This window comes from Mizuhopecten yessoensis, unplaced genomic scaffold (assembly GCF_002113885.1).
Source record: "Mizuhopecten yessoensis strain PY_sf001 unplaced genomic scaffold, ASM211388v2 scaffold10331, whole genome shotgun sequence".
NCBI lineage: Eukaryota > Metazoa > Mollusca > Bivalvia > Pectinida > Pectinidae > Mizuhopecten > Mizuhopecten yessoensis.
Genome location: NW_018408493.1, coordinates 57,621 through 129,709, shown reverse-complemented (window position 1 = coordinate 129,709; position 72,089 = coordinate 57,621). Strand labels below are relative to the sequence as shown.

Here is a 72,089-nt window from a genome sequence, read left to right as displayed (position 1 = left end):
GTAACCTGTCCGAGAATAAAAATTTTAGCAACAAACTTACGACCAACCTCGGGGATTGACAAAACAGATGTTTGTAAGCATTAAGATATACGGTATCGGATTCACATATATATGTTACTGTTATTCCGTCTTTGCGTATTGCAGAGTTATCTTCTCTTTTGAGCAGGTTTTGATTGCTACGTCATTGGTTTGTGTGAGAAAAGTATGTCGTTTTCTCACAAACCAATGACGTAACAATCAATACCTGCTCACAAGAGAAGATAACTCCGAAATACGCAAAGACGGAATTGCTGATATTAAAGCAGCATTTTTGGAATAGATGGGCAATTCTTAATGTCTACAAGTTCAGTAATTGTCTTAAAAACTTTAATTCATATACGATTTTTAAAGCCGTCCGAACCGGATCCAAACTGAAAAAAACCCTTTCCGTTCTGAATAGAAAAATGTCGGATTTCCAGTTCAAAATTACACTGTTAAGGGCACGTTACATTCTTTTTGATTGTTTGTCTTACAAATGTTTCTAGATGGTTAGAACGTTGGTTATAGTTTGCTAAAATGCATATGCCAAACATTGAGTTCAATCTCAAGAAGACTTTGTGTAACGTTTAAAAATGTAGACATAGAAAATGGACAAGGCAAATTGCACTTATCATTTGTCGTTTTAGTATGTAAATATAAAGTTGAAGCTCTGGCGCTCGGTTCAAAAATGTTAAATGCTTAATGAAATCGATTTCAATTACTGTTGTGATTTCTGTGAATTTATTATCTTTAAATGTTAAAGGTCTACATAGCTTTGACAGATACAAGCTATGATATTTCAGGATGTGACATATGGCAGGACTCAATTTACCTGGTGAAGTGCATTCCTTTGGACAATAAACAAGCCTTTTGGGCATTTAAATTCGTTTATCTGAAGGAGCTATTGATATGAAATAGCAAACGTTCTTTATCTGTTTTAATACTCAAGATCATTTAAGACAAGGTTAGTGCAGACAGACCTATACATGATATGCGTCTTGTTTGATTGACAAAGATTTTTGTTACCTGTTTTGCGACAAATGTAACGTACAGCTGAAATATCACTTATCTTTTAGTGTAGTCTAACTCATATGACTTTCATATCATCAAGAGGTTTCATGACCCATCACTTCGATTCAACAATCGTTTATACCATTCGGAGTTTCGCCTTTTTTGGTCCCTTGTTCACCATCGAGTCCTACAAGGACGAAACAGGGTTTTGGTGCAGTATAATTCAATTTTGCATACTGTATCTATTACCAAATGTTATTCCCTATGCAAGTTTAAGGAGAGAATAAACCTACTGTATTCCAAAATGAATAGACGGTTAGTGCTACAGACGTGTTGTCGTTATTAACTCATGATTATTTATATGTGTATTATTTTAAGTAGCTATACTTGAATATGCGTTAAAAGCAAGAAGGATGTTAAGCAAAAATGTATCACATTCACCTATTTGTTTTTAATGTGTTAATAATTTGAATGTTGCGTAATAGGTGAATGTCAATACTTGGATCATCATTTTTATTTAATACAGGTGTGCCTCGATATTGATCTATCATTACAAGTATCATCTCAATGGGGGTGAATAGTTTTTTTCTTACCGTGTTTACTCTTTCATATACTAATGCAATGTTGACGTTACAGGCTTAATGCATTGTTGACGTGGCGTCATACCATTGTTATCAATAGGGGAATCCCCCGTCTTAACCCTAGGATGAGACAAGGATAATTCACCCCGGGAAAAGTGTGGAATTCACCTGAAGCATTTTATTCGATGTACTTAATTTGTTGGTAAGTTAAACAAAGTACGTCATTACATTCCAAACGATTTTTATTATCTCTCTTACGCCCTTCAGAACGGAATGGAATGTTTGATAATAAATGATTGATTGTTGAATTTTGATACTTTAAAGGAAAATAATTCGTTTCAACTCAGTCGTTTTGACCTTAGTTATTGAACCGTCTGCATATGTGATCATACGATCTATTTTACTTTGTATATAATATTAAGTGTTTATCAATATAGTGACGTCAGTTAGAAAGTTAAACGTGAAAAACACGAGAAAAGGTAGGATATTATACAACAGAAAAGGAAAAACACGTTCTTATGTATTTAAAAGGTAAACTTTAACAGAAGACACGGGAGGAATTCCATTATCTTTGCAGGTGTCCTCTTCGGTCGCTTTGTTTATAATTATGAAAAAAATACAAACGTGAAAAAAATAGTAATAAAAATCGAGTTTCTAATATATCGCTTTATCACAACCTAGTTCGTAGGTCGTTCCAAAGCGGTTCACAAATTATTATCCGTGGTTATAGGGCCTTTCCAACCAGCCGATGTCTTTCTCAACTTCCTTGGGAGCATAGAGCCGGCGTTGCCATTTCGGCGCTCACAGGTAATATTCAATAATTCTAGTACTGCCCAACCACGTACTCATTTACAGTTGTGTAGACTGGAACTAGCGGAGTAAAGTATCTTGTTCAAAGATACAACACAGTGCCGTGACGTGACTCGAACCCGAAACCCTTCGGTCACGAGCCCGGCGTCCTACCACTAGACTACCGTGCCATCTTTGCAAAAACATCATTCTTAGTTGGAGTCTACTTTTAATGCTGATTTGTTTGATATCCTTATCTTATTTGTGTCATTTGCTGGTCCTTTTGAACCAATGATAAGTCCTAAAACGATGAAATGGGCGCGTGGTGCTTTAAATGTAACTAGTTTCATTCTTTGCATCAACAAACGACTCTTCCACTATGCATCGTTTGGGACTTTTTATACCCAGCATATACCAAATTCAAAACACAATATATATTTTCATAAAAGTATCGTTGAAGCAAAAAAGGTTTTTTATTGATCTGTGGGTCAAAAAGGCTCCTTTCCACATAAACTATCATTCTTTTCGTGGTAATTATAATAATAAACTGTTAATTCAAATATCACGTGATTCTCTGCAGAACATTTACATTTTAAAGATTTGATATATTATTTTTACTCATTTAAGTTTAAATACCATCGCAAAAAAGTTATTTGAATCAAATTCCAAAAATTCATTATTTGCGACAAGTAAATGTTGTGCAATACACAATGGCATTCGTAAGCACACGAGTTATACAAATTAATTCCGTGAATTCAACGAGTTAAAAAGCATTGTGAGTATTTTATATCATATTCAATACCTTACATATTAAACGAATATCGGTAACAAATAAAATAATTTACTTTATAATTGATATCACGATATACTATGATTGTTAAATATTAGGAGGGCGTTATGTCATTTCATTAACCTACGTTAAAATTTCGGAATAACCCATTCATTGTAACGTGTGACAGTTCATGTATTGTGGGTGTATGTGACGCCCAACGTCTGTACAACGATAAAAGAACAAAGTTATCTGGGTGTTTATAGTAAGTGTGTCAAAAATAGCGAGTTCAGAGATGTGTATCTTCAACGTGTGTACTCATTTGAGTCATACTTCTGAAAAGAATAAAGTAAATATCAACACTATGGCATACTGGCAGTTAATGATCTGTAAAAGAGGTCACATCGATAATATTTTAAGTTATTTACCTTAAATAACAACTTTTTTTTGTCACTTACCTAAATCATCTGAGATAGTAAAAACGTCAAGTATAACTATTTTAAACAGCATTTGGTTTAAAGTGTCTCTAAAATTCTCTATAATCATTTGCTAACTTGGATTTTCTATTAGTTTAAACTGTACATATTTCTGGTAATATACAATACATTATATTTTCAATATATAATTAACAACGATTAGGAAACAAGTACTAAGTACTTATACAATGTCCGTTTCGTTACGTTAGATATACGATACTGACAGCAGATATAGTAATCATTAAATCATACTGAAATAATTAAGTTCTAATGCATATACATAAAATAATTTCGTAGAATAGCAGAAATATTAATTTTCTATTAATTCATTTATTTCCAAAACAAAAAATTAGGCGTGAGCACAGAGTCTGAGTTTAAGCATTAGAAAAACTTCATAGATACGGACCAAGAACTCGAAATCGACATAAAGGTATAAAACAAGAACACAACATGTCATGTCGGCAGTTTATGTTCTGTAAAAGAAGTCACATCGATAACATTTGAAGCTATGTACCATAAGTAAAATGTCTTAAAATGACCAAGAGATACACAAAAGCAAGATCAAATCTCGAATTCGACACACAAGAATATAACTGGAATATAACATGTAGATATAAACTTTATTTATTTTATAACAATTATGAAACAAGTTATTTCAACTTATACTAATCACTCTTGTTAACCCGGATTTTAGCGCGCGGGGGTCTTATTGTGGGAGGAAACCGGAGTACCCGGAGAAAACCCAGATAATATGTGATTTTGGAAGATAATTTACTGTAGAAGAGATTACATCATTAATATTTAAAGCTAAATACCTTAAATAAATTATCTTTAACAAAACTCAAGGTGCACACAAGGGCAAGCCAGTACTCGAATTCGACATAAAAAAAATATGACAGAAATTCGGTTAACATCAAAACAAAAAGGAAAAACATCATAAACCGTGACCGAAAATCTGGAAGCGTGAGTGTTATTAACACGACGAGCATGCTTAATCATATAGACACATACTGAAATTATCACTAGCAATACGAAACAAGGAAGCTAATAAAACATTTAGTTCATATAGTAAATGTATTAACTCCACCATGTGGCCGTTTTGTCCGTGGTGTCGTAATAACGACCTTAACATTTCTTGAGTGTAGGTTAAGAACTGTCCTAGAGGAAACCCGGGATACATGATTTATTTTCAACAGGTCGTATCTAATTTATACGAAAACTTATTCAAAACATTTCATTTTGACATGAAGGCAGCGGAGTTCTATCAACAGTCTGTGTCGTTCTGATGAAACATGCTAAGGCATCATTTTTACTCGTTATTAGAAAGTTACCAAAACTCGGTTGTAAATGGACAAATATGGCGGCAATTGACTTCATTTCTGAAAGGGGTTTCCTCGGTGAGGTATTTTTCCTGGTTTTCCCGTTTATGATACTTAGCATGCTTTTAGATCGTACAGTATTTACTTAATTTCACATCGCAAGTTACCAATATATTTTCTAAACTAGACATGCGGCAAATAACGGGTACATATATATGATACAAGAAACTGTTACCCGTATAGGACACCATATGTTGTCTCCGGTTTTTTAACTTGTTAGTACATGATGTTTTCCTTTTGTTACGTTTTTTTTTGGTTGTTTTGTTATTATCATTTTGTTTCCGCCCTTTATATCCTTTTGGTTCTTTTGTCTTCCCTCATTCTGTGGTTTTGTTATAGTTATTTTATCTGTCTTCTCTCTTTCTATTCGTTTGTTTTGGTTAACTTTGTGTCCGTTTAAAAGTAATTCAGCTCTGATTTTGTCGTTTTGTGTTGACACAGTGTAATAAACTTCCAAAATTTCGCTTGTAATAAGTTTAATTCTTTATATTATCAATTGAGAGGTTTTGATTAACAGGAGAACAGTTTTTGTATAGCCACCAATATTTTATAATGATCAATTTCTTACGGAGTGTCAAATCTTATGTATTATATTTTTGTTTTGTTTATTTCACACAAAAACGTAATACTGAAATACTAAAATGAAAATAATAAATTGCAAATATATGAATAGAATAAATACAGCGCAAGATACCTTCAAACTGTAACAAATAATGTAAGAAGCATTTGCCCGTTAGAGATTTGATGAAAAAAGAAAGAAAAAACCACCATTAAAATCATTTTCTGTGAATTAGTATTCTTAAAATGAGTTGTATGAATCTTGATAAATGAGGTTTATTTATGGACAGAATAAATGACGTCACGTCTTGCCACGATGTTTCTAAACAAATCTGCATTTTTGAATATTTGAACCTAAGCTTTATTAATATCGGTTGTTTAATGAATAAAACATTCTTTAATTATACACATTCCCGGAACCAACAAGTAATTCCACGCATATTTATTTTATTTTTTATCATACCCCCTGACACCTACTTATATCCTTTTAGTGCTATTTAGAAATATAATACGTTTGATCTTAAAATTTATTGACATACATTTAAGTGCGTTTAATTTTACATAATTATACCCCACGTGTTTTCATTTATACCTTTCCATAGTCAGTTGCATCCGATAATATCAAATATTCTATTTAAAGATCATGATTTTACTTAGGTAATGACCTAGATTTTAGATACATATTTCCCAATAACACATCCTTTATTTATTTTTATCCATTCCACGAAAACTCATAAATCTAGTTTAAAAATTATGATAAATCTGTAAGTATAATGTTCATTAAAACTCATTAGTAAGTTATTACAGAATTTATAAGTATTTCTTTTCACAACCAGTTTAATTCAAATATTTTAACGACATCATTCAAAACTGTAAAATTTGTCGTGTAATGGTTATATCACAACTTAAATTGCTTCTTAGCTTGTAGCAGTATTAAGATGAACACAGATATCAAGGTTAAAGATAAATCAGAAATACTTCTATGGCGAAATCGTTCAGAAGTTTGGCTAGCTTAACGAGTAGTTAAGATGTGTGAAAGTGATTCAGGTGAAATCCCCTTCACTCTCTTACTGATATATAATGTCAACTATTTTATCTTTAAATTGTGTTTATCTGAGAGTTGTTATTATTCTTTCAAGAACATATGTTTTTTTTTGGTTAAAACATAGAAATACATTTTGGATTAAAACACAACTTAAAGTGTCGTTTTGCTGCTTAAAGGAACTAGAAAAGATAACTTAGCACTGAGTCAGTAAAACAACTACAATGCATACAAGATACGTATGTTTGTAGTATATTGCATTACGCATGTGAAGTATGGGGATCTACAAAAGGTACGGATATTGAGAGGTTNTCTTGAAGTTGAACTAGTTCCACCAGTTTTTATACATGGTCCATATGACATTTGGCTTTTATTTTCTCTTTTTTTTTCTCTCTTTCATTTTATATATATTTCGTATTTGAAAAGGATATTAATTATGTATGATTCCAAATTCTCGCCATTAGTTAAAAAAGAGATTACATGAAGATTTAAAAAATGTCGGTTGAAAAGAAACATTCTTTAATAACCAAGTCAAAATCTCTCTTAAAATATACACTAAAGTACTGTGTAATTCTTAACTACATTTTCATTTTTTTTTTCAAAACTTGCATTGCAAAGCTAACAAGGCTTTAACAACTAAGATTATTGCGATATCATCTGCATATGTTACTACGAAAATTACCTAGCGCAACGTCATCTTCGTTGTCATTTAACAAAAGGAAATATATACGAGTGTCAAGAGTTTCTTGGAACGCCTACTTTCCGCTGTGGTTGCAGAGAGGCGGACAGAAATCAACATCATTACGTCACACAAGGTGGGCGATGTTCGGGTGGTATGGAGTAAAAATAGTTAAATTAATAAATAGAATAACTGAAAAAATAGATTTTATCATGGAGAGTGGGTTTTTGGTTGGAATGAGTATAGTAATGGTTGGAATGGATTAGTACACACACGATACTAATTAGTGTAATTTAAGAACAGTTATGCTAATAAGTTATTAAAGAAAGCATGATAGAAGGAGATATGTTTTAAACTGAGTGGGATAAATGTTATTTACTTCATATGAATGTCAGATTTGTTTGATTAGAGTTATTGTTTACCGTACATTAGTTAAATACTTACGTATGTTCCTGACTGTCAATCATTTTAGAAATATCCGTATGATTTACAATACTTAAAAATAGTAACATTTGTTTATGTACAGACCTATTAAAGTCATTAGATATTAACATTTGATGCGTGGTAGTAAAGGGGGATATGAGACCATGTGAGATTTAAAAAAAACATGTTTTATATATGTTGATCAAATTATCGAGAAAGATATTAAAATTAAATACATATTTTAATCATTTATTTTATTATCTTTTATTTTGTTTAGAACACTAGGCGCTTTCAAACAAGATATCAAACCAGAACAAAGCGTACATTACGTTAAGATTAAACTTCTAAATTTCAAATGACATTGTTTGTTTTGATATGACATAAATCAATGGACTTTAGGTCTTATTTAGTAGTACGTTTTTTGTAGATACATGCATCAGATATCGTTATGAAAACACGCTTTAAGGCAAAAATGGTATTAACACACATAACCACATCACAGATGGGAAAAACTCAAACGTGCTTGAAAGTGCGGACGACTGGAAATTCAGGAAAATAAAAAAAAAACATGCGGGTTCCGAGGGAAGATGATTCGATGAACAGAGATGAAGGGGGCCACCAGCTGAGTCATCTCTATGACCCCATTTTTAACATCCAATAAGGGGCGGAATGGGCAAACATGTTACCCGTGCCACGGACTGTCTGCAGTATTAGAGTGCCATTGGGCGAAATGTCTTTATGACTTTTGACAGTTGACTTTACTGATTCGGCACACTAAGGCTACGCGAGTTGTTGTCAGCAATTTAGAGTCGGGGCATTTACACTCTTTGCTTGACAAATGAAACAGACACAGAAACAGTTTTCAAAAACTCGCAAAATAAGATTTCAATTCATGTTTGTGTTTAAAACAATCGAAGCCGTTATTATTCGTACCAAACTGTTCCACCAAGTCAAAGCAATTATAGGACGTCACATCAACACTGCTTTTGGCCTGTAATGTCAACATTGTAACATTATTTACGGCCAACAGGATAATTGAACAAGAATAATTCATCCCCGTGAGGTGGAATGGAGAATCTGAACCCTCGGGGACAGATTCTTCAGAATCATCTTCCATGGTTTAGGATTTCCCCAACTCGCCCCTTAGGGGATGAAAGATGCTATTTATCTCAATTAAAATAAGATTGTTAAAGCATAGCACGAGGCTTCACAGAATGCTAAACTAAAAAATCTGATCACGAGGGTTAAACTTTCTTTGTCCTCAACACACGGGATTGATTGATGATTTTCCCAATTATTTCCTAACTACATACATGAATGTGGTCATGATGCATTTAATGCATCGCACCATCGTCAAGAGCTCATAAAATGTGTGACGAAATTGATGACGTTACCCAGGTTAAAGTGTTGATGCGATGGTGACGTTTTCAGATTAATACTGTTCGACGCAGTTGAACGTGTATCTTTTTAGCCCTCCATAATGAGGGGGAAACTATAATTTCGGCGAATTTTAGTAGACAGCATATATATATATATATATATAGTTATTAAATGTGAGGGGCGAAATTTACACAGGGCGAAAGTTGATTTAATGATGAATGGCGAACGTTTGACTGGCCGATTGTTTCCCGTAATATACAGTAGCAAGTGTGAGCTCTCTTCTCTAGGTATGTAAAGACAGGTTTTCCTCTTACCCTGGACAGGTGTATCCATACTTCCCCCGGTGTGAGATATCCTTGTCGTACTGACCTCACGTCAACAGTGATCTCAGCCCGTAACGTCAACATTCAGGTCTAGTCATGAATATGACAGGGCCAGCAGGATTAAAGTAAAAGAATCAACCANCAGGGGATTCTGAAGTTACAAAACACTCGGTGTGTGACAACTATAGAATAACCGGGAAAGTACAGGAGAGGTGTTGCAGGAATTTCCTCAATAGTTACAGAGCAGCATCCTTTACTAATGGAGTTTACCTGTCACATACAGTTCATTAATTAGTTCACATTATCATAAAATCAATATTTTTGTATAAATTATACAGAGGACAACAATGATATAATTATGATAATGTTTACATGGAATGGGACATAGTTACACAATGCAAGTCATGTCTACTATATTTGGACTGGTATTTAGGATCCGGATCTGATTACAACCTTATTTAGCAACATGTCACTTATTTCGTAATATTGACATAGGTTTATATTGTTTCATGAAATAGATCCATCATTAATATAATTAATTAACATGCGTATGTTGTTGCATGGTGGAACTTGCTCCGTGTGGGATATTCCTTATATATATAAAGTTATGAAAGCTGTGGACATTATTGCATTCGAAGCATCTTACAGGTAAGTATTTATGTTTAAAGCATATATAATATGTTAGTTTCGTTTGATACAATATCAAAACAAACTATTTTTTCAATCTTTTGATTTTGTTGAGGTTCATTTTTTGAAACCATTTTATCTTGTAATCAATACCACAGTAGTCATATGAAATATATATTTAATATTTTGAGAAATTTATTATATCTTTCCGTTTGTTTCCGTTTCGTTTCGCTTTTTTTGTTATCTGTTTGCATCGACTTTCATTTCACAATTTGTCCTTAAATGTTTACGCTTTAGTATTTTTTTAAACTCACTTGTTTTATGTTTGAATATCAGCTTAATACATTTGCATTTTGTTGTTAATTTTTCAGAATTCTATTCAAAGTGTCATCGCATATTCAAGAAGAACTATTTTCAGCATGTTCATTGTGTTCTTATCAGTGTGTTTTTGGTATAAAGAAGCAGTCGGACACATAATCATTACTTTAGGCCAGAAAACAGCATATTCTACTCCTTATGACACACACTATGATACTTACAACGAAGGGCTGGTTTATGGAGATTACAGTTATTACTATTACGACGAACCAGTGACCACAGAGATTAATCCAAAACAAAACACCGACCAGTTTAAGTTTGGACTCAAAGTTAAAAAATATATTAATGCAGGCGGACATACAGAAGCAGATTGGCTACAAAATGTTAACGTTGAATCTTCAAATGTTATAAGTCAAAGCAATGAAGGTAATACAAGAGCACACCACATAATTGATAAAAGTGTCAGCGGTTCAATTGGCCACACTAGGCACACGGGGATGAATTTCTTAGATGGTGCCAAAACAAACTCAGGACCTGTATTTCACACCACAGGAGAACTCTTCCGAAATGGAAACAAGGATTATACACTTAATCTTCATCAGTCTGAATTAAGGAACATTTACAAAGAACGATTAAGAGGACCACACACGGTAATTGGTGATCATTCTAATGTCAAAGCTAAATCTTCCTCTACAAAGAGTCCTATCAAAATACAATTTCGAGAAAAACAACACATTTCACTGGACAAAGGACGGCCTAGAAGTATAACAATAGTTACCAAAGGAACAGAATCTACAACTCAGTCGCCAGTTGATGTTGACGTCACAGAATCACCGGCCATTCAAACGGTTCGACAGGAAACTCTTCAGGAGTCAGAACCAATAGTACATAATAGGCAGAATGCAACCGATCAAGTTGGTAAATATACTTTTTGTTTATTTTATGGTATTGCTTAAGCCAACCACTGTTTTAAATGTTTTACAATTGTTTAAGTATGAAGGGGTGAAATTGTTCAGATGTAAATTATTTTACGACAACAAGTACGCACGCTGTTAATTTTAACACCAGCTAACGTTTTATTAATTATTCACTCATATATAAGAACTACATCAAACATTAAAAATCGTTATCATAACAAATTTAGAATTTATATACATTTCATCATTTGATCAGAAGAGAAATGATCTAATGAGAAGTGGATTGTGCTAGCAGTTGCTTAATAAAAATACTGTCAAGACCATGGTCCATAACGTAAAATGCAAAGGTTGTAACCACGTCTTCATTATGACAAAAAAAATCTACTTCTTAAAACATTTTTCTTATTCATCAATTTGAAATAAAGGCAAGTTTTGTGATCTTAATATCCTCTTACACCATACTTGTTTTATTTTTAAAATGTATTGAAATGTAGAAAAGATTGGTAGGATTTTTAAATTTTAAATATGAGAATTTTATCTGGGTTTTGTTTCATTCCAGTTAAAGTATGACATACCTTCTATTGTTTATTGGTTGATATATTTAATTGTTGGCAATATATACCACATTCGGGAAACAACCAATCAGAAATTTTCTTGATTTTTTACTATAACGTTCAATTTATGTGTAAAACTAAGGAAGGCATCGACCTGTGTTATAACATGTATGCATGCGTTTCGTTACTCTTTACCAAATCTTCTTTACAGATAATTTGTCATCCAATCGAAGGTTCGGGATACCAATAACATCGGAAGGCAGAAGTTATGTTAGGGGCCTTATGTTGTCAGTACTTCGACGAGCAGAAAGGTTTAACGATGGAAGCGAAAGGAGACCTGTCCGATTTTGAGAACCGCTTTGAAGAAGATCCATTTTTCATGTTTTTTGCTCTCTCTGCAGCAGGAAGATTTATTTATTTCCATTGTTATGAATCTTTTTGTTGATAAGGACTAAATTCATTTTGTGGATTATGGTATCTGCAAAAAATGAATTTACATTTAATTGTGGAAGAAACAATACCAAGCAACTGTTGTATCTTTGTACAATCTAATAAAAAAATATATCTCCACATCACTCCCGTTTACTGATATGTCGCGCAATGTGAAGATATAATTTTAATTAGATTGATTTTTGTATAGAAGTCCCAAAACATAGTCCCAAAAATTGTGTGTAATTTGAAATAGCATATATAGAGGATGTTTAATGCTTTCCTATTTAATATCATATCCAGTACGTTATGGAAGAATACCAATAATTGTCAAAAATGAGAAAGATGTGTAACACAATATTTGTATATACTACAATACGAGTGAAATAAATGAATACTTTTTTTAATGGATAAACCATTAAATGTTTATGCTTTTTATCGCGGTCGTGTAATTTTGTTGAAATTATTTTATTCTTTATTTACTAATAATAAGCTATTGTTTCTGTTATATATCTTATGGACCTGTTTAAATTACTCTGGTTTTGAATCGAAATGACCATCATATTCATATTATTTTGTTTTTTTGATCAAGCGAATATAACGTTGTTCCTGAAACGATTTATCATATTTTATTCTACGAACTCTTAAATCTTCTGATGTACATGTTAATACTTAATATACAGTATATATGTGTGTTATGTGTGTTGCGGTTGTCTCCCTTTACTTGTTGTTATAAAATACTTTACATGCATATCCATGCTGGAACTTTGACTTTTTGTGTGTGCTGTAATTTTGGGAGTATTTTAATGACAATTGTCAAAAGAATGCTGAATGTTCAACATCTACCCTTAAAGATGAAGACATCCAACTTGCACGTTATTTAGACCAAGTTAATGGCCATGTTAATTTATTTCTTTAAGCATTACAGCTCATCAGTTGTGCATATATACAGTGCAACATAAAGTAAACAAGTAAACAACAACACACATACACACCACTTCCGCACCTACTCCTAGAAGTGTAGAGAGATATCTTGCACTGCTAAAAATAATGTAATTAATAATAGGATAATATTTGATGATAAGGACATATTACTGTATTACTGACAAACACTAGATACAATTGACTTAATTCAGTACATTTTGTCATCTTCTACTAGCGATTCTTACATATTTGGCCAAATGAGTTATTTCTTATGTATTTTCAGTGGATAACAACTTAATGAATTTAGACATACTTGCATGTCTGGTGTTTTTCTTTGTTGGATTTAATCTCACAAAACCTTCGACACGTGTCCGTGTATATTGCAGTTGCGCATCAAGTACTTTTCTATTTCACAATGTTCACCTTTTGTTTACAGGCACATGGAAATTAAGGAATGTCAATTAAAAAGTTAACTATTATATTTGCTCGTGTGTTTGCCATTATAACTATACACACGCACAGACATTTTGTTATCAAATTAGTTCTCTATCGAAATGAAAATGTTCACCAAAAGATTTGTTGAAATATCAAACTGAATATTAAAATACCTTATGCCAAATCTTTCTCTTATTACTGATATACCTCAAAAGAGTTTATGTTTGATGACTTGACTGTCTAAATTTTTGAAGGCCAAGAGAAGATATTTTGTAAAGATTGGTAAACTTTTAAAAAAGAGCTAAATATTTATAAATATATTTTTGGTCTTTGATATCTTAGGTAGCAGTCTACAGTAGGAATGGCCCAACAATAAAAACAAGGCACATGTCGAGGAAATGTAAACACAGCGGATTTACCCTACACAACACATATATACATGTATATATATTTGTAAACTGCATTACATTTACAATACATATAAAGAACTGACAAGTGTATAGCCATTTAACAAAATATCACCCATGACCACAACCCTCTACTGTATACTACTACCTTATCCTGTTATGTATAAAGACAGAAATGCCTGAAGATAATATATATGTCTGTTGTTTCTGAAATTCCAAAATGTCAATCTAGTTCAAAAACTCTATACTAATTTTAGAAAAGGAAATACCTGAATCTGTTTAATTACGTCGCGTGGTTATATTGAGAGCTACACTGAATATATGTCAATACGTTCTCTTACCTACGAAGTTTCAAAAACATCTTCATCAATACGATAATTTCTGTTAATTGTATGACGTGGATAATTCTGAAACCAAACTGATGTACACAGTTTTGTTTGCAGTTTCAATGATTAAGAAAATGTCAAAGACTTGATTGGAACCTAACGAGTCAGCAAGCGGAAATAGACATCTCATACAGACACACAGAATGATAGAGAGACACTTCATTTTTATAGAGATGACTTTACTTATAAGTTACATTCTAGTTTCCAGGTACATAAATAGTATGAATAACCACTGCATCTTTAGTACTATTTCCATGAAAATATATGTATATTCGGCCAGATATTCTCCCTTTTATTATTCAGAAGAAAAAATAAATCTCCAAGCACATATATATTAACTGCTCTGAATCCGTTCACTATAGTAGATATTATATTTGATTACATGTTTACTATCCTTACAGCATTATACATCGTTTAGTGATGGCTTACATATAATTTTAGAGATTCCAATTATTTGATGACTTTTCTAAACGGAATGAATAGTTCTCAAATACATTAATAAGTAATGAATTCAACCAAATTCAAAAGAATTATGAAGATTCGTACATTTGCCTCCTCGCCAACAGGACACCACATATAAATCATACAAAGATATCGATAACCTTTCAAATGTTTGCTTTATCATTGCATGTTGTGAATCATTTCCGCAAGAATTCGTTACGTATTCTTTAAATATGTGTGACATTATGAAACCCGGAAACAGGATTATTTGAAAAATCACTTTTAAAAAAAAAATGTCATGTCTTTTCTATCAAATGTCACAAAAACTAAAGAAATATAATCCAAATAAAATTATTCTAAACACCTAAATAAAAGCGGTATATCGGAGAACAATATATCTTTCATATTGCCGTTATCATATATTACATTTAACTTTGAAATAGTTTTCATATTAAATGTATTACTCTACGTCTGAACAAACCGTAGCCTATTGTGTCGGAACCACTTAAGAAGCATTAGGAAACGATATTGTTCAAATACTTAGTATGTATGCAATCGTTGTAGAAAAATGATAATAAGAATAAAAGATTTGACAATACCTTTTCGTAAATTAAAATATTTTTTAATTGGCTAAATCACCTCCCTGTCGATTTTAACTAATTTATAATCATATCCTGGAATGTTTTCGACAAACAAGATATAAAAATATGCGTATCAAAGATATCAAATAATTCAAAAAACATAATTGGTTATTATGATACAACGTTGTTTTTCGCTATATCAAAAAACTGTAATAAATATACATTTGTACTGTTTTGTGGTTGGATGAAAAGTAATTAATTCTATTGTAATATGAATAAATATCAATGTCGTATGCCGTGACTCACTTAATACGTATGGGGATATATAGGGCGCTATTGTCACTCAGCTTCGAATTGATGACGTCTGGTGGTAAGATGGATCACCTGTCTCGATACTTACCTGCTGTGGTGTGACGCCAAAGGTAAGATTTCATCTAGTATTTCCCTATTGTCGTATATATAGGTTCACCTCATCTCCTACTGAAGACAATTTCTCCAGACAAGCCCTCTTGGACCACAATCAGGTAAGACGTATCCTTAGTATGATATCCGGGATGTATTTTCTCTTTTTTCTTCATATGTATATATATATATATTGGATAATTTTTTTCAGCTTGATTGGTTTTACGTGTATGTCATATTAGAGTTAAATATGTTTTTTGATATTTTAGTTATTATCAAAATTAAATTAAAAAACAATGTCGAAACGTGCATAATATGTGTCTACACAATGACAAAATAAAATGTATATGGACGTATTTTAGCGCTAAATCATAATGACCGATAACTATAATATCACTTTATGCTTATATTATTTTAACTGTTGCTTTAATTAATGACGCATTCTGAGTTATTTATGACGGTGCGGAGGTATGAATGCATTAATATAAGCAACTTTACATCAGGGTCAATAAGTAGATTCGTACAAAACAAGTTTTCGTTTTAAAACCAATGAAGCTCGCCTCAATAGTTTGTATTTTATTATAGATCAAAGGAAAAACAATTGCTTGCTAAGATTCTGCACTTTTAATGTGTATGAGACACTAAATGATAACAACGTTTTGTATGTTTACTAGATACATAACATCCTATGATTGATTTCCAACTGTGTAGTTCTAACATCTATTGTGACTGAAGACTGTTTAACTGTATATTGAACTATGCTGATCTTAATTATTTTCCTTGTCGGGACATATGATTAAAAATGTACTCTTTCGTAGTACCTGTACCTTACCTATCATTGGCAACAACGATATCAAATATGTTTAAGTTTCTTTTACTAAAACTTAGTAATACAAATGTTAGCGAATAACCATGTCAGTTTGTACATTTTGTGATAATGTTTATTGCTAAAATAATTACTAGAAATATGAAGTTATGAAGTACTATAAATAAGCCGATACAGAAATCAAACTAAAGAAAACATTTTCAATGTACCATATTGTAAGTTCACCTGTTCAGGACTCATCACTGGTACTTAAGGTTAAATGATTGAAAATACATGTCAAAAATAGTTCCCAAATATTTGATACGTTTAAAAAATAAACAAAGAGTGCCTAAAACCCCTTCATACGGTAACGTATTAATATCTTCTGTCTACAAATCATAATTTATTCTGAAACTTGTATATTGTGCAACGTGCGAGAACACATTCCACCTACTAGTTCACGGCAAAAGTCGGGGACTGATTGTCCGCCAGTAGAGTCAACCATCTAGTGACCTTAAATAATCACATGCTATAGGAAGTAAGGAGGAATTTACCTAAACATTTAATAAGTCGATGTATGAAGCCGAACTAAACGACCCTTGCCACTTTTTACCTTATATCTCTAACAATAGGACCACGTGGAACATTATTAGAGCTTATCAGGTTTTCTGAAGTCTACGCCATTAGCTGACACACGATATCAACAAAAAATAATTGTTTTATTTTACATTTCTTAACTGAAATATAGCTTGTCCAAATTACACATTTTTAACAATAAGAAACAATGTCTAACAAATAAGAAACTTGCTTGCAGGTGGCGTAGCTTGCAGGTGGCGACATCTTTGGATGTTCGCCAAAGAAAAGATAACTCTAAATGTCTGCTATGGCTGCAATTGTTTATGTTAATGTAAAATACTTTAATTTCAGACTACTTCGGATACCAGTATGCTGTGGATCAGTGTCCTTGTCGTGGTTATCAGTACTGCTGTGGCTCAGGACTGTAAGTGTGTCATTCTTGATGATCTACTTCTCCGAGACAAGCATATTTTTCCAAAATATTTCCAAATTAATAAAATGTGTAATGAAAATAAACAAGAGAACAATAAGTTGATGTCACATTTGAAAGCATTTTCCTGATAAAACTTGGTCCTCACAAGCAGTAGCAATCACTTTAACTTCGTGATCTTCGGGGTCCTCTCCCTCTCTTTAAATATATTTGTTTGTTTTCCCCTCAGTTCCTGTTGTGTTTTGTTTTGTTCTGGTGTCTCCTCAGTTCCTGTTGTGTTTTGTTTTGTTCTGGTGTCTCCTCAGTTCCTGTTGTGTTTTGTTTTGTTCTGGTGTCTCCTCTGTTCCTGTTGTCTTTTGTTTTGTTTTGTTATCAGTTCCTGTTGTGTTTTGTTTTGTTATCTCCCGAGTGCCTGTCATCTTTTGTTTTGTGTTGTGGTCACCTCATTTCCTGTTGTCTTTTGTTTTGTTTTGATGTCTTCGCAGTTCTTATAACATTTCTTTTGTTTTGGTGTCCTCTGAGTCCCACTTGTCATTCCTTATTTTGGTGTCTTCTTTGTATCGGTTAACTGTCTTTTTGTTTTGATATCTATTCAGTTCCAGTTGTCTTTCCTTTTGTTTCGGTATCTCTACAGTTCCTTTTGTTATTATCTTTGTTTTGGCGTCTCTTTAGTCCCGGTTGTCATTCCTCAGTTTAGGTGTCTCCTCAGTTACGGTTGCCTCTCCTAGTTTTGTCGTCTACTCAGTTGCAATTGTCTTTCCTTAGTTTTGATGTCTACTCAGTTGCGGTTGTTATTCTCTTTGTTTGGTTTCTCTCAGTAGTTTTGGTGTCTCCTCAGTTCACTTGTCTTTCCGTAGCTTTGGTGTTTCCTCAGTTCAAGTTGTTTTGTTCCGTGTTTCGGTGTCTCCTCAGAGTCTATACTCATTTCTTAGTTTTTGGTGTCTCCTCACTTCTGGTTGCCTTTCCTTGTTTTGGTGTTTCCTCAGTTCCAGTTGTCTTTCCTTAGTTTTGGTGTCTCCTCAGTTACAGTTGTCTTTCCTTGTTTTGGTGTCTCCTCAGTTCCAGTTGTCTTTCCGTGTTTTACTTTGGTATCTCCTTAACTCCTGTTGTCTTTCCATTTGGTTAAGTGTCTCCTTTGTTTCTATAGTCATTCCTTTTGTTTTAGTTTCTCTTCAGTTCAAGCTGTTGTCTTTTCACATTGACGTTTAGTTCGAATATGATATAACTAACCTGGTGTCTCCTCCGTTTTGTGCAGCTTTATAATTTATGTTCTATTTTGAAGTTTCCTGGAATCTTATCTTTGTGTTTTCATGATTATTTTGGTTTGTTTATAGTTTAGTTGCTCTTTATTCCATCATGTAAATCCTTCTTTTTTGCAGTTAACCCAAATCGTAATTATGGTGCAGGAACGAGTCCTTCCAGAGATCGTTTATATGGATCACAGAGGAGAGTGTTGGACACGACCTTTCAGGGAACGTCCGTGCCAAATGGACATAGCACCCACGTGCGTGATCGGCAATACCATGACCAGGTCGATACTGGTTACGGCCAATCACGGTCAAAGAAAGTCCTTCATAAGCCAGTGGTAGACACAGGGTATATCGGCCAAAAACAAGTGCATCGTGAATATGTGAAACCTGCACTGAATGGTCATTTGGATAGTGGATATGTCAAGCCAAAGATTGCTAGTCCATTGGATACGGGATATGTACAGCCTAAACTTGTTGATCCATTAGACCCAGCCTCTTTCCTTCTCAAAGTAACCAGTCCGCTAGGCAAAGAGTATGTTAAACCCAAGATACCAGGTGCCGGGGACTTAGGATATGTTGATCCCAGTCTACTCGGTGGTCTTATACCGCATGATCCATTTGATACAGGATATATAAAGCCTAAAATCGCTGGTCCGTTGGATCCTGGGTATGTAAAGCCTAAAATCGCTGGTCCATTGGATCATGGGTATGTAAAGCCTAAACTTGTTGATCCTTTGGATCTTGGGTATGTAAAGCCTAAACTTGTTGATCCTTTGGACTCCGCATATGTTCTTCCCAAAGTAACCAGTCCGCTAGGTAAAGATTATGTTGAACCAAAGATATTAGGTCCCGGAGACGTAGGGTATGTCGATCCCAGAGCATTAAGCGGTCCAATGGCAGGAGAACTGATTGATCCAATGGTAGGACATGGACAGGTACATCCAACGCCCCCTGTCGGACCGTTTTATGGTGAACGAGCCAATATACCAGGCGTCAGTACCAGTGACTTTGTAGCTGTGGAAACGGAAAACATCGATCCTCTTGTGAGGAGAAATGATTTGATAGACCCTTCGTGGAATGGTTCACCAAGAAACTCTTTAGATCAAAGTTTCCCTGAACAAAGAAGGTTGCCATCCACAATTCATTCGGAAAGATTAACACGCCAAAGAAACATGGAAGACGCCGCACTTACGGCGAGGAGGAATGATTTCAGAGATCCTTCGTGGAATGGTTCACCAAGAAACCATTTAGATCAAGTTTTCCCTGAACAAAATAGGTTGCCATCCACAATTCATTCGGAAAGATTAACACGCCAAAGAAACATGGAAGACGCCGCACTTACGGCGAGGAGAAATGATTTCAGAGACCCTTCGTGGAATGGTTCACCAAGAACCCCTTTAGATCAAGGTTTCCCTGAACAAAATAGGTTACCATCCACAATTCAATCGGAAAGATCAACACGTCAAAGAAATAATGTGCCGTTTGATCAAGGTTTTTCTCAGAGCCGACAACGGATGCTACCACTGTCATCAAAACCAATACCACCACCATTGACAAAAAAGACTGTCACGACGAAAAATATAAGGAAAACTGGTATGTAAGCCATTTTACCCTTTAAATCATTTTTAGTTGGTGCGGCTTTCACACATTAGAATAAATGCATGAACAAAACATATTTTCACTGCTATGTATATAGGACTACTGCATTTACAAATCTCACGGGTTGTGCTCTTTATTTACATTTTTTCTCTGCACTGAAGATTTGTATATTGAAAGCAGAACAGAACAGTATTTAAAAATGACCAGAACATGAAAAACAATTGATTTGATCTTTCAAAGATACATGTCACCTTGTCAAACAAAGAGTTCAAATTATCGGTGCTGTTCTTTATATGCTGCTCGTGAATATGCTTGTTTTAAAGATGGTCCGCCATATTGCTTAATTTTCCAATCAACATTAGCCTCGTTTTCAATCGTATACATTTGATCTTTACGTTGATGTAAGATGACATGGACATTTTCACCAGGTCAAAAAAAAACCTCATTATTTTAATGTCATTTTGAAATTTGTTTCTAAGTAAAGGGAAACCTATTTTCCGTCCGGATCAATGTACAATGTTTTGCTAATTTGAATATCTCTTCATTTTCACAGCTGAAGAAAAGCGAAGCTATTACAAGAGTTTACGACAGTTCCGAGGCGTAAGTACACGCTATTACTTTTCTACCTTATTTTTAGTTTAAATATATATCTAACCTTTCAGAACACCTCTTCATATTCAAGTTAGTTTTGCTGTATATCTCCTTTGGGAACTTATCATCAATGCTAGCCATAATGTTTAGTCCAGATTGTGGTCTCGTGTAATCGTACGCTGGGTTTTATCAGACTGGTTTATTAATAGAACTTTCTTTTCCTTTTCTTTCCAGTGAACCAACTGCCCCCAATCCGCAACATGTGCAATACTATAATCCTGACTGTGATAAGAAATCGTCTTTATGAACAGTCCATGATAACATATTCTTTCCTGGGACACGATCCGCCGTGATTATAACCTCATCGTTGATGTGTGGAATTTGACAAAGTGATGTGATATTGAGTGAATTGATAACAGTTATGTAAATCTTCATTATGTACGTTATAAATTATGGATTTTTTTTGTTAAGTAAGTGCATAGTTGTGTGCATGTGTGTGTGCGTGTGTGCGTGTGTGCGTGTGTGCGTGTGTGAGTGTTTGCAAACATGCCTGTATGCGTGCGAGCGTGCACGTGTGTGTTCGTCTGTTCATTGGCAATATACATATTTACATATTAGTCACAAAAAATATTACTTTATGGGCTGATTATGCTATGGAAAATAATTTCACTTTTATTTTATATATCAACAATAATTAAATTAACTTAAATTAAACATCAAATCATTCCTGAGACCAGGGAACATGTTGTTCAATCATTACATATATATTACAAAATTGGAATTCAAAAAAGAAACGTAAGTAGACCTAAGGTCTTTTGCTGTTATACAGCTCATTTCATTGGTCCTGAAAAGCTGTGAATAGATGAATACAAGCAAATAAGTTTAAGTAGCAACAATGCAGACAATGAATTGGTCAAAATTTCGAAGCAATCTGCTCCTTACCGAGACATGCACATGACACAAAATAAAACCTTTGGTCTAGTTTTTGTTTACTTGCCAAGCATATATGGGGCGAGCCTTTTCGTTATTCCGTTGTGCAAAGACATATCTTCATATTATGTTTTTATCACTCTTCCATCTTAGATTAAAACCCTGCGTATAGAGTTTTATTTTCAAGTTTTATCTATCAACGTTCTTTGATACACAATATAAGAGTGGGGTTTCATTATTTATAGCCTGCGACTCCAAGCTAACCGAGGAGGAAAGTTTTAACATTAGCATGTAACTATTTTTCTCGATTTCATATTTTGTGATATGAAATTTTCTCCTGTTGGTGTCTTGGTAAAGGGGCAGTTTTATTTGAAAATGGATCGATTCCACTGTCCGCCCTGTTTGGATTACTTAACTGCATATATACAATGTATCAATTTAATTTCTTCGAGCGAAATGCGAATATTGGACTTATGTCATTGGGTTATATTATTCTTAAATAGGGTAAAGTCGTTATCGAATTAAGAAAAATGAAAGAATAATTTCCATTATTGTAAGGTTGTGTTACACCTACAAATCACTGACAAAATATCATTGATGGCTTATTTGCATAATGTGTATTTTTTATACTATTTTCAAATAAAATGTCAAAACAATATGGGTTTCCGCCTTTTTGTTACATATGATTTCTATTGCAAGCTTACTTTATTTCTCGACATTTTATCATGAAAGTTTCGATCATATTATGCTTAGATAACCACAGTTGCGACATCAAATACTTTTACGTTCCGATCGTTTTTGAAATACATACATTATTTGATGATATTAATTAGATATTGCCTTTCTTAAACGTAAAAAATCTGTTTGCTTGTGTTATCCCTGGAACTGTTCCTTGTAGAGACTACCCAGTTCAGTCCATGATAACCTAATAATTAACTATTATTGATTTATAACTTTTTCTGATAAAAAGACGTATCTTATCACTAACAAAGATACTGTTATTCATTTAACTTTTGCAGACTCTTATTCTGATGGTTGTGCTGAAGCAACTTATTTGGGAAGATTTAAGCCCGAGAGAGCAGCTATAAGTGCCAAATTATATATTTTGTTTGTTCATGCACTTACATATTAGTCAATTTACAATGGTCAACCCTCAACACTTGTAGAAAAACAACAACAAAATACTGCAACAAGTAGCGATAAAGAAAAAGAGTCTGTTTCTCTCTTATCAACACACATATCTATAGAAACATTCATCATTATTTATGCGTACTATAACGTAATGGAGTGGATTTTAAAGCCATCATACACAAAAACAACTTCTGCTGAATTCAAAGCACACTCAACGTGATGTGCACACCTTTATGTTTATCAATTTAACTTATATTGTCATCCATGTGTTGTAAAGCGCTTTAGAGTAATTTTACAAATTATAAAGGGCGCTATACAAATTGTATATTAGTATTGTATAATATAACAACGACACACATAAACTATGCATAAACAACAAAGTCATGGCAAGCCATTATTGTTTATTTCAGTGTCGTATATTACAATAACACAGTATAAAAACATAGCAGAGATCTTTTATAAAATATTGTTAAAATAGTCATTATATATCGCATTTTTATAAAATGACCAGATAGCAAGTGACAACAAAATAACTAACCTTTCATGTTTTTCATTTCTTTCATCAAATAAGCGAGAGTTTCTGAGCAATCACGTTTTTTTCATGTTTTATTTCGTATTAATATTCATTATATAAGGAAGGTCATGAAAAAATATTACCTTATCTAGAAAGAGTTAGTCTCGGCAACTATTTTAATTAACATATAACTGATATCACTTGAATATCTGACTTTAATGTAATAAGCTGTTCGAAAAGTATACCACAATATAAAAGAAAACGAGGAAACTATATTCATGAGGCACGCGTTGATCAATCTGCGTAAATAGCTAGCATCTATTTGTAAATACTTCCCTTGTTTTGGAAGGTGAGCAGGGAAGATGAAAGGCAGCAAAACGGAGGTATCAAAGATTTAATGCAAAATTGCAATTGTGCGTTTTATACCCTGTTTCATAGACTTGGTTATAGTGTTTTGTCTCATTGTGAGTCTAACGGATCAGAAATTAGTTGAATCTGCGTTGATACTTTTAGATCTATTTAACCATCCAGGAATGGGATTATGACAAGAAACTAATTGCACCTGGATATGACTACAATGTTTTCAGTTATAACTGAAGTTAAGATTTGATAGTATATACATCAGTAATGCTTTTGCAGAAATTAAACATTTTATAATAATTAGTGATATCACATGATAATATTTGTCAGATTGTCAACAGAGATGCGGCCATCAGATATTGATTCACTACTGTAAAGATACATTAACCTCTCTGAGGGGATATACATTCATGGCGCTATTTAATTTGTTCATGTATTCGTTATACGCAAACTTTGAATAAAAGAGCTGTAAGCATGTGTATGCTTAGTTTATGTTTAGATGGTATCTGGTTGAAATGTCTTGTATGCAAAAATAGCTACACCAAGAAAGTTCAAATTTCATATGTATTAACTACTTCCTCGTCTCAGGTATTTTGTTTGGCATAATTTTAAGTTTTGATTTAAATCGTGTACGTTGCGTAAATTAACTACAAAATGTATAACATATGGAATTTATTGTAAATGAGTGTTAAACGTTCAAATGAGTTTCAGTATAAATGTCAGACTATAAAAAAAAGTGAAAGAAAGGTTAGGAAAATAAGTAGTATTGATTGCTTGCTTAAAAATGATAAACGATTGTAAAAGAAAATGAAATCTGCAATCATAATTACTGTTTTGGCGTTTCATCAGCTCCTCAGATATTGTCTTTTTGAGTTCTAATGTCGTGTTGACGATGCGACATAGTTCATTTTCCAACTTACGACAATGTAATTGTCATGCTAACTAGACCGCATCTCCTTTGTTATGCTAATTGAGATTGTGGTTGATTGACGTGTCCTGGTGTTGCAACGGAGGGATTTGCACACGGTGAGGTCACATGACAAAGTATGATGCATTGTGGTCTTGATGCATGGCAAATTTGTTTCCTCGTGCCCAGATGAGTGATTGTTCTCCCGTCCAGTGAGAAAATAGTCGGTTTCTGAAAAAAATCGAACACATGTTATATAAGTAATGCTTTTTTGAAACTGCAGGGATCAGGTACATAACCAAAAATACAAAATACAAAATAAGAGAAACAAGGGATTTTTTTATGCATTTCCTTTAACTATTAAGTAGTATTTTTACGGTAATTACTAATAGGTATAATGATCTTCTCTCCTTTAAATGGATTCTCTCATAGGATATTCCATTTTTTTTTAATTTAACATTGATGACAAAATTATATAAAAATCAGCATTACATAAAAATGAAAACTTACAAACCTCAATGCAAATATAAAATCGGAATTTAGCGTAGATGCTATAAAACCAATAAAATAACAGATAAGACATCAACATGATATGAAAAAAATAAGATCTTATCATAAAAGTCTTCAAAGAGCTGCGAAATTTCCCGATCAATGATTTAAGAAATATTTACAGTTTCTAAGATCACTGGGGACCGAGAAACTGTCCTTAGGACGTACCTCCATGTGGGTTGTGGAGGTATGTATGTGTGTTGGTGCGAAGTTTTTTGGTGAAATTGCCTCCATGTTATAGTGCAGAAGTAATTCCGACTTTATAGTGCTATCTCACCGAAATACCATGTCGAAGACACCAAGCACAGCATTCTGCCCGGTCACATGATACTTACAACGAGTAACCCAGTCGTTGCCATTACCCTAAATGTAGAACGTTAAGCAGGGAATAGCAACTACCATTTTTAAGGACTCTGATATGTCCCTGCCTGGCGACAGAACCCATTGCTTTCCTCACCTGGGTGAACGTTGAACAAGTGAAAGTGAGGTATTGCTTAGCAAGGCGCTAGGTAGTTAGAAGTAGAGAGAAATGTGAAGATTCCAAATATTGCAATGGGTGCAGCAGATTTATTTTGGTCGTGTTTGTGTCCCGAAATAGAGGGCACAAAATCAAATCCCTAAATTCTGCAGAGGGTTTTCCACGTTAGTCGCCTCTTTTTCATCTCTTGTTGATTAAGGTATGCGGGTTTTATCAATATAATAAAAATTAACTTAACATCGTTCTTATTTTCCCTAACAATATTCTATACATATACTGCATTTACCTATAAACCCCACCTCTTATAACAACGAAAGCAAAAAAATAAAAAAATAAAATAAATAAAGTTGCTCTCTACTTAAAATCAATAAATGCAATTTCTCTAAAGCTGGACTATATATCTCTAGATAAAAAGTGAAATTTTGCCCTTCATATGACATCACAATGTAAACACGGATATATATTGACCAATGAAACTCAAGGTTGGTCATATATTTTTATATAGTGTCATTTGCCCGAAGGTCATTTTCCAGCAGCTGTACTTTGTGTTCTAATACTCATATATGCCAATTAATTACACGTAGATAAATGATAACATCACAGAGGGTTGCCCCGAGATACACAACATCTTACGGTGACTTATCGGGTCGACACAAGTAGCGTCGAACACCAGGAATCGGCGTCTACATGCTGGCAAACGCTCTTATCATTCAGGCCCAGCAGGAGTTAGTGTATGCCACGATTATTATATTTAACATGATACTTTCATTACTTTACTTTATATTAAACTTTTATCACATGACTATTGTGTTATTCAATAAATATACTATATATTTGAATATGATATCATGAAATATGTCGTATTGTGATGCCATCGAATAATAATGAAATGACGTAAGATTATGTTATAACGTCACAATGACAACGATAGATATAGAGCCAAGATGTGGAATTTAATCTTTCAAGAATGACATGGAAAATTGTGACTTTTGCAGTTTTCGGAAAAAGATTTTGATCTATAAGGATTCAATTTCGTTTATATATCATATCAGATTAATGAAACGAGTTAACGATTTTTTTTCCTTTTATCGAGCCTCTGGCGAGCTGAAATGATTTTATTTAAGATTCGTTTCATTTATTCAATATGAGACAGAATTCTAGTGTAAGATCCACTCAATTTTCTTTTATATAATCAATTTATTCACACGTTACGACGTCACAAGGAACATAACCATTATACATTAATAGCAAATATAAACCAGCGCCCAAAATCACTGTTCGAATATCAGATATACAAAAAGGTACAAAAATAGACATTTTCTATTTATTGTTATATTGAATAAATGTTAATATAGATGACTCTCACACTGACAGCTTACAGAGAAATTCAAATTAAAATACAAATTTTAAACATTCCTACCTTTCCTGTCTAATAATTGTACTGGGATTTGTATGGCAATGAAGGAATACGTGTGTCTATATATGTTAGTTGTATGTCATGTAAAAATTTGAAAAGGAAAAAAAAAAGAAAAAATGCATTTTGAAAGGAACCGTTATTGTAAGAAAATTGTGAACATCTAGGCCCTGGTGGTGATTCCCTGTGGGTTGTCTTATCTGTTCAACGATCATCTCTTTCTCTCTATCTTGATCTTTTCTTTTTTCTTCTATTATTTACTTATGTTTGGTGTCTGAAAGAAATATATGATCTTACATAATTTTCCATTTCATATGAGATCTATAAAACGAGTCTAAAAATTTAACAATAGGCGGGCAAAAATGAAAAATTCGTGACGAATTTCAAAAATTTCATATGAAATGAAACGAGTGTAAGATCCCTTTTATCACATAATCAACATTTGTGGCATTTATTTGAGTAAAACGACAATTTTCAAGCAACCTTGAAATGTAAAAAGCCGCCATTTTGACTCTAGTGCGTAAGTCTGTGACGTCATGTACTTGTCCCAGGCGTGACGTCACAATTGAAACTTACAACCAATCACAGGGCTGATAGGTCATATTACATGGGTTAATACGCAAAACATATGACATGGGTATATTCACCGGATAACACAGTACATTTAAACAATAACTGGTTGCCTGGATGTAATTATTGTTGATATAATTACAAGTGGCCTCTGGCAAATCCCATAAAGCCCGCTAGGGTTTTATGGTAGATTTGCCAGAGGCCACTTGTAATTATTTCAACAATAATTACATCCAGACAACCAGGTATTTTTTATATTTACATATTTTTCTTTTTTAAGACATATTCCTACAAAAACCATTTGCCCTGCCTCAAAATACATTTCAGGCGACCATTTTATTTGTTTACATATTCCTACACCTGAAACAGGCAGTTGTAATTATAGTCGAGCATTTGTAATTATAGCCTATATAATTACACTTGCCCTCTAACACTGTTGTAATGGGACGGCGCGGGGGCAAATGTAAATATTATGTGATAAATGGGAAATATCATACATGCAAATTTATTGCCTTTCTGATGAAGAGTGAACGATTGTGAATTCCTGGGCCCATTTAGTAATTTCCTTCGACTTCTTCCGCCATTTTACCGGTTATATCTCTAAGAGTTTTATTTATCTATTAGCTTATTTTACATTTATTTTTAACCATTTTTTTTTCATTTTTTCTTTTGTTTTATATTTGCAGCCTGAAAATTTAGAAAATAAAAATCTTGCGAATTCACTGACTTTGATAGAGAGTTAGTTACCATTTCCAATTACAGTGTTGCGCGATAGTTATCCATTAAACGTGAACTTGTGAATGTAATGAAAGAGCATATGAAAAACAACAGAATATCCAACTGGTTAAAAACGGTATGTAACGGGAAAGACGGGATATGTTACAGTACTTAACAGTCATACAGACGTATACAAACATTCTGTCAAATATCAGTGCCAATTGCCACATGTAATGAATTGTAAGATGTGTTTATTGCATTTTTAAGATTTAAAGCAATCTTTGCGTTAATGGTTACAAGTTCCTGATGTAGTGTTACTGATTAATCTTTCATTAATCATGACTATTTATGAACAGCATCTTGACAACTTTGCCCCAGTTTAGGATGTTTTATTCAACATAATGAACTATCTGATTATGTATACCGTATATATCTATATAAATTTCAATCTTTCACTTTTATTTTCTATTTTTTTATAAAAATAATTAAGTCACTTTTCGTGCTAATTTTTGTTCCTTCCGTTGAACACACTTTTGCATTTTTGGTATTTTATATAAAGAATTCAAACCTGTAAGCAGATAACATTATCTCAATTTGATTTCAACCTTTCATCAATCACTAATAATCCATAATTCTTTTATTTAGCCGTTTTAGGTAATCGTGTTGTGGCGTTACGTTTTAATCCATATTCAATTTATTTTATTTAATATTTATCCAGTAAAGCGTAATCATGTTTAGGAGTTATGTTTAACCATTGATTTGTAACTTAGTTTAGCGGTAATATTTAGCCAGCAGTGTTTAGAAATCGTGTGTTGTTTGGAAGTTACATTTAGTCAGGAAGTTGTTCCTTTGTTCGCTAGTAATGTTTTGCCAGTTTAAAGTAAGCGTGTTTTTTGGGTCATATTTAATATGTAACCAGTAATTTGTAATAATTTATGTGTTATGTATGGACAGTTATATTATATATGGAACTGATTTAAAAGTTACTCAAACTCATTTCTATATTACAGTCGTTGCTATTGCTATAGGATGTTTGATTTTTATAAGACCTAAGAATATCGCAATACGAGCTTTTCAATGGCTAATGGTGATGCAAAGATTCCCTTTCTAAGAAATGAAAGTGTAAAATTTCATATGGCTCCACTGCGTCTTTACCTGGTTTAACTTGATAAGTTATACCTCCGATATCATAGTTGGGATTAAAATAAAAGATGGAGTAAAGAATACAGGTGACGTTTTCAAACCATATGGCAAAGGTCAAGGACAGAACGCACCAACGCACTTGTGCTATTGTAAGTTTATGAAATCGGAGACAGATACGTTTATAAGTGTACATGAAATTCATTAAATGACATTTCCACAGGTTGAAAATGTCTTACTGATTTCAGACGATTAAGAAAAATGTAACTTACTAGTGTAAGTTCATGAAATCGGAGACAGATACGTTTATAAGTGTACATAAAACTCATTAAATACCATTTCCACAGGTTGAAAATGTCTTATTGATGTCAGATGATTAAGAAAAATATTAAATTAGGTCGACTTCAAAGATGAAGTTTTTCAAGTTTGCGTAAAAACACATCAAAAGTATGGCGGTCATACGAGACCAATATTTGCAGTATTCCCAATTAAAAAATATATTTGACTAAAATCTTAATCAGAGACATGACTGCGATACTTTCTGCTGATTGTGTAAACCATAAAAAGTATAAGATATATCTGACGATTGCTTTGCCTGTTCATGCGCCCAGTCGTGCATCCTTGCGTTCGTTCGCTTAATTTCACAGCGGTCAATTCTGAATCATTCACAGGTTTTTGCTGAATTTGATTAAAGTATGTATCATGACTAGATAGTGTGTCACACCTTAGTTTCAGGTTCAAGAACATACTGCAGTTCACAATATATAATGACATGAGGCTATAACACTATCTCATTTTCTTGTTGTTGTTATTAATGCGTGATTATAGTTTTGATATGTGATTTTCCTTTTGCAAAACTGGTATATGTTCTTACTTTCCCGTGAGAATTGCGCTGCGTTTTGTATTCGATGTTCAATGATATTTTTGCCGTCGGCCTCTATAGTAGAATATTTTTTACTGTGGCATTTGTCACTTGGTTAATAAACATAACAATCATATTTCATAGATAATACCCAAGTTTAATCAACACAGTTATGGTTTGTTTTTAATGTTGTGTATCCTTGAGATCCTTGAAGTCAATGAAGCAAATCACATTCGTAACAAAAACAAACAAATAGTTTTGTTTCTGTTCAAGACGATCATACGGCAACACAGATGTAAGTTAGTAGCGTAAGATAGTTAACCTTATCAATTCAGATTTAAATTATAAAAACAAATGATTAGATGGCCGATTTCATTACCAATTACCTACATAATGGGAAGTCTCAAGCTAAGTTATACATACAACATTTGGTTGAAATCGACCCATTTTAAGTTTGATAATTACATGTAATTCAATTAAAATTATCTTATAGGTAGCCTAATTGATTATGCTTAAATATGCATGCAGCATATTCCTGATTACACCTATTGTGAGACAGGTCGTGATGTAACGTTTTTGTTGAATCCTGATAATTAAGGCAGCTATTAAATGGAAAGGTAAGCGTGACAGACTGACGAACTATTACACCCGAAATATGCCCCCAATATTCTTCCGAAACGAAAGACGAATAAAATATTCACACAATATAACTTGTTTATATAAACCCTCAAGCTGTTTTCCGTATGATGCTTTGATGTAAATTAATGTGTTCAATCTAATAAAACAATACACCATAATAATTAACCTTTTTTTTTTGTTGTTTTATTTATTGACTTGAGTTTTTTTTTTCTTTTTTTTTCTGTATTATTTTTGGAAATGTTAATCTGTAAAAAAATAATGTTGAAGATATTTACTATTATAACGAATGAGCCTTTTCTGTTCAGTAAAAATAAAAGCTGTAAAATGCATATGTAACGTTATGTCGTTAAGTAACGATATAACGGAATTTTGTTGCAAATACATTAAATAATAAATGGATTATGATAAAATAATATAACACCTTTAAGAAATCGGGGTTATAATTCAATAAATTGTTATATATATATATATATATATTTATATATAATATCAATTTCAAGGCATGCGACATTGGAAAGCCAGGCACCTTTTGATCTGTGACCTATTAAATAAATCATGTTTCAAGCTGCCAAGTTTTTTATGTGGGTTAAAATCTCCTTGGTCCATCTTTTTCAACCAATCCTTCATTTCAGGCTGACAATGATGAAGTAAGGAATGACACACAATTTAATTCCTCGCATTGAATGTTAAATACAAAATAAAATCAAACGAAAGCAGCTTGTAAATCGATCTTCAATAACAAATACATACCAATGACGTGCAAAAAAACCAACAACTGTCGAAACTCTGAAAAATAGAATCAATGAAATTTGAAAAACAACAACATAGCCATATATTAAACAATAAACATTTGTAAATGTAAAACGTTAAGGATCATATGAATTGATCAAGATGTATTCATACTAAAACCAACCCATCACGTGTGACGTAGAACAGATTGTTTACTTGACAGGTAATTCGTTCTCAGGTAGTACACCAAATCATTGTTGTGTGCACTCTTGCGTGACACTAGACGTCCACACAGAGCTCAAGTGTTGTCGCTTTATCATATGACGTCATCCCGCATAGCAATGCGGTATACGTTTATTTTTTTGTTGCCTACTTGACTATGTGTGGTTGCATTACGTCAAATGCTAACGCTCAAAATAGACTTCCCGGTACAGTGGTATATAATACGCGGCCTCGTAAGGTTTCTTTAACAGAACTTAAAGCGATACTGAACAGGTAGGTGATAAAACAATGAGACCTTTTTATCTATACATGTACATAACAGTGTTTTTTACTTAACACATCTCATAAGATTCATTTATGTTGCTTTATATTTCATTATCAAACTTTACATCTGTAAGTTCATGATGTTGACACTTTTTAAATTTACCTACTGTAACAAAGTGCATGTAGCTTTACCGAAAAACAATGTGTTTGAAATAATTGTTACAATCACAATAATTCCTTTTCCTATTTTTCAGAAAAAAATGAAGAAACTACTACTTATTTCGTTAATAATAGGTACTGCACTTTCTCAACTGGACTACGAGAGAAATCGAATAGGTAATTGATTTTCTTCCACTTTGTTTGTGTTTAAATGTAAATGTTATGTGATATAGTTTAAACTCATAATATTAATTGATTAATTTATAACATTTTCATTTTTTTTTTACCTTATATCTTATACAGTATGTACTTATATAGTTATTATATTATAACATATACATATTTCTGTAAATATGTTATGACAAAAGTGCTAATAACTTGCATTTTAGTTTGTTTATTTATTCTCATTGACTGATCACAAGACCTTATTTTATTTATTTCGATAGCAAAATGCTATCCTTTTAATATTTTTAATCAAACGACATCGAGTCTTGAAGAAATAATCAGCAATTTGATAACATATAATATGCAAATGAAATTGTCTGAAATACCATGTTTGTATGGCGACCACCTGCATATACAAACTCACATACTATATCTACAATAATAAAAATAATCTGTTCCTAAATATTACTCCATTATTAAAATTTAGTGTTAAAACTGTTTCTGATTTTTGTTTCCCATTTGAAACGTCCATATAAAAAGGACTTTATCAATCAAAGTTGACAAAATTGTCTATGCTAATTTGAATGGCTTAATAGGCGTCTTTAACTCTAAATTTGTTCAAAAGATGTCATCAAACAAGTTTAAATGTCTTAACTCGTAATGAGATAAAAGCATGGCTCAGATGGTCTATGTATTATATAAACACCGTGTTTAGATAAAGAATAAAATTTAAAGCAGAAATTATTTCTGATTATTAAATAGATAGTCGATATATTAATTGCTATTTGGTATTAATGAAGCTCAGTATCTACTGCTGAATTTCTTCTCAAACAGGATAAATAGATTATTTTTTTATGAAGAAGAAAACATTGCCAGGTGAAATGAATGGTGAGCGAGCCATGGCATTGTATTGAAACTACATCGATGAAATGATGGCATTTTACTCAGCACGATCGATTTAAATGTGACTTAACATATTATTTACAGCCCTTTTGCGGAGACGTCAACAACTTGCAAATCTTTCGGAGCGAGAATTGATCAATGGTGGATTTCTTCCATATGGCTCTTCTCGTGTATCAAAAGGTTTCCGCGGATCGGACCCTTCATTTGACGAATTAACCGGCAGAAGACGTCGTTTCCAGTCAAACGTAGTATTTCAGAATGTTGACAAACCTGTTTCAGGGCGTCGAAGCTATCTTCAATCACTGAGATCCTCTCTTCGTAGAAATGGTGGACGAACGGGCAGAGCACGAGGATCGTTTTGGAAAACAGATCGTCCAGTTAATGAACAAAATGTGAGGAGAACGTATATGCCAGCCATAAAGAGGCCACGATTCACACCCAATATAAAAGATATACTTCCAAGAAGAATGCCTAGTTATTCACCAACAGCACGTGGAATTGACTCAAACTGGACTCCCAGATTACCATCAACTGTTTCTGGGGCTGGAAATTTTCTTCCTTCAAATATGAATGATTTTATCGAGAGGACGAATCCAGTGAATGACAGAAGTTATGTTTCACCAAAGAAACCTTCACTCATCGTCGAACCTATCCCTCTGCCTTCTTTAAGAGATCCAGAACATATTACTGCAAAAGAGCAAATACCATCTCAAACACACACACCAGATTACGTTGCACCAATGGATCCAGTACTTCCTGTCCAACACAAAACAGACCCAAATTATGTTGTCGATGCAGCGCTCAATGACCCGTTCGGTCCTCTAGATATGTCCACTTTCCCATTAGATATCAATGATCCAAGTTATGTTGATCCCATGCTCTCTCCTGATCCCTTTGGTCCTTTTAATTCTCTGTTGAATCCAAAGTTACCAACAAATGTCAAGGATCCAAATTATTCTGCCGACAAAGTACTGAAAGATCCATTAGGTCCTTTAGACTCCCCCAGTTTGCTATTAGATATCAATGACCCAGGTTATGTCGATCCTGCACAAACGGATCCCTTGAGTCCTTTAACTAATGGTAAGGATCCAAATTATGTTGCCAACCAAGAACTGAAAGATCCATTAGGTCCTTTAGACTCCCCCAGTTTGCTATTAGATATCAATGACCCAGGTTATGTCGATCCTGCACAAACGGATCCCTTGAGTCCTTTAACTAATGGTAAGGATCCAAATTATGTTGCCAACCAAGAACTGAAAGATCCATTAGGTCCTTTAGACTCCCCCAGTTTGCTATTAGATATCAATGACCCAGGTTATGTCGATCCTGCACAAACGGATCCCTTGAGTCCTTTAACTAATGGTAAGGATCCAAATTATGTTGCCAACCAAGAACTGAAAGAACCTTTAGGTCCTTTAGACTCCCCCAGATTGCCATTAGATATCAATGAACCAGGTTATGTAGATCCTGGATTATCTGGTAGCATGGGTCCTATAGGCGATCCACGTTTTCCCGACACCTTACCGACCGATACCCTCTTCGAACCTTTGTTGCCTAAAGGAGGTTTAATGAGTGATCCTTTAGCATCATTTAAAAATGGTAATCCTAACTACGTCCCTTCTAATGATCCTCAAGCGCTGTTCAACGATAATCAAGCCAATGCATTTCCTGACGCCTTTGGTCTTTTGGATTTGCCACAAGACCCCACCAGTTCCCGTGGTCCATTTGCACAACTTCCACCAGACAATGTATCGCCAACAGACGGAAGTTTACCCTCGGATATTCCTTCCCTACCAGGTAAACATATTATTCTTATTTCATGGTACGCTTCGTATAGAGCAATAAGATATTTTGTAACTCATTTCAAAGATAAAAAGGACGCAAACATGTTTTATTTCATTTCATTCTTTATAGTTCGCATTAATTGTAGCGAAAGTAATGCTCCCGCAAAAATTAATGTTTTTTACATTGTCATTAGTAATATATATTCAGATGTAAAGCAATTTAACTTATACATGAATCACAATCCAGGCAGCCGTTTCACTGCTTTGGTTTTCTTTCTTCAAATTTATTTGCACTAACGAATAACGAACATTTACATTCCTGTTCCAAAATATCTCGGAGTTGCATACTGCGCGTCTTGTGAATATATTTGAACGGAGCTGTGATGCATTCGAACACAAATGTTGAAAAAATATTATTGTTATCTATTCAATCTGACCAATTTACTTAAGATTTGTCGTTATACAAGGTTTGAAAATATATCAGCAGGTCTGCATATTATCTGTTGCAATGAAAAACAATATGATCCGAAAATTCATCCAGGGGATGTTCTTTCCTCTTAAATTATTGGCACATATTATGTGTATAAACTACTTGCGTATTTGAAACCAGTACCACTTCCAAGAAATAAGGTTTTACAGCAGCGCTACAGATTTGTATATTGTAAAGTGAAATGGTTTGCAATTTACGTAATCATTATTTTTTTAATACGTTTAATGTCTGAAACTTTATTATGGCAATTTTCACACGTGTTGTAGGACTTCTTGACCCTGTGAACACAGACTTCGGAAGCAATGGAGGATCGACCGATCTTTTAATGAATCCATCAAATTATCAACCAGAACCCCCTCTTCCGCATTCTCCACTATTTGACTCAAATCTCCCACCTGTTCCCAACATGAATGGTTTTAATTTGGATCAGTCTATTCCCGAAATGAATGGTTCTCCTTTGGATCCTTTTATTCCCGACATGAATGGTTCTCCTTGGGATCCTCCTTTTCCCGACATGAATGGTTCTCCTTGGGATCCTCCTTTTCCCGACATGGATGGATCTCCTGGGGATCCTCCTATTCCCGACATGAATGGTTCTCCTTTGGATACTCCCGACATGAATGGTTCTCCTGTGGATCCATCTATTCCGAATCAGTTTATGACAAGGAGTGAAATTAACGAAGCAGCTAGGCGGGAGTATGCTAAATCTCCAGGCGCTTTCGATCCCAAATGGAATAATCCAAACGTAAGGAACTCTAATCTTTATGTCAAGGGCAAGCCAGATAATCAAAAAGATGCTCGTCACGCCAGAGGAAAGACACAGTCTGGCTCCACAGCAGTGGACAAAGATATCGAAAATAAGACAGCAAAGAGTAAATGGAGTGAAGGTAAATTCAGTCTACTTGCTATACGATAACTTTCTGTTAAATTGATCAATTAAGACAGTTGTTGTTACTGTAGTTTTGAAAAATCCTAATAAATCTCAATATTATAGAATCAAGAACTTCTAAATTTCTTAAGATTTTTTAAAATTTGTTTTATCTTTTTCAGGATACATTTCAAAGCCTGATGCTCTTCGGTCATATGAAGGCGTAAGTATTTTGTATTTTAATAAAAACCCAAGCTAAGTGTAGAAATGGATTCACTATCACTTATTTTCATGTAATTAGAACTTCAATAGTCAGTGAAGTGTAGTTTGTACTACCAAGAATACACAAACGAACTAATCAGAATTACCATGTATCCATGAAACTTCGATAATTCATAACATAAAAAACTAGTTTAAATGTTAAATATTTCGTCGGTGAAAATCTTGACTTCGGAAATAAATATTTGAACAAACGAGTTATTGTTAGCTTTAACTATCTATGGGACTTCCAACTCTCGCAAATAAAATCGATTGGACAACAACACTAGTAAAAATAAAAATTCAAAGAAAGCTTGTAATTTGCAGCATTTTGAAACATGTTAGCAACCTTAGTATAAGATTTATCATTTATTGAAGCTGACGCAAATCGTAACTGTATATAATATATGTATATCTATCTTTTTTCTCTCTCCAGTAAATGGACAACTCTTTGGATGCAGTGAAGATCGGGAGAGAGTGAGAGCGACAGAACTCATGTTCCAGGAGGCGGGAACGATGCAATATTTCTACAAATCCATTTAAAAGTTCATTTATGTAAATTTGTACATTTCCACTGTGATTTTTTTTATGAATATTTCTATATACTTAAATTAATAAAAAAAACACTATAACAATTGATTTGTTTGGTATGGAAATATATAGTAAATCGTTTTGAAGAAGTTAAACTGTTGGGTGTATGTGTTTAACAATTACACTATATTCTGTCTATCAGGCGAAGACAATTGAGAGAGATAGGAAGTGATGTAATTTAAAATCTCTTAAAAAGATAGACTCATGAGGAGATTTTTTTTTCGAAAATGACTTCGAAATGATGACTGAATATTTATAACAGAACTACGTCACCTTTAAAGGGATGAAACGATATCCCGAATTATTAGCAAAACTTCTTCCCATTTATTTCACGTTGTTAGTTGCTCAAGCCATTTGATGCAACCTAACGGCCATCGATAAGTTAATAAACAATTGGTGGTGTTTTTTTTATCAAAACGACAACAAGATACTGTAAAAGTAATAAATTAAGTAGTTTGTTAAAGACATTGACAGTTTGCCGTATTCATTTCGACTTGATACCCTTTTAAACATATGTTACAACATCTATTAATTTGCATAAATAACACCAGCATTAATTCTAGTACATTTCCGTAAGATAGGTACACAACTCATTTGCATACGAATCTAAGTAAGTACTTGCGTGCTTGTATATAACAGGCAGACAGGATTTCTTTCCTTTTTCTAATCCACAAATAATTAAACGAACAGACAGCGAGGTCGCTTTAATGATCGCATACTATATCGTATGTATTCATCATAATTTTAGACATAGTTTAAGGGAATTCACTCCAAGAGAAGAAAGAAAACCCAGTTTTTTTAATTTCCATACAGATAATATTTTCTAAAATGGGGGCTTCATTAGTTCGTATATCAAGTGATTATTTCAAACAACAGTGTGATGGACAGTGCTGTTAGACTAGCTGCCCTCGATGTTGGCCATAGTTGGAAGATATTCTAGTTCGGTTTATATAAAAGACTAGTGTAAGAATGTATTATCTTTTTTGGCCAAAATACATATTTTTTATGTTATAAATTGTTTGATAGACATCTTTCATAAACTTTTAAAATTACACTTGTACATGTATAAACGAACCCTAGATACTGTCCCTTAGGCATTTAGCTATGTGATAGTGATTGATTCACTGCTTAATCGGCAACAGTTTGTCATCATTAAATTGATAAAAACAAAACAAACAAAAAACACCCTTCTGACACTGAAATTTTATATATACATTAATTTAAATGCATTACTCCTGTCGAAAGGACAACTAAGTTCAAACGATTTTAACTATATACGCCCTTGTTGATTGATAACTCAATTTAACATAGGTTAAAAAACCGCTCTCAGACGTGATACACATTAAGAAGGATTCATATAAACAAGACTGACAAGTGAATCCTCAGTAAATATTCATCAATCAGGAATGGTGATCAACAACAACAAATAAAAAAAAACTTCAAAGGAGAAACACGTTTGCCCCACCTGTGTAACAAAACATTCAAATCCTACACCTGCAGTTAATTTGAGACGTTCTTTCTGTGTCGGGAAAGTCTGAAATGAAACAGCCGTGTTTGTTTCTCTGTGTTATTATATTGTTTCCCTTTGATGTAAACAAACATAAACAATGTTATCAACATAGATTAATCATTGAACATTTAAGTTAATAACAAACAATTATAGCCTAAGGCTAAAGTCGATGCACAGACTTATTAACCCCGGGACATATATTAACCGGAGACGGAGTTTATAAATCATGTTCTTGCCTGAAAATAAAGGCAGCAATTGTTTAAAAGCATCCAGTTTATAAAAAAAGATGTATTGACTTGGACCACGCATTTCAACGTTTTAAATTATTTTGCGAATGTGTTAGAGCCAATCACAACAAAGAAAGAAATAAGGAAAGAATATATATAAATACGCTTTATTCTAAACTATGTTTTTTTAGTTCTTGCATATATATATGATAATGTCTTTGGTCGTTGACAATTTTATTTACAGTCATTTGAGCCAATGTTATCAGGTCTAACACAAAGTCAAATATAAAAAAAGAGTAAATGATATAGGATGTACACAAAATATGTATGTAGAAAGAAATGCTATTTTGTATATTTATCAATATGTACAATGTGTATTTGTAGATCATCAAATTATCTATAGCAGAACGGCTATATATATTTCAAAACGGCTTTACTAAAAAAACGGAAAAATTAAATCCATATAAAAAAGCAATAGGAATCAAGGAGAAATCCCAACAAAAGGAAACACAAAATGGTCGCCACATCGGTTTGTTGAAGGTTGGTAAGAGCATTCAAAGTTCCGGTGGGATCCGCCATGACGTCAGCTGACAGATCCGGGAAATAATATGTCGCGTACATGTATCAATTATCTAACACCTATTATGAACACATTTAAATATTTGATAACGGGAGAAACAGAAAACTGTTTTATATCATCAGAATAGATTAAAATTTCTCAGATAGCAGACCTTAGGTGAGTATTTTTCTATCAACATTGCACATCTATTCCAAATCCCCCCCCCCCGAGAATATCGAAGTAAAAAACCACTAATTCTTAATAAAATAAAAATAAAATAAACAATAAAAACCATGGAAAGATTAATACGAAAACCATTAAAATTAAAGGAAAAAGAAAAAAAACCGAAAGGGTGAATCTTCTCTCTTCATGGACACTTTCTAAAAAAGACTAGGTCAAATCCAGGTAATATCACTTATTAAAAGAAAAAAAACTGGTAAATGACAAGGAAACCACAAGAAATATCAATGAGAAAATAAAAAATGTTGATATGAGTTCTTATCGCACAAAGGGAAAAAAACTAAGCACATCATGGTGAAGACTTTAAACATTTCCTATAGTCTTAAATTCCATCTGTCAAACCACCCTGTGTTATTAAAAAATCAGCAGTAGACATACTATGACAACAGCCACCGACTCTAACGAAGACAGTGAGCTCAGAGATAATTTAATCCAAGATTTAAGTATCTAATTACCATATTTTAGATATTGATGATTTTCATCGTGACTCTTTTAACCTGTATTGTAGAAAGATGTCTTTTAAATTTAAGCCAGTGATAATTTTTTTTGATAAAGGAATCAACTCCTCGCGTGAGAATAAATAATGATAATTTCCCAAGATACGTTTGGTAATATCGCTCATAGCGTAAACCTGTTTGTGTTCACGGAACCTTTAAGATATCCTGATTCCACCGTGAGGTCAATTCAAGTACAGTGTACTTATATGTCGTACCAATTGCACTAATACCAACCCAGGTGGGTAAAGGGCGACGTGGGTGACAGACGAATATAAAACTGTATTCTCTTTGTCTATTAAAACGTTCATTGATCACCTACTGACTATGGTGATAACGCATGCAATATTTAGCATTTTTGTCGTGACGGAAGTTTTTGGCATTATCATAAATCGAACCTCATCTAAAAAAAACAATTACGCTTCAAGCATGAGAGGTATGTCACTAATTGATGCGTGTAAGACGTTAGTGGCAAGTCAGTGTTGGCCACAAACATCTTAAAATGTGTCATTTATAATTCCCAATTACGAAATATTTTATAGCTGCGTGAATCATATTTTGCATACTGTATCTAAAGGTACAGTCACTGGTATATTTTACGTTCATCTTTGAGTCGATATTAACAAGAATAGGATATTAGAGGATGCCAAACTAAAACAATATAAGTTAACTCACTGAAATTAGAGGTTACACCAGGTGCTTTAGAATGTTGACGGAGTTTTTCTCTCTCCCAAATAGGCTGAGGTAACACACGTCTGAATAACATATCAATATTCATATTTTGTGATAGAGAACATAATTCTTATTTTTCTCGAAACCTTAATATATTATTTACGTATTTGTTAAATCATCCAGAAAATTGGATATTATTCAGTTGTGCCCGCCAACGCTCAAGAGTCTGAGAGACATCGGAACAGTGTGTCGGATCATAGTCCAAGAAGGCAGACAAGCAGAGTCGACTTATTAACATGCAGTCAAAAAATTGAACTTAAAACAAAAAGATGAAAGAGAAAGTGAAGATAACTGCATTCAGGATATTGACACTTCTACACGGTAAGTCCAATGTTTTATTCAAATAAACACGTTTATTTACCTTGTGATTTTGATTTACAGTATTCGTAATAGTCCGTAATACAATAAGTTACAATACAATGCAATATATTTACATTTGCATGGCATTGTCACCATATAGCCTGTTTGAAAGCTGTGACTTTAATTACCATGCAGCACGAGACACGATTCTTAGCGTATTAATACAACACTGACCGGAACTACAATATCCACTGTAACTAAACATGACAGCTGTTGAAATATCGCTGGGCATTGTGAGACTTGATAATGTAATTGTAAAATTATGTAAAAAAGAGAATAAAAAAATACTATTATTAGATCTACAACAAAAACAGGACCAAGGTCTGCAATATCGTACAAAATGCACATCGGTTGAAATCACCAATGCAATGGACACAATTTTAACGCTCATGCAATTTATTAGAAATATCGTCTGTTACACTGCACTGATCAACAGGGATTCGTTACAAATGTCTGAAATACACATATTCTATAGACCTACTGACGCATTTGTTACAGACCTCCTGATATGAGTCACAGCACATAAACACTTCAGACATTTGAAACGAATCCCTGTGCTCCGTCGCAAGATCACTCACTTCAAACGCTATCAGTTTCACGGTAACGCTCATTATGTTGTTTACTTGCAAAGTTGTGTCATTCAAATAGATCATAACTACCATACAAAAACATTGCAATGCTTAAATAATACAATGCTGCCAAACGGGCATTTTTTTTCAAAGACAGGAACTCGTCAAAAGAACACTGGAGAAATAAAATTCTAACTTTTAATTGATTATAAATCAAATTTTCCGCAAGTATTTTTCACTTTTCATTATCAGTATGTTCCCTCGTAGGGTGGGCGTCGATAAGGAGTGGGGATTGGGCTTTCTTTACCACACTATATTATTCAGTGAAAATGTTTTTTCACTTTCACTCAGCGATTCATTCATTCTTTCGTTCATAATTATTTTTCTACTTTTATTCAGGTAATTTTTACATACACAATAATACTGCGCTTGTTTCCTATTTATTTACCTGTAATGATGTGTGTGATATATTTCTATTGTAATCGAATGCAAACATGGTATTGAAATGTATAAGCATTTTGTTTCTAGGTAATCACTATGACACATATATGATAACTGTTAAAGTTATATGCTGCTGATCGTTGATACGGAGATTAAATATGATATAAATCAGTGGAATGTGTATGCTTAAGTTCCATTTCACGATACAAAGCTTCAGCAACAAGTGACTCAGCTGCACGTGAGCCGGGATCGGAACCCAAAACGTCCGGTATACTGTAGAATCATATATTTTCGTGGGGTGACAATTCGTGGTTTTCATATACTAGCCTGTTTCAAGGACATCATATTTTGCTGATTTTTCGTTGGCATTAAATTTCGTGGATTTTTCTTATCCACGAAATTTAATGTCCCACGAACATTTATGTATATTTACAGTATGGTCCATTGTTGTGGGGCGTGGGTTTATAATTTTCATAGTTGTGGTTGTTGTAAAATAAAGTGAGTATTACATATTTAGATATTTATATATGGTAGCAATGTGTTAGTTATACAGCAGAAATGTAGTCATTAAAATATGCTGTAATAATACATTAAAAAATACACTGGTTGTATAGTAGAAATAGATAAGTAGTGTAAGAAAAAATAATCATTTTTGTTAAGTGTAAGAAATGTTCTCTCTTTTTATTGTATCAAAGGCTTTCCTGCTGATTTTTATGACTCTTGCTCAGACCTAGAAATAGTCGAACCTCTAACCACTACACCCCTTCACCTTCTTAACTCACTCACCCCTGAAGTTCCGTAATGGACTATTCCAACCTATGAATTTGAATAGTTAAAATGTGTCGTCAGGGGTAAATTAGTTAAAAACAAACAAAAAATTTTTTCGATGATGCAGTGGTCAACAGCCCGAGACCAGGACATGGTACGAATCATAGAATTGTCTTTCTTCCTCACTTGTGTTTCTTTGTCATTTCATATACGCTAGTGTATGTTTCTCCGAAGGGTTTAACATATGAACTACCTGTCGTAATTGTACCTTGTCAAATACGTTTTGATGATGATTATCTTCAGCATTTCAGAATGTGGACTACAAGTCACATGTCAAAAATAGTTCACTCTTTTTCGAATTCTGTGAAATTCAGCGGTTACTATTTGGTTGTTTGTTATAACTTGGCACATAGTTTGGGTGTTTCATATTTCCTAAACGTCCAGTTCATCATCAGAATGACAGACGTCAATGTATGATAAGGGAATCCTGCTATGGTTGAGTTGAGACTGTTTCAATAGGCAATCGTCCATCACATAAATCCTTTTTTTGTTAGAATAAAAAATACAATGTTTCATGATAACGTTTAGAGGTTCAACGGGCCAATATACTCGGTCTTCACACAATTTGCTAGTGTCATATATATACCTTTAATTTTTTTTATACGGAAATCTGAAATTGTTTTTCACCTCAGATGCCAATATTTAAGTTAGGAATACTATGATTGCATTGATGATAGTTTGGTGGGTTCTTTCGTATTCTTCATGTGTATAGCTATTAATTAATTCGTTAACTTTATCTACTCGGAAATGGTTTTGCTCGGGTTTTTTCCTGTTAATATATTATCTTATTGTGTACGATTCCATCCTTCATTCATGCCAGTGGGGGGAATAAAATTAATTCATTTCTCTCATACGTTTTATTTTAGGCACGTAAATAAAAGATCTGTATCAGTCAAAATTATTCTGCTACGTTTTCAACCATCACCAGAATGACAGATGTCAATGTATGATAAGGGAAACCTGCTGTGGTTGATTGTAGCTATTGATTAAGTCGTTAACTTTATCTATTCGGAAATGGTTTTGCTCGGGTTTTTTCCTGTTAATATATTTTCAATTACCTTATTATTGTGTACGAATCCATCCTTCATTCATGCCAGTAGGGGGAATACAATTAATTGATTTATGTAGCTTCACATTGAAGATATATCTCCCATACCTTATATTTAAGGGACGTAAATATTCATTGAGATTCTTGATGAAGCGGGTAAGCATAGTAAATATTCTAATGGTTCCTTTCTAGCAAAGGGGACTTTGAAGGTGTATGATAGTGCACCAGTGCGTGTTAGATTTGGTATCTGCTTCATTTCTGACTGTCTAGATTGTCTACCATTGGTGGTCTTAAAGTCTGGTCGTTCTACAGTCACTGACAGCTGTAAGGCAGCTTTATTTACGGAGGAATCATTACTGTTGTTTTCTTGTAGAATGAGTCAAAAATTAACAGTTCTGATCAACTTTACACAAAGACAATATTTTTCTTGGAGATTATTTCGGGGTTTTTCTCAATTAATTGCGTTTTAGAAAATCTATGGAGTCGTTGCATGTGATAATGTTAATACGTTATTGCCATTTTAGGTTGTTTTTACTGTTCATCTGACTCTCATTGATGAACATGGGAGCAGCTTTCAGTGATTTGTGTTACGAATTTGAAAATTATGTGTTTTTTTATTGAAATAAATGAAACATCCTATTTTCTTATTGACGGTTATTTGGCGACCATAAAATATAATCAACGACGATAACATCAGTTTATTAGTAAACAGGATGCATCTATCGAGAAACCCAATACTAAGAACATGTCACATGGATAAGCAAGCAAACCGTGCAAGTTACTATCAAGGAAAGGAAAGTTGATAGTGAAATTGTATTCCTCACCTCTGTCATATAAAATGTTCACCACTGTCATATAATATGCTATGGAGGTTACCATTATCAAAGGTAAATGTCAATATTAGAACTTATAAAATTCAGAGTCAGTAATATTTTAAATTTCAGGTAATTCCGCATGGTAAATTAGGGCTAACAGATCTTTTTCCGTTGAGAACAAATAACCACATTTATGTCGGAATACAAAAAGTAAGGTTTTGGAATATATATATATATATATAACTTACAAATTTCCTGCCATCTGATTGTGGAAACCGGCTTTGCTGACCTTGGTATAATGTTGTATCGACCCTGAGGCACCTAGATGTCAATGTGACATATCAGCATGAGGACTTTCCCTAACATATATACTGCTCTGCAGGTTAGGCGTAAGAATTGTATCAGGTGCCCACATTGTATGATCGTAAGAGGCGACTAAATTCGGGATCTTATCTTTTCTCTTCTTTCTAAACAACTTTCCTAACTCCCTAATGTCTCCCTTGACAATGCCTCACTTTTGGCCTTTAGTTAAGCGTTCGCCCCGGTGAGGAAGGCTTTGTCCCCTGGCCGAGATATACCAGAGTGTGTAAAAATGGTAGTTTCTAGGAGTGGGAAGACTGGTTCGCTCGTTGTCAGTATAATGTGACCATCCCAATGATCTCATCACGGGTTCTCATTTCTCCAAACTGGCCAATACAAGGGTAAGTATATACAGCTGTATAGTATCTTCTCAACAAAGGTATGCTATATTATTTTACCATTGCACACTCTATTTCAGTCTTGTTTAAATCCGTTTTTATTCTGTATTATTTTAAGTATCATAACATTTTCTATTTTAGCCTTGTTTCAATCCGTTTTTATTCTGTATTATTTTAAGTATCATAACATTTTCTATTTTAGCCTTGTTTCAATCCGTTTTTATTCTGTATTATTTTAAGTATCATAACATGTTCTATTTCAGGCTTGTTTTAATCCGTTTTTATTCTGTACTATTTTAAGTATCATAACATGTTCTATTTCAGCCTTGTTTTAATCCGTTTTTATTCTGTATTATTTCCAGTCGTCCGATTGTGCACCGGAATTTGCTCAGACTATCTAGTGTCCGGCCCTAATGGGGTTCCGGATCAAGATATTTCAGCATCCTCGGGGAGTCCAGCGTGTGGCCGTCTTTACACAATGAGTAGCTACAATGCGTATTCACAAGGCTGTTTAGTACCGAGTGATGGAGGCTGGTGCAGTGACCATACAGATCCTACACCATACATTCAGGTATATACATACTTATGTACTTGTCCTAGGCGTGACGTCACAATTGAAACAATTGAAACTTACAACCAATCACAGAGCTGATAGGTCATATAACAAGGATTAATACGCAAACAAATATGGCATGGGTATGCCTAGTTATATAACACGTTTAATTTAACAGTGACAACCTTAAAAAAGAGCAAATTTTATTGGTTAGATCCTATACTCGTAATCTGGTTTTAAAGATGTTCAGATAGTCAGGTTTCCTGACTAGAATGCCCTTCATTTGTACAAATGGTGTTGGTAAGTTGCTTATCATTGAAACATGAAAACTTTCATTGCAATCATTGATGCATATACCGTGAGGGTGTTTGTCATTCATTATATTTTCACATTTCTTTGATCAAATTTAATTTATTTAAGTTCAAAGAATAAAGGAAATGTCTTTTTATAGCGATTTACGTGCATTTTTTTCATGACGCTTTTTCTCTTACAATGTTTACACATGAAAGTGCTTTTGAAAAGGGATCATTTCGGTGGATGTAATTTTTTTCTTTCTTTTTTTTTTCTTTGAATTCATTTACAAAATTTAAATAAAAAATCTCTTTTCGTTGGCGGTTAAAAATGCATCTAACAAGAAGATAACAAATGTCTCTAGCAATGAGAACACCTTGAAAGGCGGTATGAGAAGAACGTTTCAGGAAGCTATCTTTTCTTTATTTCAATATCAAGGTGAAGTTTGCTCGACTACACAGGATAATGAGAGTCTCTGTCCAACAACAACACTTGGTTATCAAAGAAATGCTAGAAACATTCAAAGTTACCTACAGTGAGAACGGACATGATTGGTCGTTGGCCAGTTCTAACGGCACTAAGGTATCTGTTGAGAGCACAAAGACCGACCTCATCTAAAAGCACCACTTGTCTAACATTTTTTTGTATTCCATAATGCGCTGTTTTTGTTTTATGCATAAGGAAAGATCGGATTTTTATCTGCTTATACCCAATTCTTGTAAATATTGCGATTTTAATGAGAATTATTCATGTTTATGTCAATATTTCCAGTTATTGGAGAAAATTTAGAAGGAATAATAGAATCCCACACGGGTGTGGTCCATGAACAGGGAGATCTCAACCCGAGGGTAAGAGTTTGGCTGTCTAGCACGAGGCTTTGCCGAGTGTTGGACAGCCAAACTCTTACCTCGGGTTGAGGTCTCCCTTGTCCACGGACCATCTTTTTCTCCCATTCTCGAAATAAACATGCCAGCGTCAATACTTTGTGATCTTCATATGCTTGTATTCCATGACGCGCATGAATACAATTATGTTAATTATATAGGGGTAATGAACCCTGAACATAAAATCAGAAATCGATTTAAAGCACAACGTTCACGATATTTTTATTTAATAATCCAACAGCTGTAATATTTCAGTTTATATATCTTCTAATAAGTACTTAATTCATGAAAATTTGACAGTCAAAACAATGGAACTATTTCAAGGGGTATAAATATGGTTAACATGCGATTTTAAGAACCCTTTATCGCAAGAAGGTCTGTGATCCCTTTTGGTTTAAAGTGGTATTGGCTTCGAATTTTTTTGTTATAGAAAGCGACATCAATATCAATGAACCTTATTTGCAAAAGATTCTCGTAAATGATATACTATTTCCATAATACCATGTCCACGGCAGAGAAATACCGGACTGCGAAGGATGGTGATGATGATGATGATGATGATGGGTTTTTAGAAAATTGCTGTTAGATTATTGTTTTCTAGAAATATTTCGCTTGTATCAGTGTAACATAACAATTTAAGAATACAATATCGGGATATATCAAGTTTCTGTTTCGTTTGAGGGAATAGGCCTGGTCTTGGGAAGTTAGAAATTAGGTAGGCCTACCGTGTATCTCTCAAGCCCTTATTTTTATCTTTGTATTTAAAAAAAGAGATTAATTTACTTAATATACTTTCCGATGAAAGAAACATGTTTGATGTTTGAGCTCGAGAAACGTTTGATTTGTGATAAGAATTATTTTGTCATTCATCACAAGCTAATTTAATGTGTGTGTGGTTGGGTGTTTTTTTTTAGATTTTTGGAGCCCCAACCAATCCTATCGTCGATGAGGAGAAAGTGGTGACCTTTGACCCTCATATCGTTACCAGATACGTTCGCATTGAACCTGTGATTCCGAAAGGCCCAACTACTGTTTGCCTCAGATTTGACGTCATCGGATGCAAATACGGTAAACGGTAGTCCCCGTAGAGTCTCAATATCGCGGTGTGTGATATAATTGTACATGTATTATTATAAAAGTTTGTCGAGTAAGTACAGGCAGAGTCACCTTTGCCTCTTCCTGTTGTGCTGCTTAGAGTGAAATGATCATTTTTTATGTATTCGTAAGCAATACCGTTTGCCAATTTATCATTTAATACCTTGAAAGGAAGACAACATACTTTCAGTGATATCTCATTTAAGAATTGAGATATCTTTACTATATTATTTAACATCTTAATAGCAATTGAGATAGGTCATTATCATTCTCAATCATTCATCATCATCATCATCATCATCATTTATCACATCATTTATCAGCATCAAGTATCCTAATTACATGGAGATATAAGATATCTTTATTCCATTTAAACAGATCGTTAATTCAATGTTTATATATTATGAATTAACGTGAATAACGGATATATGATCAAATATTCATCAAACATTTTATCTAATATTGTATCGATTATATCGACCAAAACTTTCATTATTTTGTCTTTGATTCACGAATAAAACTGTCCGCACGTATAAAAGCGCCACTGATGACAATCAAAATACCATATTGTTTCAGGTCATTAATTTGAGTAAATTGCCAGAATCATGAGAGAGAAAAAAAAACTCAACGTGACGCCAATCCTCATTTTTAGCGATTTCGCTCCGTGTTTTCGAATGCCCGTTGTACGATGTTTTGACTGTACTATCATGTAAATTTTATCTCATCAGCGATGGAGGCAAAAACCCAGTACGAGTACACCCAGCTACCGGAAGTAGCCATCAACAGTAGTGGCATCATCTCCGACTCATCCGCCGAGGATCTTAGAAAGTGTGCCACCCGCTGTCGTCGTGACGTCACCTGTCAATCATTCTCCTATGGTCACGCCAACAAAAGATGTGTGGGGTATAGGTTCAACAAGTGCGTTCCGAGAATAAATGACAACAGCATGGCTATCCTTGCTAACAACGACACCCTCTACTTCTGTGACCCAGGTTAGTTACGTTAAAGTTGTGTTTTATGACGGAACCTTGTTAATTTTTAAAAATGATTTTCCGAATTGCAGATTCCAGAGGGTATGCTCTCTCTTACGTTCTCGGCACCCCTAAAATATGTCATGACGAAATCGAAGGTTCCAATATAGGCCACCTTGTGGATGATAAAAGAAGACTACTTTTATATGTTGATGTGCATCAAATGAATCGCGCGGGAGCGCAATGGTTAAATTGCCTCGTTTAGAAGTCGGGTGTCGCTCCTCTGAAAAGACGGTTATAAGCCTAGCGGTATCGATTGGTCAGATTGTTTTAACCTGAAACAAAATTCAATAGCTATCATCGGGCTTTCAATTTTGCCATGACTTATTCCATGGGCGCATAGAACATAAGTGAATGTAACCTTTCGGCTTTCGAGGATGAAAATAATCCAGTTTCTAGGTTACTTTTTAAAAAATTTCGTTAGTTCAATGTTTTGCCCTTATTATTAGTTTCCCCGAAATATATGTCACAACATCCTCGATATCCAGGGGTTACGCTCACACTCACTCTCTGCACCCCTGGAATATGTCATAACATAATTGAAGGCACGCGGCTAGCTATTTGATTGGTTTCAGGTAAAAAAAAAAAAAAAAAAAAACCCGCTAGGCTGACATCTGTCCTTTGAAGATTAATAAGGAGCGACACCCGACTTTAAAGCCAGTCAATTTTACCGTTACGCGACTGATAGATTCTTTAAATGTACATTAAAGGACCAAACTAGTCTTCTCGTCTCACCCACAAGATGGCGCACACTGAGCCTTCGATTTTGCTATGACATATTTCAGGGGTACAAAAAGCGAAAGTAAGCGTATCTCCTGGAGCATCGAGGAGGATGTCGCGATTGATTCACTACTTCACAGTCTTTTCATGACTATTCCGTCTTTGCGTATTGCAGAGTTATCTTCTCAGGTATTGATTGTTACGTCATTTGTTTGTGGGAGTAACGTCATCAATATTTGAGAAAACGACGTAATTTTCTCACACAAACCAATGACGTAACAATCAATACCTTTATCAATAGAATATATATGCCATTATCCTTATCACTAAGCGCGTGATATCGACTTTTGCGTGGTTTAATGGCTAATCTATACTTTCTCGGTTAATTGTTACAACTAAATAACTGTTTATGAATATCTTATTTAATTTATAGTGTTTATTATATTTTTAATTGATTTATTGCATATTAACATGCATAAACACTGCACTTAATTCAAATTAGCAGGGAACGAGAAAGGTAAGAACCGCTATTTAACAAAAGTGAATGGGAGTTTTAAAAATTCTCGAGATGTGGAAAAAAAATTCAATCGATCGAATATTTGTTCTGATTTCCCTTGTGCTGACGAAATAGTGATTTTGATAAACATCTGCAATACTTCTGAAATATATTTGAAATCAAACAGACAACCTTTAAATATTTTTGATATTTTTCATACTAACGAAATCATAATTTGGCAAATTAAGAGAATAAAGCGAGTTTAACTTATATAAACAGATATGGACACCCCGATGACAGATCACGTGACAGGAGTGACATACAAGGTTGTCATGCAGAAGTCCAATCAGGATGACGCAGTATTAAGCTGTGCTGCCTTGGGGATGAGATTGTTCGTGATTGACACCGATGCCAAACGGGATCTTCTCATCAGGATAGTGTTTCCAAGCTTGATACTCCGTAAGTTTAAAATCAATTGGTGTTGTTTTTTTTACTTTCGTATGTCATGAGTAAAAACACAAAATGACCATCGTGTAATCATACTTACAATTAAATAGAACGCCGCTAAACACTAGACACTCATGAGTTGTTTCGATTGGTTCTACACTCAGTGCACTTTCTGTATGCACAATCTGCCAAGCTATTCCAGTCTTTTGTCGCACGGATTGTAAAAATATTTTCTCCGTACAGTCCAGCCTGGAAATGCAATTGTACTAGCATGTTTCTGCTCGTCTGTCTTTGATTTGTATGCTACAGTAAAGAATATATGGTAAATCTTGTTGATCATTCGGTGAAATTGTTCATCCGAGAACCATCGGCACTTTCCGTAAACGAGAAAATATGTTTCTCGTTTACATTGTGCATAGAGTACCGACGGTTCCCAAATTGAAAATGTTTTGTGCCATCGCTCTTCCTCTTACTGGGAGCTCTCTGGTTGAGGGTTTGGAGACAAAGTAGGCCTTGTGTTCCAATCATGCACGAGGTTTGTCATACTCCTCCGCTGGTTTTCTTACTCTGTGATGTCCTTCTGCAACATTGTACTCCATACTGTTACCGCATACTCGACTTTAGGCCAGATAAATGATTCTAAAAAATGGCATAATTGCATCTGAACCATAAATGATAATGTTCTTTCGAGCATACTTTCTGAATTTTATCGCCTGCTTAACAGTTTTGAATTTGGCTTACATCAAATATTTAGGCCTAAATTGTAGTAACATGTATTAACATACCCAATGATGAAATCATCCCGAAAATTTCAATAGTTTTTATGTGGTTATTTTACCTTTTCTGAACCCATGTTGTTGTTCCATTATATTTTTCACCTCTAGAAGTTCCATACTTTGTCTTTTATCAATGATTCTACTATTTTATATATATTATACTTCACCATTTTCAACGACCAAACGCTCTGTAGTTCTGGGTTCTATATTTGCCTTACATCTCTTCATGTTTGATGTACTATTTACTTTCTATTCCATTGGTATTTTCCGTTCTCTGCATGGTTGCTGTAGATTAATACTTCCAATGAGTGCCTCAGTTCTTTTCTGATTTCATTTCATCCCGCCTTTGGATGAAGTTTATTAGTTCTGGCGAGTTTATTATATAATTCTAATATTCTCTACATCCTCTTTATGCCTTTTGTGTGTGCATTAAAAAGGTATAATATTTTCGGCGGTAAAAATATTGCTGAAGAAGCTACTTATTAAGCTGTTGCTCCTTTCCTACAACCTCAGTTTCCGATACTACTTCATCCGTGTCTTTGTCCTACTTGTGTTCTTCTCTTTGCTTTAAAGTTAATGCATCTCCAAAAGTCTCTTTGTAGCTGTTCTCAGCATTCATTTTTGCACCTGTTGCTAGATTTCTTGCTGCTTTGCTACATTGCATTTCATTTTGGCTCGATTTATTGTCTACTCGACCATCCAAGATTTCCTTTTCTTTATCGGTAGATACATTTATACTGGTATATTTTCTATTTTGTGTTTCAGCTCTTTAGATTCTAGTCCTAATCTCAGCCGTGTGATATCTGCTCTTCTTCATAGTTCCTTGTGTAGTTTGGTTTGCCGGAGTTGTTGTATCAGAAGAATCCCTTAATACAATATAGGAGCTGATATAGTGGCGCTAGTAATCGCTCTTAAGTGGAATCTGTACTCTATTTAGTCACCTACGGCAACTATATGACTTCCTGGATATCTTCCATATAGCTTTATGTCTAAAATGATTTCTTTACCATGACTATGAAATCAACAAGTTCAAGTTGTAAATGGTACCAGATAATTTCCTTGAACTTCCAGTCATCGAGTAACGCATCCTCGATACTCCACTTACTCGAAAGAAGCTCACGCTAGGGTTAAATTGCCAGACTTTAAAAGACGGGTGTTGCTCCTTTGTAATATTCAAAGGACAGAAATCAGCCTAGCGATTGCTCAGGTGTTTTTTTTACTTGAGACCAATCAAATAGCTAGCAGCGTGCTTTCAATTTTGCCATGACATATTCCAGGGGTGCAGAGAGCGGAAGTGAGCGTAACCCCTTGTGTATCGTGTATGGGAGTAACGGTAGTTTATTTTGACATATAAAACCTCTTCCATCATTGCGTCGTTAGTTTATTTTGACATATAAAACCTCTTCCATCATTGCGTCGTAGTTCTCGTCCACCAATCTGGTGTCATCAATTTAAGGTTGATCGCATTGTATCTCTTTCGTAGACATCACTGGCAAGAGTAGTAAATGCACCCAGTCTTCAAAATCCTTAAGCTCCATTCTCGTTAAACATTTCTTCTCTTGCACAATATATCACATCCTCGATTCTCCATGGGTTACGCTCACTTTCTGCACCCCTGGAATATGTCGTAGTAAAATTGAAGACAAGAATATAGCTATTTGATTGGCCTCAGGTAAAAAAACTGACCAATCGCTAGGCTATTACCTGTCCTATAAAAAGACAGAGGAGCGACACTCGACCACAAAGCCAGTCAATTTTACCGTAATATATGCGATCGCGAGCTTCTTTTGATGTACATCAAAGGATCAAACTAGTCTTCTTGTCTCTTCGACAAGATCTCGAGTGAGTGTTACCCCTGGAGTTACCCTGTTTGATTGGTTTCAGGCGTAAAGAAGGAGCTGCATCCCAGCTCAAATCCTGTGAATTTTACTGTTATGCTGCCGCGCGATTCCTTTGGTCTCCATCAATTTAAGACAACTTGTAGATTATACCACTTTTTGTTTATTCATGTATGTGCACATTGCGATGATTATCTGCTTGCCTAATGTATAAAAGTGATTGTAAGCCTTTTTTTGTTTTACAATTGTGACTAATACTATTATCCAATTGTTGTAAAGCGCTTTAGAGTAATTTTACAAATTATATAAAGGGCGCTATATAAATGTTGCATATTATCATAGCCCTCGCAACGAAGTTAGGGGGGGGGGGTGTGTATACTGGAATCAGCTTGTCTGTCTGTCCATACACAAATTTGTCCGGACAACTCCTTTTCAAGTAATGGACCAACTTCAACGAAACTTTCCACATATAATAACTACCACCTGAAGTTGTGCATCCAGGGATAGTTTTTTCATTCTGTCCCTTTTTCACAGAGTTATGGCCCTTTGTTGAAAAATATTTGTCCGGGTAACTCCTCCAAAACTATGAGGCAAATTTCAACGAAAGTTTTCAGATATGATACTTATCACCTGAAATTGTGCATCCAAGTATCATTCTTTTCGTTCCGACCCTTTTTATGGAGTTTTTTCCCTTTGTTGTAAAATGCTTCCCCACACATCTTCTTCAAAACTACTGCACCAACTTCAATGAAAGTTTTCAGATAAGATAATTACCACCTGATGTTGTGCATCCAGGTATTATATTTTCAATCTGACCATTTGTTTTACAAAGTTATGGCCCTTTGTTGTAAAATACTTCTCCATACAACTCCTCCAACATTATGCTCCCAATTTCAACGGTATATATCAGATATGATAACTACCAACTAAAGTTGTGCATCCAGGTATTTTTTTCCAACCCTTTTTAAGGAGTTGTGGCCCATTGTTGAAAAATCCTTGTCCTGACAACATCTCCTAATCTAATTGGCCAATTTCAAAGAAAGTATACAGATATGGCAACTGCCCCCTGACGTTGTGCATTCAAGTAGTACTTTTTCATTCCGACCCTTTTAAAAGGAGTTATGGCCCTTTGTTGAAAAAACCTGTGCCTACCTCCTAAACTACTGGGCCAATTTCAATGAATGTTTACAGATAAATAACTCCCAGATGTCGTGCATCAGGGTAATATTTTTTCATTTCGACCCTTTTTTAAGGAGTTATGACCCTTTGTTAAAACTCTTTGTCCTGACATCTCTTCCTTTACTACTAGGACGATTTTATCAAAAGTGTTCATCTGGGGTAACAACATTTCGTTTACAAGTATGTTTTGGCATTGAGAGGGAGTACAGGAAGTGTGTGAGTGACATATATACTTAAATAAGTGTACAGCTCAATCAATACAGTTCTGGTTTATATAGCAGTGGGTGGTATTAGTTAGCCTTTGGCTTACAGTTCTAGTCATTATTATTGTTATTATTACAACAAAAAATCTACTTGTATAATCCGCAAGTTGTCGCGTTAAGAGTTTTTAATTTTGCCGTGACATATTCCGAGGTGTAACGGTAGAGCAGACATAGAGATTGTCGCAAATAACAACATATATACTTATTGGTAAGTACATCTTGTCATAAATATCTACATCAAACATATGTGTTATGGACAATTTTGTTTCGTGCCAGGTGGTCAGAAAGTTCGAGTGGGCGGTGGCTTCTCATTCGTAAACGGACTCTGGGGATGGTGGGATGGCAACGGCAAGCTCCTACAAGAGAAGCTGGTTTCTTTCTCAGACCCTGCTGGAAAGCCGTGCGTCATCCTGACTGTCGTTTTACGGTATCTTCATACCTCCGAATGCAGTACACCCATGTACTTTGTATGTGAATCCTAAATCACTCATCTGTGATAAGTTCACCACTTGTATGTATGTGTGGATTTGAAATCCGAAAACAAATACTTTTTAGACTTTATGCTCAACACATCTGAATCGAATTCCAATAAATATCTCGATATCAGAAATCAAATAGTTTGTTTTTATTTCATTTCTTAATACCATAATTATTGTACGGAAATATGATTTCTTATGGTATTTCTAATGAAACCAAGAATTCAATTCAACAACATGATTTTTGATATAAAAACTTTTCGGTGATAAAAAGTAAAACTGTGCCCTATACTGATAAGTGATTAATTAGGACGTATCTGATGAAGATCACATGACCCCGCGATCTCCTTGCCGCAGAACCAGAATAGTTGCCGTCAATTTTTCCAGTAATATTAAGAGAATTTTAAACGGGGCAAACCCGGTTTTGCAGATCAAAATGAGAGAGAAATCTACGCTGGGAAGATTAAAACCTAACCAAACTATACAAAGTAATAGGCCTCAAAACTAGGTCTGTCCGGAACATGACATCCTTCTTGTTTTACTTACCGGGTAAGCTCACCTAACTGTCACACTTAGTATCTCTGGAAGGTGGAGCTGTCGCATACTGCAAAGAGGTCGCAAATTCATGTTATTCTTTATTATGAAAGTTCTTTTAAACAACCAATAGCATTTTCTATGTGACGTTTCGATGACTAGTACGATATGTACACTGTCACCTTCATCATGATAAAAGACCAGAGAAGCGTATGCACACATAGGTGTAAAATGTGTACAAGTTGTCCACAAAATCGAAGTCGATTCGGCTACGCTGTAGGCGTATATACAATATTTGTTCTATATGTACCGAAATGACTCGATTAAACTACGCTTTGTTTAATACTTGGTCATAGATATGCAAGAGTCTTTGAGCCCCTCGTCTCGATTTAAAACTGGCCCAATAAGGCGTATCCAGATGGCTTCCTTTATCTGCCGCTTGAACATACTAATTACCAATCTGAAGAAAATGTTTAGAAATATCTTGCTAATCTTTTTTTTAATTTCGAAAGGTGGAGCACAGCGTGCTGATATTGAACTTGCGCTCTTTTATACACAACCTTTTTTTTTATTACTAGCTTAAGCATGTTCATAGCATAACTTCCTTGTTATCTCAACTAAGTTTACTGGACTATCACATTCAACTATAATATGATGATGAAGTGTCGCATAACTTTCAAACGCTACCAAGATTCAGTTCTAAAATTTATTTTACCGATATACCCATCAGATTTTTGTTTCCTTTTTCTAGAAAGACCGGTAATTCATCAAGTAAAATTTCAGTAATATCATTAATACTTTAAAATATAAAGACTACGAAAATGTTAGTTTAAACAATAGTTATGATAAGTCCATGATAACTCAATAGCCCGAAAACTAGAAATTTTGGAAGCGTTATATAAATATGAGCACATGATTATTTTTCACTTGTAAATGATTTTCCTCTTTGCCAATTGAATAAGAAATGAGTTCTCAAACAGACATTAAAAAGGGTAAGAAAAACTTATAATATATGTTTTCTATCAAATGGTGAACTAAGACTACGGGTACGATACCGTATATCCTCGATACACCAGGGGTTACGATCGCTCCTCAGTTATCTTCAAAAGACAGACATCAGTCTAAGCGATTGGTCAGGTGTTTTGTTACCGGAGACCAAGCTAAAAGCTAGCCGCGTGCCTTCAAATCTGCTATGGCATATTACAGGGGGGGTGAAAGCTTTACACCTGGAGCATCCATGATGAGGAACCCTGGAATATGTCATGAAAAAATTGAAGGCATGCTGTTAGCTATTTAATTGGTTTCAGATTAAAACCAACATGACCAATTGCTAAGCTGCTTTCTATCCTTTGAAGATTACAGAGAAGCCATACCAGAGTTCAAAGACAGTCAATTTTACCGTTATGCGACCGCGAGATTCTTTCTATGTTCATCAGTGGATCTAGTCTACTTGTCTCGTCCACAACGTAGCGCACACCAAACCTTCGTTTTTGACACGACATATTCCTGGGGTGCAGAGATCGAAATTGAGCGCTATAACCTTGGAGTATCCAGAATGACTTCCAAAGAGACCAGTAATTGTTAAAGTAAAATTTCAGTAATATCATTTATATCATAAAATACAAAGGGTTAAAAAGAAATGACTGTAAAAAATAATTTAAAGTCCATGATAACTCTATGACATGGAAGCGGGAACTATAAGGATCGCTTTATTAACATGAACACTACATTATTTTTCATCAGGAAATGATATTCCCGCTTTGCCAATAGAACTAGAACACTGACAGGGCAGTAGGGACCCCGTCTTGTAGCAATATATCCCCCATTATCATCAAGAAGCAATCTGCCCATATAGCTGAGCTTGACGTTTTACATTTGGACTTCAAAAAGAATCGCAAGGAAGCAAAATATACATTTTACATGTACTTTGAAGTGAATATTATTTCCTTCCACCTCCATATTTGCTGGGCTAACAGAAATGTAAATACCGGTGCAATACTCATTTGTTAGCTTTAATTTGTTTATTTCACCTTAAATACCTCCTCCATCAAGAGCCAGGGTCAAAGTCAGAGATCCACTTTGTCTTTGACCTTTGGACCCAAACAACCTTGACCTTTAACCCAGTGACCCTGAACTTTGGTCAGTTGACTTATTCTTTAATTCTGACCAACTTTGCTTCATAATATCATAACAAAATGTTCATCAGTGAAAAATCCAAAACTTGACCTTGACCTTGAACCTTTGAACCCGTAACCTGGACCTTAGGTCAGGTGACTCCGTGTTAAGTTTTTAACAACTTTGCTTCATAATAACATAAAAAAATGTTCATCAGTATAAAGATACAATATTTGACTTTGACATTGACTCAGTGACCTTGACCTAGTCAGTTGACTCCTTGTTAAATTTCGACCAACTTTGCTTCATAATGTCATAACAAAATGTTCATCAGTGAAAAGATACAAAATTTGACCTTGACCTTTGACCCAGTGACCTTGTCCTTGTTTAATTCTGACCAATATTGCTTCATAATGTAATAGCAAAATGTTCATCAGGGAAAAGATACAAAATGTAACCTTCATCTTTGACCCAGTGACCTTGACCTTTGTTCGATTGACTACTTGTTTAATTCTGAGCAACATTGCTTCAAAGTGTCATAACGAAATGTTCACCAGTGAAAAGATACAAAATTTAACCTTGACCTTTGACCCAATGACCTTGACCTTGGGTCAGTTGAATCCTTGTTTAATTCTGAACAATATTGCTTCATAGTGTCATAACGAAATGTTCATCAGTGGAAAGATACAAAATTTGACATTGACCTTTGACCCAGTGATCTTGACCTTTGATCAGTTGACTCTTTGTTTAAATCCGACCAACTTTGTTTCATAATGTTATAAAATGCTCATTAGTGAAAACCTAGAAAATTTGACCTTGACCTTTCAACCTAATGACCTTTGACCTCGACTTTTTACCTCAGTGTCTCTTTGTTTAATTCCGACCAACTTCTGACTTCATAATGTCATAAAATGCTCATTGGTGAAAAGCTACAAAATTTGACCTTGACCTTTGACCTTGACCTCTGACCCAAAGATCTAGACCTTTGGTCAGTTGAATTCTTGTTTAATTCTGATCAACTTTGCTTCATCATGTCATAACAAAATGTTCATTAGTTAAAAGATGCAAAATTTGACCTGGACCTTTGAACCTAATGACTTTGACCTTGAGTTTCTACCTCAGTGTGTATTTTTGTGAACTGAACATCTTGACCAAGTGAATCTCTCAATAAATACCGAAGTTATCAGCCAGAAACAAAATTTGTGGACGGACAGACAGACAGTGATTACTATAGGGCACCCGTATCTCCGATACACGGCCCTAATGAACACAGCAGTCGTATTAAACATGTCTGCAATCGGCTAGCTGCCGTAACTGGTACACTGGAATTTCCTTCTTGTATACCAGGCAAGTTTAATTACAATCTGATGTTCCCATCAACATACAATTTGCAAAGTAATATGTTTTAGATATTTCTATATTTAGACTGAATGAACTACAGATTTGGTCACTTGACACCTTGTTTGATTCTGACCAACTTTGCTTTATGATGTCATAACAAAATGTTAACCAGTCGAGGGATGTAAAATTTGACCATGAAATTTGACCCAATAACCTTAATCTTTGATCCATTGAAACCTTGTTTGATTCTGACCAAGTTTGCTTCATAATGTCATAACAAAATGTTAACCAGTTACGAGATGTAAATCTGACCTCGAACTTTGACCCAATGACCTTCAGCTTTGGTCAGTTGATACCTTGTTTGATTGTGACCAACTTTGCTTCATAATGTCAAAACAAAATGTTAAGCAGTTAAAAGATACAAAATCAGACCTTGACCTTTGATCTGATGACCTCCACCTTCGACCAATTTAGTGCAAACATATTTGAATTTTTTAATGTTAAAATCCAAGATGGCTGATTAGCAGCCATTTTGAATCCGATTTGCCTAAAAAATTACCAAGCAGAACTAGGATGCAAACTAAATATGTCATAGCAAAGCCGAAGCTTGCTCAGTGTGCACTACCTTGTGGATGAGACGAGAAGACTAGTGTACACCAAAACAATCGCTGTCGGGTAACAGTAAAATTGACCGGTTCATTTCATTGAATTTTCAAACACTGAGTAACTAATTTTCGGTACTCCACTTACTCAAAAAGAGTCTCACAAATTGACAGAAGTTTAAGTCGGGTGTCGCTCCTCTCTAATCTTCAAAGGAAGGTATCAGCCTAGCGATTGGTCAGGTTTCTTTACCCGATACCAATCAAATAGCTAGCAGCATGCCTTTAATTACACTATGGCATATTCCATGGGTGCAGAGAAGGAAAGTGGACATAACCCATTGAGTATCGAGGATGAAACATGAGCAAATACTTAGTGCATGTCACCGTATGTTAGCGTAGGAACCCATCATCACGTTGTCCCATTTCTCTTGGTATTAGTTGCGTACTGTTCTCATCTCGAAATTATACGTCGCGTTTCATTTACGATTTTACATTGAATGTGACTGCCTAGGTCCTTTATCATGGCTTTCATCCATTTTGAAGATCAGGTTCTGAATACGGCATACCTAGTGTGCCGAAACATATCAACTATAATAAATATTGCTGATTCACCTTCCGTCGGATGTTGTCTAGTCAATTCTACCGGAACCTTTTTGTGTGTTAATGGCCAATTCAAGCTGTAATAGTAATACATTCTAGAAATACATTATCCGTTTTTGATTCATAACCAATATGAAAACTCAATTTTCAAAGATAAAAAAACCCATCAAAGATACTTCTTGTTATTTGGTAGGTTTGTTTAAAAAAGGGACAGTTTCTTCTAATGCAAAACATGATAAAGGGATTAGAAACAGGTTAAAAAACATGAAGATATTGATGCGAGTAGTCGTTTATTGTATGAATTCTATTGAAAATAAGTATTAAATCACTGTAGGATTTTTTTGCCAATTACAAATAATTACATATGTGATATATTTAACTAGTGTTACTTTAAATGGTTTCTTTTAACATTTCGATTTCAATTTTAAGTGAGTTTCCATTTTTGTTTTTCTAAATATACTCACATCACTTTTGGGAGTCATTTTTTAACGGAATAATTTTATCCATTTTTGTTTTTTACCTTTTGAAGCACAAATAAATTGAAAGCCTTGCAAAATTTTTACAAGTATTATGGTACTGCACTTTTGATATGTTTATTTAAGAGGCTCAGTCAGAGTGCCTTTTTCGCTTGCGATCCTGGCAAAATTGTCTTATTGAAAGTAATATTACTAATAATTCCAAATTTTGGGGTCTACTTCTCGGGACAAATGAGGAAAATATCCTTCCATTTGTAACCTTTGACTCACTGGTCCCAAGGGAGCTTCATAACTAATTTGTTTGAGATATGATCAACTTGTTAGGAGGAGTAGACTTTGAATACCTCTTTTAAGGCTCTGTCACATAATCCTCACGAGAACTACAAAATTCTTTCATATCACAATTAGTCAAAAGTCGGAAGGATCGAGGATGTTTCATAGCATTTAGACGAGATCCATATATATGATTATACGGTCAATGTCCCGACCCAGAGACGAAGTCTTATTGGGTCGCTATGGACCTTGAGCCAATCCAGGTAGCATGATCATGTTCGTCTCATCATGCCTAGCAATTATATATTATGAGCGGGCTTTCTCTCATGTTTAAATAAATTTGACCTTGGTCCCTTTAAAAGTCACTAATGTGAGATGAGTCTGCCAACATCATAGCCTCTTGAAGGGTTCCAAAGGGACACTAAACCCTTGTTTCGATTGATCAGCCTCAGGAAACAAAAGTGTGGATGAACAGAGAGAAGGACAGACAGTCTGATAGACAGAACGACAATGTGATTACTATAGGGCAACCGCATCTCTAATGCAGGGCCCTAATTAAATGAAAACTTAAGGTAGTTCCTATATAAAATGAAATTAAGCAAGAGGCCAATGGGCCTAAACGGTCACCTGATTTATGTAAAAACTGATGTTATCAATGTTGCCAAATGGTACAAAGGTAACTTAAACTACATTTAATGCAAAAGCAGTGTGAAAGATCTGGGTAGTATATGTACTATGTACAAATAGTGGTTCTGTCAGTCAGCTGAGTTTTGGTAAAGCACCTTAATTAAGATTGTTCCATATCTATGAAGAGTATTTGATTCTACCATATCTGGGTATTGAGAAGAAGATTTTTGAAATTTCAGTCAATTCGACCCTCTTCGGCCCCACCCATCAGCCCCTGGGGGTCAGTCAGGGCTGATATGTGCATACTATCAAACTGCTATCCAATACTGATAATACTAACCAAGTTTGAATTAATTCCAATGGAAATTAAACAAATGCTTGTTCAAAATGTGATTTCCCTATATAAACTATAGTAAAGTTTACCCCGACGCTCGACGCCGGACAAAAGGCGATCGCAATAGGTCACTTGAGACTTTGTCTCAGGTGACCTAAAAATTAGCAAAATAAAACATGACGTACAGCATACACATTAGCATACATCTTTATTATCATTGGGTACAACAGTTACAACAATATTATCGATACTGTATAAATTAAGCATAATCAATATTATAGTTCATTTTGTACAATAAAAAATAGGAAAGAAATTTAAATAAATACGAAAAAGATGGATGTTAGGCGATAAAATGGTTGCACAGCTTCTCGCTGGCATTCTCTACAAAAGTGTCGACAATAATGAAGTTTTATCATAGAATGTAGACTATAAACACTGTATACAACATTTACATACAGACAGGATACAACTGGCTCAGTAAACCCAGTACCATGCCTAATAATTACACTGTACTTACATTTACCATATCTTCAATTTCAAACAGAAAACTGTTTGCCAACATTGACAGACATCACCCATTGAAGAAATATTATTGAAACAGTGAGTACGACAATAGGGCAAGGAACTGGGTGACAATGACAATCTGGTGCCTTCACATAACAACTTGGTGACCTTGACGATCTAGTGAACGTATTACAACCTAACAAGCTTGGTGACCTTGTGCTAACCTTGACGACCTTATATCACAACCTGGTGACCAAAAATGTGGTATCCATGTATTACAACTGGTTGAGCTTGAGAATTTGGTACTCGTATACAATGTATTACAACTGGATGAGCTTGAGAATTTGGTGAACTTGTATTAGTTATTGGAAAACTTGACAATTTCTTTACTTTTTATTTCAACCTGACTACCTTGACAGTTTACAGCTCCAATCCCTTGACAATTTGGTGACCTTGTCTTCCAGCATCCCATGGTTACTTGACAATTGGGTACCATGTGTAACAACCTGGCTACCTTGACAATTTACAGCTTTACATCCCTTGACAATTTAGTGACCTTGTATCACACCTTGGTTACCTCGAAAAAATGGCCGACCAATACAGCCACTGTGATCCAAAATATATACACTGGTGGACTTAGAAAGTAATTCATAACACAACAGAGTGTATCTCAGAAAGATTTAGCCAGTAGCCAAGTCCCACATCATCTTCTTTATCTAACACAAATACATTTCTCTCGTTCACTGGTTATCTGGACTTCATTGCAAACAATTTCTGTCATGAAGAAAGTTAACCAAAGCAAATGTGAAATATACAGCAAAATACTATTGACATAATTTACATAAAAAACTTCATAAATGAAAATGAAATGTAATGAAAGAATGTACAACTAGCAATATAAATAGGAAGTGGTGTTTTGATGTCATGTATTTAACAAAACATTTCTTATTCAAAACAAATTGTAGGCTTTCACGAAAAAATAAAACATCATATACAGACATGAAATCTGAAACAATAGCCATTTGTTGTCTTTGTCGTGAGATTCTGAAGTTGAAAAAAGTTCAGTGAATACAGATTGGTGTTAAGAAACACACCAATCAAAGGGAAACAACCCCCATCCAATATAAGTCAATATTTAAACGAGAAACGTCAGAAAACTGAAGATTAAATCGACAATCTTTCAAAAAAGTTGACAAATGTCTGGTCATTCAGAAAACATTTGAACTTTGACCCTTAACAATGACCTTAACCTTGATATCACTGTAATGGTCATTAATTTTTTTGTGATTATTTCAAGCAACTTATTCTCCAGGATTTGAAATCATAAAAACAATGTCAGCAGATACAATATTCCATATTTTAATGTTCCTGATTAACTATTTGTGAGAGATATTTTAATTAACGATCTATTACCCTTACAATTTAACTTATTCACCCCTGAAATTTCATAATGAACTATTCCAACCTTTCAATTGGAAGAGTTCAAATGTGTCTTCAGGGGCGATTGAGTTAAAGCAAAAAATAGAAATAAAGGGATACATGGATAGAGGGACGGATAACGCCCATAATATAAGTGTGGAACTCGTAACGAATAGATCATGAACGCAGGATAGAGGTGGTCAGTACATAATGAATCAAATGATTATATCAATAACTTATAAAAGATAACGAAATGTTTATAACATTTTACTGGCCAATTTATAAGTACGAGATAACAAACAGAATTTTCCGGTAATGACATTCAGTGTTTGATATCAGCCAGATATGGTTAACACTACAATACTTACTTAATATAGGTGTGTGTGTCCAGAAAAATATCTAGCATATATTAATAGAAAAAAATCAACAAAATTATGAGCTGAAAATGTGTTTTGAGTGACTAAGTGCAAAATGGTTGTGGATAATAGGTATAGAAAAATGTCAACTTTGCCAAGATGATAGTCAAGAAAAAATAAGTTAAAATTAGTGCTATTTACATTATAATATTATCACAGAAGCAAAACATTGTTTGAAATTATATCCTCTGACAGACACTATGAACATGCTATTTTATCTTTTTCTTTGTATGGAAATAAATTTACTACTAATATGTTTTTTAGGATCATGATTCAGATTTGGATTAAAGTCAATATCCAAAGAAAGAGATTATTAGTGTAAGAACTTACCTTAACAATTAAATTAACAAATAGAGGCAGTTCTATCAAATATTATTAATTACTTAACTATTTCTGTAAATGTTTTCTGGTTGTTCTGTATGAGAAAAATATTCATGAAGTTTTAACTCTCAAATGGATCAACTACTGGATATATCTAAATTATTTGAATTTGCACTAGATATCTGGATTCGCTGATGACTTGCTTTATGAAATCATCATAAAAAACAAAAGTTAATAATTTTAATGTTATGTTAATATATGTACCTTTATATAAGTACCTATGTTCAAAAGAAGTTTTGTTAAATATCATTATATTAAACCAACTATAACAGGTTTGAAAAAAAAAATATCAAACAGTAGAATGCTGAATATACAGCAGTCATAGCCAAAATACAATTTAATATAAAAATTTAACACAATGAATTGTTAATGATTTATATATATAAAGCTTCTATGCAGACTAGTACAAAACAACTTAAAGCAGGTTAGCTACATTTCATATACATCATGGCAATCACGGTCTCTGTATATATAATACACAAAAAAAACCAACAGTTTTCAGTTTTATTTGGAACAGTAACACAAAATGAATGTGTTTACTGTCATGCAAATATAGAAAAATGTTCACACTAATGTACAAAATTTCCATACAAATGTACAATATATCACATACCAAGGTACGAAATATCCATACAAATTAACAATTTATTCCATACAAATGTATAGTTTCCCATACAAATGTACAAAACCTTCATACAATTGTGTAACTGTACAATGTATTCCATACAAATGTATAATTTCCCATACAACTGTACAAAATATTGAAAAATATTCCATACAAATATATCGTTTCCCATACAAATGTACAAAACCTTCATACAATTGTACAATTAAATAATGTATGCAAATGTATCATGTATACAAAAGTATGATTATTTTCCATAAAAATATACAAAACATTCATACAATTGTATAAATGTACAATATATTCCATACAAAAGTACAATTTCCCATGCAAATGCACAAAATCTTCATACAAATGTAGAAGAATGTATACAAATGTACAAAGTTTCCATACAAATGTACAAAGTTTCCATGCAAATGTACAAAATATCTATACAAATATACAGTCTCCATACAAATCTCACATACAAATAAATGTACAGTACAAATGTCAAATAGGTGGTACAATGTATTTTAATAAAGATGGGTTTCTTCATCTTGTATATTCTATTAGAGTACAGGTATAATATACAAGTTACAAAATAAAACCAATAAATATACATAGATATACCTGGAAAATAAATGCTGTCACATTGTGAAATTATGCAGCATTAAAAACAAAATCATACTTAACATCATAAACACTATGTGGAAATCGAGGAGGCTTCCTTCAATAAATAATACACGTACAGGCCTGAACGGACACCTACAGGCCTGAACGCCCACCTACAGGCCTGAACGGACAACCAAGTCGTTATACTACAGTTGCATTTTGTTTTTGCATTGTGATGAAACCAATCTTCAATAAATGTGAATAGTATCTTCATTATTTTTTATTTTTGAAAATTGCAATACATACACTTTGTTGTTTTGAACGACTCGTTGAATTAGCCATTAGATAGGTAATTTAGCATTGTCATAGAAGTAGGCATTAGTTTCCACTTTATATAACCATTATTACAGACATCATATCACTTCAAAAGTAATCACTAATCACAGACAATATTCATTAGAAATGGAGGTAACAATTCCTTTTTCATAAAATTTCGCTTCAACACAAAATGATACGAGTTACTTATGTACTCTAAGAAAGTAACACCAGAAACAGTAAAGATTCTATCATAAGCAGGCTAACCAACAAACTTCACGCAGACTCTAAGAGGTTTGTCTTACAGACAAACTTGAACAGAAATAATCTATATTTCTTGGTAAGAACACATGGACTGAACATGCAGAAAAGATGCTTTGGACTTAAGAAAAAAAAAGAAAAAAAAAACCAATCTCAATTTTCTTCATTCACTGCAACTGTTAATAACTTATTTCCCCTTCTTTAAGAAAATGCATGTAAAAAATGTTAACATACAACATTAATCTACGATTGCTTGGTGAGATATGATTGACAGATGAGTGTATAAATGATCATGAAACATCTCGATCACACTCCCACAGCTGGCACAGTTTACAATAACATAACCTCTGCTGTCACATGTGGAAAAGAGGAAAATGAAATATTGGAAAAATGCAAAAACCTCTGAATCAAACATTTTGTCAATACATGAAGTTCTTTATATATCCGTTTTGGATTAAAACACCATCACACATAATTGCTGTCTCTCAATTTACCACTAAAAGCAGTGTTTATACATAAAACTGTACAACCAGAAGAAATCAGAGACATGAAATTCCCTTCTGACATGATCATTCAATTATTCCCAAATGTTGTCTACGAATATACTTGCATGTCTACCTTCTGTACCTCTTTCATTAAAATATTCCTAGACAATTGACCTCCAAGATACACATGTAACTCCATGCCTCAATACTCCAAACTCAGTATCGCTGGCTTCACAAATGGATCTTTACAACAAGAATTGGTAGTAAAATTATCAGTTATGATTACGAAGTTACCACTAAACAAGGTGAAAAATAACGACCTGTAACAGCTAAATTATTTTAAATTGATAAAATTTCAATGTCAAATTTGTGTAGGTGAAAGAAATGCCTGCTTTAATAACCTAATTCAGAACAAATATTTTTTTTACCTACCTTAACGATGTAAATTAAACAAGATTCCACAACGATCAAAGTTTCCAGACAATAGCGATATATTCTACAGGCATCAAATAGCAGACTTATTTTAATGACTATCAATATACCATTGAATTGAAATTCACGATTAACAGACAACATTTGTGGACTAGCAACCATCCACAGTGATCAATGAGTTTAGCAATGTTCCACAGCAATAGGCAATATTTCAATGTGTTTAATTATCCGACAAATTCGGAAGATTAGACGGTGATATTTCGCCAGTTAGTTCACTGCAGCCAACGAATTGGAAAAAGTTGAAGACAAGTGATATTCTCCTACAATCTACTAAACTGAAAAAGGTCACCGAGTAGTGATTTCTCACATCAGTCTAAGAGCTGACAAAGTTTGTGGAAAAATGATATTCTCCTACAGTCAATTAAGTGACAAAGTTTGTTGACAAGTGATATTCTCCTTCAGTCATTAAGTGACAAAGTTTGTGGACAAGTGATATTCTCCTACAGTCAATTAACTGACAAAGTTTGTTGACAAGTGATATTCACCTACAGTCAATTAAGTGACAAAGTTTGTTGACAAGTGATATTCTCCTTCAGTCATTAAGTGACAAAGTTTGTGGACAAGTGATATTCACCTACAATGAATTAAGTGACAAAGTTTGTGGAAAAATGATATTCTCCTACAGTCAATTAACTGACAAAGTTGGTTGACAAGTGATATTCTCCTACAGTCAATTAAGTGACAAAGTTTGTGGACAAGTGATATTCACCTACAGTGAATAAAGTGACAAAGTTTGTGGACAAGTGATATTTTCCTACAGTCAATTAAGTGACAAAGTTTGTTGACAAGTGATATTCACCTATGATCATTTAATTGATAACGTTATTTTATCCGAGTAGTGATTTTTCACATCAGTCAAAGAGCGGACAAAGTTTGTTGACAAGTGATATTCACCTACAGTCAATTAAGTGACAAAGTTTGTGGACAAGTGATATTCTCCTACAGTGAATTAAGTGACAAAGTTTGTGGACAAGTGATATTTTCCTACAGTCAATTAAGTGACAAAGTTTGTGGACAAGTGAAATTCACCTACAGTGAATTAAGTGACAAAGTCTGTGGACAAGTGATATTCACCTACAGTGAATAAAGTGACAAAGTTTGTGGACAAGTGAAATTCACCTACAGTGAATTAAGTGACAAAGTTGGTTGACAAGTGATATTCTCCTTCAGTCATTAAGTGACAAAGTTTGTTGACAAGTGATATTCACCTACAGTCAATTAAGTGACAAAGTTTGTGGACCAGTGATATTCACCTACAGTGAATTAAGTGACAAAGTTGGTTGACAAGTGATATTCTCCTACAGTCAATTAAGTGACAAAGTTTGTGGACAAGTGATATTCTCCTACAGTCAATTAATTGACAAGCAATATTCCTTTTAACTGCATTATCATATGAAGCTTGCAGGTTGTAACATTTCTGCTAAGTAATTCAACAGTAGCCCATAAGCCGATAAAGTTTGCGGATTAGAAACACATGTATGTATACTCCTCATAAAGCACAAGGTTTTTTGGCAGGTGAAATTCTACAATGTCCCATTAACTTTGTGTTAAAGTGTAAAAATAAATTATACAGATTTAGTCATTCACCCGTGAAATTTCATATTGAACTATTCCAACCCATTGAATTGGAGGAGTTGAAATGTGTCCTCAGGGGTGAATGAGTTAACCTGATGCCACATCCACTGAATGACAAAGTGTGTGCAGTATTGAGTATCCACAGCCATTATTGACTTAAACACAGTGTGCAGACTTACACGATTCCACGAAGCCATTCAGCACAACAGTTATTACACTGACAAAGCCACTGTCAATCTTGAGAGGTTAAAAACTTTCTCTTTAATCAATTTCAGTTTTAAATCTGTAATTCAATCCCCATAAAGCATCCACAGGAACACTGATTTTATGAGTCAATTTACCATCCCTTGATAATGGATATTAAGCACTCTAGAACCTTCAAATAGAGGACACAAGAACAATAACCATTAGCATTGTCTTGGTAATTTTACATCATCTTAAACTCTGAGTAACAACAGCTAATGTGCCTAAATTTTATCTTGATCAGTTTGGGTCTTAATTCACTCAATCTTAACTGTAACATTAAATTCTTCAAATCTGAACTAAATTCAAACTCAGCCTCTTTCACTGTTATTGAATACAATAAAAATTCATACCCAGTCAGTTTCACTGTAGGATATTACAATAGTATAAACATTTCCACTGCGAGATGTTAAAATCTCATTACAAATCGAAACAAATCATTGTGAAATATTTAAATCGTCTGTGATTTCATACTCAATCACTTTCACTGTCACTCTCGTCAAAGCCTGTCCAGTCGATCTCCTGCAGCTTGCCCTGCCTCATGGCGTGCTCTATGAGTCCCAGGTGACAGAACACATACTGGTCCGGCATCTGGATACTGAAGGCCCTCTGTGACCTGATCCTTCGTACCGTCTCCTGGACGTCCACACGGCCGATATCCTCCAGCTTCCTCAGACAAATGTCTATTGTCATAAACGTACCTGTAACAGATATGGAGAAATGAAATTTTAATGCACTAGACTGCAACAAAGAAATTATATAAGATACAGAAATATGAATTAATATAATAAGTGTTAATAAACAGTTTTAAATGGCATCGTTTAAGCTGTTCTTTCAGGTGAAATCATCAAATCTTAGACAAGAGGCCCATGGGCCTTAACGGTCACCTGAGTCCTACAGTATTTATTTTTGTTGTTAAATTACCCGGTAATATTTAAAAGTAACTACAATGATGAGTTCAAAACTGGGCCTGTATTCATGAAACTGTTCTCATGCTCAAACTCAGATTTTGTGCTCAAGCCTAAATCCTTGTTCTGGTGATAAATTCATAAGAATTCACATTTTGTCAATGATCTGGAAGAAGTTTTGATAGACTTAAGGCTGAATAACGTTTTTGATGTTACCTGACTTTCTGACCATGTCGCATGATTTTAAGCCTGTTACAAGAAAATAGGTTTGAGCACAGAATCTGTACGTGAGCTTGAGAATAGTTACATGAATACGGGCACAGGTCTTTTAACACAGGTGACCTTTTAATAGAGGTGGTTGGTTTCTCTCAAAAAGTTTAACTGTACCTTATAATACCAGAAATAAACCCCAGCATCAGGTCTTTCTTAACTCACCTGTGCGACCTATCCCAGCACTGCAGTGTACCAACATGGGAGGTCCTAGTGGATGGTCCTGCCAGGCGTTACCTAGGCGAGCTGTGGCGTCGGCCTGACAGGACCGTACGCGGTGCAGGAAGTCTAGGAATGCAGCTGCTGATGAAGGAACACCGTAGTCTGGCCAACTGGTGAACTGCAGGTGAGTCAGGTGGCGTGATTCATCAGTCTACAAGCACAAAAT

At 34.2% G+C, this 72,089-nt stretch overlaps 4 protein-coding genes across 4 annotated transcripts in view; 3 read left to right on the top strand and 1 right to left on the bottom strand.

Annotated features, from left to right (window-relative positions):
- Positions 1-15,868: 15,868 nt before the first annotated feature.
- LOC110460221 lies at positions 15,869-22,684 on the top strand. The gene is made up of 5 exons (XM_021513023.1): positions 15,869-15,971; positions 17,582-17,654; positions 19,040-20,503; positions 21,063-21,109; positions 21,335-22,684. The coding sequence occupies exons 2-5, from the start codon at positions 17,600-17,602 to the stop codon at positions 21,335-21,337; spliced, it is 1,569 nt and encodes a 522-aa protein (XP_021368698.1). The 5' UTR covers positions 15,869-15,971; positions 17,582-17,599; the 3' UTR covers positions 21,338-22,684.
- A 9,777-nt stretch (positions 22,685-32,461) lies between these two features.
- Positions 32,462-38,181, top strand: LOC110460217 (cell surface glycoprotein 1-like). Its single transcript, XM_021513020.1, has 6 exons — positions 32,462-32,535; positions 32,781-32,862; positions 33,838-35,550; positions 36,294-36,914; positions 37,078-37,118; positions 37,590-38,181. The coding sequence occupies exons 2-6, from the start codon at positions 32,787-32,789 to the stop codon at positions 37,590-37,592; spliced, it is 2,454 nt and encodes an 817-aa protein (XP_021368695.1). The 5' UTR covers positions 32,462-32,535; positions 32,781-32,786; the 3' UTR covers positions 37,593-38,181.
- Positions 38,182-41,687: 3,506 nt separating this feature from the next.
- LOC110460220 lies at positions 41,688-56,416 on the top strand. Its single transcript, XM_021513022.1, has 7 exons — positions 41,688-41,827; positions 46,628-46,836; positions 47,548-47,691; positions 48,908-49,061; positions 49,817-50,080; positions 51,615-51,794; positions 56,115-56,416. The coding sequence occupies exons 1-7, from the start codon at positions 41,776-41,778 to the stop codon at positions 56,318-56,320; spliced, it is 1,209 nt and encodes a 402-aa protein (XP_021368697.1). The 5' UTR covers positions 41,688-41,775; the 3' UTR covers positions 56,321-56,416.
- Positions 56,417-69,862: 13,446 nt separating this feature from the next.
- The window catches only part of LOC110460152 (tyrosine-protein phosphatase non-receptor type 9-like), a 19,504-nt gene continuing 17,277 nt past the window's right edge, over positions 69,863-72,089 (bottom strand). Inside the window, exons 11-12 of the mRNA XM_021512892.1 lie at positions 71,867-72,074; positions 69,863-71,224 (exon numbers count right to left, since the gene is read on the bottom strand). Of these exons, the coding sequence (XP_021368567.1) occupies positions 70,998-71,224; positions 71,867-72,074 (435 nt within the window). The 3' untranslated portion in view covers positions 69,863-70,997. The remainder of the gene's footprint in view (positions 71,225-71,866; positions 72,075-72,089) is intronic.

Coding starts and splice junctions, on each gene's coding strand:
- LOC110460221 (XM_021513023.1), top strand. CDS start 17,600: ATGCTGTGGATCAGTGTCCTTGTCGTGGTTATCAGTACTGCTGTGGCT. Junction 17,655..19,039: donor TACTGCTGTGGCTCAGGACT/GTAAGTGTGTCA, acceptor TCTTTTTTGCAG/TTAACCCAAATCGTAATTAT. Junction 20,504..21,062: donor GAAAAATATAAGGAAAACTG/GTATGTAAGCCA, acceptor TCATTTTCACAG/CTGAAGAAAAGCGAAGCTAT.
- LOC110460220 (XM_021513022.1), top strand. CDS start 41,776: ATGAAAGAGAAAGTGAAGATAACTGCATTCAGGATATTGACACTTCTA. Junction 47,692..48,907: donor CCAGTTCTAACGGCACTAAG/GTATCTGTTGAG, acceptor GTTTTTTTTTAG/ATTTTTGGAGCCCCAACCAA. Junction 51,795..56,114: donor GTTTCCAAGCTTGATACTCC/GTAAGTTTAAAA, acceptor GTTTCGTGCCAG/GTGGTCAGAAAGTTCGAGTG.
- LOC110460217 (XM_021513020.1), top strand. CDS start 32,787: ATGAAGAAACTACTACTTATTTCGTTAATAATAGGTACTGCACTTTCT. Junction 32,863..33,837: donor CTACGAGAGAAATCGAATAG/GTAATTGATTTT, acceptor TATTATTTACAG/CCCTTTTGCGGAGACGTCAA. Junction 35,551..36,293: donor GGATATTCCTTCCCTACCAG/GTAAACATATTA, acceptor CACGTGTTGTAG/GACTTCTTGACCCTGTGAAC.